This window comes from Setaria viridis, chromosome 2, assembly GCF_005286985.2.
Source record: "Setaria viridis chromosome 2, Setaria_viridis_v4.0, whole genome shotgun sequence".
NCBI lineage: Eukaryota > Viridiplantae > Streptophyta > Magnoliopsida > Poales > Poaceae > Setaria > Setaria viridis.
Window position 1 is genome coordinate 40912752 of NC_048264.2, and position 60948 is coordinate 40973699.

The following is a 60948-nucleotide window of genomic DNA, read 5'->3' on the forward strand; positions in this document are numbered from 1 at the left end:
TGACTCATCAGTGTCATCACCAGGACTGTCCCGCAAAATACATGAGCCCTGTACCAAATTCTAATGTAGGCCCTTGACTTAACAACCAAAATAATAATGATAATTTATATTATGATTCATTTTTTATACGAAACATAGTACAAACATACAGGTACATGCAAGTATGCACACATAGAAGAGACATCGTACCTCTACCAATGTCTGGGATTGACAAAATCACAAGAATCACCTCTCCGGCGATGGACACATCGCTTATCATTTAAGAATAATATATTAGCCAAAAATATGAGCACTGGGTTGAGCGGGAGACTTGAACCACTAATCCCGCCAATGGACATGTTTAATAAAGTTAGTATGATTTTTTGAAAAACCACTTTAGTTACTCCCTCCGTCCCATAAAAAGTGCAATCCTAACTTTTGAAAAAAATTCCTATAAAAGAGTGCAATCCTAGAACATTGATCTAACTACCTGCCTAATTAAGTAGTCAGATCTGATTTGCATGACAAAACTTACTGCATGTGACCAACAAATAAGGGTATTAGAGTCTTTTCACCCCCACCACTAATTTGTCCTAGAAAAACTAAAATTGCACTCTTCAAGGGACGGAGGGAGTAATTATATATGTTGTTGAACACATTTCTAAGAATAAGTTATAACACTATTGTGATATTGTCCAGTGGCGGACCTACAACCTGGGCTGCCCAGGCTGCAGCCCGGGTCCAAGGCTAAAATCCTAATAGTGGTTTAGAAAAAAAATAGTCAAATATAAAGGAGCAACGTATATAAGCTTCTACTAAGCTAGGATCAGCCCCGGCCCGGTCCTTGCCAAATCCTGGGTCCGTTCCTGATATTGTCTGATCCAACTTCCAAAATGACATGACTTCAAATTCTTATGCACAATTAGAGAAAGGAAGAAAACTAACCGGGCTGGAAAATCAAGAAGAAGAATGTTGTTTACTGGCATATGGCGGTTGCAGTAGGCTAGTAGAACTGGCCTAATTAGTGATTACTTGTGGTTTGTATTGTTCTAGACCAACAAGAAGAAGCTGCAATGATTTAGGATTGCAAACCGATCACAATTAATCAATATATGACGTACAGCTATTAGTATTTTCAGGGAAAAATAGGATACGATTTGCATGTTGCAAGCTAGAAAAAAATTAAAAGAGCTAGAAAATTGGAAGGAAAGTTTCGTGCTGTCATGAGGCTTCTCAAGATGTTCCGTGAGGAAATTTGGAGAGCACCATGCCGAGTTTTGCTAGTACCACTAATACTGAATATGTAGGATAATTATGTGGGCCCTACATCTTTAGGGGCCTGTATAGGTGCACAGGCACGTGCCCAGGGACGGGCCTAGTCGTCACCGCTTACTGCTTGCATTATTGCTGGCTACGAATCGATGCGTATAATCCTGTTCTTTGTTGTGTAGTACATAATTAACGAACTGTTATCACCATTCTCAAGGATGGATGATACGATTGACTACTTGAAAAGGCCGGTATATCACTTGCAAGCCAAGGGATCGATCAATGGAAGCAGCTGGACGCACATGTGTGTCGCATTCCCTAACATTCCCGAGCTCCTATATACCCAGACTTGTGTCACTGCAAGCCAAAAATTCGTGTCGTGATAGCAAAGAAGCATCAACACTGAAAGTCCCTTGCATTGGGTCATTAGCACAGTGGGGACACAACACAAGTCTTGTGTTACATACACCTTGGACCCACCACCCAGTAGTAGTGACAGTGCATGTATATGCTTTCCATATGGCACATGGCGTCTTGCGAACGCTGGATTGAACGTACGTGGTGGTGGTGCTGTCCAAGTAGGCATTGCGGCCGGTATGTTACAACGGGCCAAAGTGCAGTGCGCGCTCCACAATGGAACGGACACATGCACGGCCGCCGGCCGGCGACCGGCCAGAAAACAAAAGGTTCAGAGAATCTGAGACGCATATTGCAGGCCTACCCGATAAGCCACTGCCAATAACCCATGCGCTCTTTTCGTACGTGCGGCGCGTCGTGCGGCGCCACACATGCATGCATATAATAACCGACTGGTGCTGCACAGAGGAAAAAGAGAACGGAGGCGGATGCACACTTGGCGACCCATCCAGTTGCAGGCCTTCCGGCATGTCCCTGTCTTGGACCGATTTCTTTGTCATGGGCAAAAAGGGCCTTCAACTATATCTGCGATCGCCGCCGGCCGGTGCTCGATCGATTGATCAGCTGGGAGTGATGATAGCAGCGTACACCACAGTGGAGCTTCGATCAGAGCGCTGGGAGCCACCACCGGACCCTTATTTTTGATTTCTTTTTGCTGATCATGCGAGCTGCTGGCTGTTTTGTCCTCCGGCCGTCCATGGCTGATGGCTCAGCTAAGATGGTCAGCTGCGGAGGTGCATGAGCGTATCAACAGCGACACCCACTAGCGAGGAGATAAGAGAGTGTGCCCCCCATGCTCCAACGACTCTATGTTTCTTTTGTATTTTTTTATCAGGGGTGTTACACTTGTCAGATAATAGTACTCCCTCTGTTCCAATTTATAGGTTGTTTTATCTTTTCTAGGTGTATAGATGTTAAAAAAAATTAAAATAATCTACAATTTGAAACGGGAACGGAGGGAGATAGGTTTAGTCTCATAGTACTACCTAAGCATTCAGCTAGCTGGCTGACACTTTTTTTTAAGTGGTGGGAAATGAAAAATAGCAATGCCTGGAGTGCGTAAAGATCTCATTAGGCCCGGCCCAACTCGGGCTTGCCATGGCATTTTTTTGAGCGGTCTCAAGTTCTCAACAAAATTCAACGATTTGACCCAATTGGGTTTCCCCCGCCGGCTCGGGCGGGGCTCGGGCTGGCCTAGCAGCAGCCCACCAATATCCAAAATAGCCATATCGGCCGTCAAGTTGCTGCTCGGACTACACTACGTTTTCTTTGCTGAGAGGTGAAACATTGTATCCATGATGACGAGAGCATACCAAATTGATGGCTGTATGTTCCTGATTTATTGAGTTTTTTTTAGATTTACCTTTTCTAGCACATCTCATACAGATTAACATGGAGACTTTGAAAATAGCCTCCATTTATCAATAGTAAAATTTACGAGACGTTTTATTCCTTCAAAAAAAAAAATTACGAGACGTTTGTTGGTGTAGAGATCGGTCAAAGACTGATGTATACGCATATCACAGCCCGGGCGTGCTACTAGAGATGAAAAAGTTACAAAAACAACATTAGTAATTTGCTAAGCTAAAATAAATAAATAAATAAATATGCGCAGGGGCATGGAAACACATAACATCTTGTGTCGTCTCTACTCATCCACGCCGTCTTCCTGTATCGTCTCGAGCTTGGGCGGCCGGTGCCTCTCCGCCGCCGCCTGCCGGAGCTCAGCGACGACGTCGACGCGCACGGTGCCCATGCTCATGATCCCCGCCACGACGTCCTCGTCAGATGCCCCTCCGCGACCGGCGGTCTCCAGCAGCCGCCGCAGCTGGCCCTTGGTCATCCTGATCTTCACCCGCATGCCGCCGCAGCCGCCGTTCTCTGTCGACACCACTCCTCGTGCCCCGCCGGAACGCTCCGCCGGCAGGACCCAGTCCTCGTCGCCGTCCCACGCCGTCACCCTCGCACGCTCCAGGCAGCTGCAGTTTCCCATGGATCTCTCGAAGCTAGCTTGTACAGCTTGGCGGCGCTACACAGCTGCAGCAGCTGCACTGGTGTGTGCTGGGAATCGGGGAAAGGCAAGAGGACGAGAAGGAAAGAGATGAGCTACGAGAGCAAGGTGATGGAGAAGACTAAGAGAGCGAGGTAGTGAGCGATTGAGCTTGATGGTTTGGGGTTTTGAACGAATGGGTTTTGGTGTAGTGGAGAGACAGGGTATATATGGAGGTTGAGGTGCATATACGGGTGCTGTCTGATGGTGAGACGACTGAATAATTCTCGTAGAGAAAGGCTTGTCCAGAGAGCAAGTTCCAGGAAGGAGACTTGTTGAGCTATGCATCAAGGCACACCGTACAGGACATAATCCTGGAGGGATTTGCCTCCCTTTTTTCTAATGAGAAGAGAATGAGAGAGGTGCATGGTTTTGCTTCCGTTCCGTACCTCGTCGAGGCCTGACTGAGCTTGACGGAACATAGGTTGCGGCCGTGTAGGGATGCATGCGTTTGATTTAAATAAGTGGCGTTTGTCTGCAGTTTGAATACGCGTAGGCGGATTAGATTAAGTTTCTCCGATGATGCTGATGCTGATCATTACGGCAGGTATGAGTAGAATAGTGCATCATGTGTGTCAGCACCTCTTTAAAACTTTGTACTGATTCGGAGCAGTGTTCTTTATTTATCAGAATTCAGAAAGAGAACTACTACTGCAATGAAATTACAAACTTTGTACTCATCTTGAAAATTTGGCAGCTGGCCATATATGCCCGGCTATGATCGATATATATGTTAATATTCCTTTTCCGTTTTTTTTCTTTTTTCTTCTTTAAAAGGAGAAAGCGGTGGCAAAATCAAAAAGACCAGGATAACGTGCGACGGGTTGCGCGAAAACTTAATGCGCGACCCCTCAAACCAATCACATGTGAGTGCACCCAAGTAATCATGTGGTGGCACCTGTCTGAATTCAGTGGAAGCCCCCCACGTGTAGCTCCTCAATCGCAAGATGTCGCTATCTGTTAACGTTGCCGATGATGCCGGTATTAATAAATAGACACATTTTCTTTAAATGAGCAACGATCATCCATTTTCAAATCCGTTTGTACTATCATGTTCCTTGTAACACGATCTACAAAACTAGATCTATATTTGATATGTTTTGAAGTTGTGTTACGAGCAACTTATATTGATAGCAGAGTGGTAACTTATGTACAAAATGTGTGATAGTATACACTATGAAACAATTTTTATAGATATGGTGGAATAACTTATATACATGTAAAGTATCAAACTTATACAGAGATTATGTACCAACCTTTAATCTTATATTGTATGTCTACTTGTCTTGTAGGAAATTTATATAAAGACAAATGTACCAACATATGTAAAGGGTTGTGTAAGAACTTGTGTGCAGACAGTATAATGATTTATGTAGTACATGCCTGGTAGTAACTTATCTAAAGATAATAATGTGGCGACTTTATTTAGATATTGTAGGGTAAGCAATATGACAATAAAATTAGTGTTGCAGCAATTTATGTACATAATTTGTTGAGAGATTTACACATAAGTTGTTACATGCTTAATACACAAGTAGCTACCATATGTTCAATATAAGTTGCTAGTACATAAATAAATATTCAAAAATATATGCATCATGGATTTTGTTTTGTAGATCTCATCTTAAGAAATGCAGTGATGCAAACAGAATTGAAAATGAACATTCCAAAAGAAAGTTATCACTTTTTTATGGTGAAACAATGGAAAAGAAAAGCAAGGACCACGGCAGCCCAGCTCCCTCACGTGGGCCGAAGCAGGCTGCATTGGTCGTGGACTCGTATATTTGCGCGACCAGTCGTTAGATAAACTTTTCCAAATCAAACGAGGCAACTTTTCGAAAGGAGAGGGTCTCAACGTTAGCCTACAGTATATTTTTTAGATAAAGGAAACCGGTCTCCACACTTACAAGTGAGTGAGTGCAACTACTAGCCCACAATATATATGCGTCGCAATGCCGTGTGATTGAAGTGTACTCTTGAAATGCATAAATTAGGGTTTATACTTAAGTAAAGAAAGGTGCTGCAAATGTGAGGAATGACATAGCACTCGATTGATACCACAAGTAAGTATGTAAGCTAAGCTTTGGACTTTGAGCTTGATTCATCCCGATCCCACTTGCACGTACTATAGGCAAAGTTCATCTCCCCCAACACACACGTACTCCGTCATGTCGCGTGCCCGCCACGCGCCTTGGTTTACACTGAGTATTATTATACTCCGTCTTGTAGTTAATTATTATGTTCATCTGATCCGTCAACCAAGTAGTATAATTTCTGAACTTATTTGAATCTGAGGAGATCCATCACCATCCATGTGACAAAAAGCATCTAGCTCTGAGTTCTTCGATCCGAGACTCGTAGTAACATTAAAGTATAGTTTAAGTAGCTAGTTACACGGGATCATCACTAAGAGATGAGAGCCCCACGCTCCCCTCCGCCAGCCCCCTTCCTCCCTCACCCGCCGCCGCCGCCGTCACCGGCCCGCCGCCCCCTCCCCACCCGAAGACCCCTAGCGAACCTGCTACCAAACCCGACCCCTAACCCGCCGCTCCCACAAACCCCGCTCACAAGGAGAACCTGGGAGCAGTTCATCAACGCCTCCCCGCCGCCGCCTCCACGGATCCACTACTCGCCGCCGCCCGAGGCCGATTGGGTGCCGGAATCGCCGAATCCGCCGGTCCCTTCACCGGATCTGCGGATCCCGCTGCACGATCTGCGCCCTGGAAGCTACAACCACAAGTACGCCCACACGGACAAGACGCGGTCCTATGCCGCAGTCGTCAGAGAGGGGCGCTTCACACCCCTAACGACCCAGCGGCGCCACGGCGATGCGCGTCCTCCAGCCCATGGAAGCCGGAATAACTCCGACGACAGGACGGCTACGCGGCGCATTGAAGACCCGACGTCAGCGACACTACGCATCAAGCCCCGGTACGGCGAAGTAAAGAAGATACCGCAGCACATTTTGGTGCACCATGCCTGGCAGCCAGTGACGAGCCGCAGGACGCGGCGGCAGGCGCGGCCCGAGGCGCGGCGACGCGATGGCGGAGGTGACCGGAGAGCCAGAAGCAATTTAATACGAACACCAACCAAGGCGCTGCTCGCCTTCAAACGGGAGACCGCAGGTAGGTGCTTCCGATGCCTCGCCACTGACCACTCCGCCTCTGCGTGCCGCGACCCCGTGCGTTGTTTCCGGTGCCGGCGATTCGGCCACCGGGAACGCGACTGCCGGGCGGCGCGACGCGAGAAGCACCACCCCGCCACGCAAACAGCCGCCGCTCCACTGCACAGATCGAGAGCTCAAGCCCGCGCCAGCCACCCATCGGCCAGACATCCCCAATCCTCCACACGCTGCCACCACCCTACAGCACCGCGCCGCGCAGCCACCACTGAAAAACAACCTCCACCCGCGCCAAGACCCACCAGATCCACAATGGCCATCGGAGATCCGCACACGCGGCCAGATGTTGAAACCGTTTTCGTCTCCAGCTCCTTCCACCTTGAACACGATGCGAGAGATTGGGAAGCCTGTGCACTCGTGCCATGGGCACTGCACCTGCCGTCCGACGCTGGAGCCAGAGACATCGCCAACCTCCTCATCCGGGAGCTCCGCCTGCGGCCGGGCGACGTCACCGTCACGCTTCATCAACCTGAGCCATACCTCATCAAGTTCGAGCAAGCGGAACACGCGGCGGAGGCACGTCGTCGAGGGCGATTCACCGGAGCCGGCATCGACATCTGCCTGCGCACATGGAGGAGCCTCACGCACGCCCTCGGCTTTCGCATCTTCTATAGGGTGCGGCTCTGCCTCGACGGCATTCCGCCGCACGCCTGGACGCCGGACATCGTCGAGCGGGTCATCGGACACAAATGCGCCCTGCAACACATCGTCACTGACCTTCTCCAGCCGGCGGACTCCAGGCACGTTGAGCTATGGGCCTGGACGGTGGATCCGAGCGAGATTCCAAAAAAGGTATGGCTTGCTTTCACTCACAATCCAGCGACGCAATCCTCTGCTTTTGCAGTCTCGGCCGAACCACTGCAGTCGCCATGGCAGCAGGGGGCCCGATACGAGGTCTTCATCCACATGCCAGTGATCGAGGACTACTCGGCGGCGGCAAATGACCTCCAGCAGGCCATCGACAACCCGCAGAGCGTCATCCCCATTCGCCGCCGCTACGACTGGCGCTACGGCCTCGCCGACGGCGCGCCATCCGACGCCAGATCGCGCTTCCTGGCACGGCTGCCCCGTCCACCGCGTAAACTGCGCGCTGATCCGCACTTGGCTGGACCCAGTAGGGGCCGGCCGGCGCCGAGGGGCCCCCCCAGGACGGAGCACGGCGGCAGGGCCGCGGACGGTGCTGGAGCCGCCGGGAACAGGCGCGGCGAGAGCGCCCACCAGGAAGCAGTCAACGCGGAGGACCGTGCAAGGCGTCGCCCGGCGAGGCAGCGCTGCGACGACCGGCCATTCGTCTGGCCTTCCCGCCGTGACGACGCCGACGACGATGGCGGCGACTACGACCACCCAGGACAAGGACGCCCGCTCGACGGCGACTACTGGAGCTGCGGCGGGATGGCGCGCCGCGACCGCACCCGTTCACCCCCAAGACGCAACTATGCGCCTGCGCCTGGACGGCGCCATGAGGCCGGCGTCCTGGAACTGCGCCACCTGCCACCGGCACAGCTACAGGCCCTCTTCACGGCGCAAGCTACAATGCTCAAGACCTACGCGCAACAGCAGGTAACTGAAGCTCCCCTCACAACTGACACCCCAGCTCTGGATGCTAGGAAACACTTCTGGCACATTGGCGCCGACGAGTACATCCGCAAAGCCTGTTCACTCGCCGATCGACTTGGGATCGAGGACGCGACGGTAGGGGAAAAAGCCTGGTCCGAGCCGGTGCCGCTGACGTGCGTCTTCACCAACCTGCGGGTGGCGCTATCATCGACCCCGGCGGCGGCGACGGCGACACCGACGATCCAGGAAGTCCACCAGGCGCTGGACCATCTGTGCATCGAAGAAACTGACATGGTGGCACATGGGCCGGCGACAGCCCAGAAGGCCCGCAGCTCCGCCTTAGTCCAACCGGCTGGGCCTACTCCACAGCAGGCCGGCCCAGCAAATGACCCAGAGGGGAGGCAGGCTGAAGCACCGGGAGTTGGGCCGCAGCGGGCCTACAATACATATGCCACTGGGCTGGCCCGCGACCGATCACCTCCACCCAGCATCGCCACCGAGGCCCGTCAACCACCACAATCACTTAGCCCAACCCACTGCCACACACCATATGCAAACTCAGATAGGCCCACAACTCCCCAATCATGCACAGCGCAACAAATGCCCCAGCTAACGCCACAATCGCACCCAGTAGCGCCTGATCCAAAAATAAGCGACCTCTTCATAGCGCCGTCACAACCTCTGCTACAGCCCCCGCCGCCACGACAACGCCGAAGTCGCACCTTTGACATGAGTAAGGTGCGGCGGAGCGCGCGCCTAGCAAAAAAGCCAGCCATACCAGCAGTGGAGCGGGCACAAAGGAACCTTTATCGGAAGTTAGGCATAGGAAATGATGAACTAATGCCTATAGAGCAGGTCCTGCAGGAATTCCTCCACATGTTCCAGGGACCACTACCGGACTTCATTATAGCTGCTATGACTACACTCTTCGCCTGGACGACGGAACCGCTGACCAGGTAAACGAAGCACTGCTACATATGGCCGGTGATGGGGTGGGAGAACTCCAGCAGATGGACCAGGAAGCGGCATGATCTTCAAGACCTTGCACCTGTATCACGTGCCTCAGTACTACTACATGTATTGCTACCTTTATGTCGTAACTACCTCCAAGCCTCGCCCTGCTGGCTGCGACCTTCGGGGAGGCTCCTGCTTTAGCCCTGCTGGCTGCGACCTTCGGGCAAAACCTATGCGCTCTGCACTATGCGTTGGCCACTGCCAAACCAAACTTCGGACGATAACTAATGCACCGTCAGCACCCGGTCAACGACAAGATCCGCACGACGAAAACGCCTCGAACCGCATAACGCACTCATACAACCAATGCGACGCGCGGCAACAAACGACACGCTACAACCACATGGCCAGCAAGGTCAGCAAGGTCACGGTCACGGTCAGCACGATCAGCACAGTCACCGCACCGCCCCCAAATCGCAATATGCAAGCGGTAACTCATGACAATGCCAATCCGTCAGCAAGCGACCCAACCACAACATAGATGAATGACAATTTCGAAATACTGAGCTGGAACGTAAGAGGCCTAAACGCACCCGTCAGATGCCTAACAATACGCGAACTACTACTGGCAACGACGTGCCACATTGCATGCCTACAAGAAACGAAACTACAGAATATTGACGCCATCCTAGCGAATCTCCTAGGAGGACCGCGCCTAAATAACTACACGTATAAGCCGGCTATAGGCACAAAGGGTGGCATTCTCCTTCTCTGGGACGACAGGGTTTTCGACATGCAAAACGTCCAAATAGGACGCTACTCCATTTCAGCAAAAGCGACGGTTAAACACAATAATCTACATTTCCAGCTTACAACAGTATATGGCCCTTCAAGGCAATCAGAGAAGGCCACTTTTCTACGCCAGCTACGTTCCATGCGACCTGACGACGACACCAAATGGCTCGTCCTGGGCGATTTCAACCTAATCTATAGCGCAAGAGACAAGAATAATACTAACCTAAACAGAAGACTAATGAGAAGCTTCAGAGCAACGCTAAATCACTGCGGTCTCAAAGAAATACACCTACAGAACAGAAGATTCACCTGGAGTAATGCAAGAAAACAACCGACGCTATCGCGTATTGACCGAGTCTTCTGCAATGAACCCTGGGACCTGCAATTCGACGATCATGTCCTACACGCTCTCTCCTCCTCACACTCGGATCATTGTCCTCTACTACTGGCACAACAATCCGGCCCTCGCAAGCTGACTCCTTTCAAATTCGAAAACTTCTGGCCGAAATTACCAGGTTTTCACGAAGTAGTAGCCCAGGAATGGTCAAAGACGACGAGACACACTGAACCTTTTCACAGGTTGAACCACAAGCTACGCACAACAGCCTGGGCACTGCGATCATGGAGCTGAAAGCATGTCTCTGATGCCCGCCTAAAACTCCACATGGCCCAAGAAGTCATCATGCACCTGGATGTAGCAGAAGAAACAAGAATGCTCAGCGAACCTGAGCACGACCTACGGAGCAAGCTCAAACATAGGCTCCTAGGATGGGCGGCAATAGAAAAGGCTAGAAAGAAGCAATGCTCCAGAATAACCTACCTACGCGAAGGAGATGCCAACACGCGCTTCTTCCATCTAAAGGCAAATGGAAGAAAGAGGAAAAACTTCATCCAAAGACTAAAAACAGGAAACGGATGGGCCGTAACCCACTTGGATAAACAACAGATAGTTCAAAACCATTTTGACAACGTAATGTCTGCACCAGCCGCCCGTGACAAAACGCTAAATTGGGAACAACTGCAGCTCCCACAGGTGGATTTATCAGGAATTGATAGCCCTTTCTCGGATAGCGAAATACTACATGCCATAACTGATCTGCCTAAAAATAAAGCACCAGGGCCGGACGGTTACACCGGGCTATTCTTCAAATCATGCTGGAACATAGTCAAAGCAGATGTAACAATAGCAATACATGCATTCTACAACGCCAGATGCAATGACTTCAACCTAGTAAATTCGGCCAATATCGTCCTAATACCCAAAAAGGAAGGAGCTGAAAGCATTCAGGACTTTCGACCGATAAGTCTCATACACGCTATTGCAAAAATCATTAGCAAAATTCTAGCAACAAGACTACAGCCACATCTAGAGAAATTGATATCACCAAGCCAAAGCGCCTTCATCAAAGGAAGAAGCATTCACGACAACTTCCTCTTCGTACGGAATATGGCCAGAAGATTTCACAGATACGGAACGCCGACATTACTAATGAAACTGGACATTTCCAAGGCTTTTGATTCGGTCCGATGGGATTATCTACTTGAACTGATGCGATACAGAGGCTTCCCCACACGATGGCAAGACTGGATAACTGCCTTCCTAGTCACATCAACCTCAACAGTCCTACTAAATGGCACACCATCTGATCCGATAATACACGGGCGAGGACTACGACAAGGAGACCCTCTATCCCCCCTACTTTTTATCCTCGCGATAGATCCGCTGTACAAGCTAATACATAAAGCGACGGAAATGGGACTACTAACAAAGATAAGGGGGCGTACGCCACGTACAAGCATCTCCATGTATGCAGACGATGCGGTCATTTTCATCAAACCAACACAACTAGACGTTACGAATATAACAAAGCTTCTGGACTTCTTCGGGGAGGCCACTGGGCTCAAAACAAACCTGCAAAAAACAACTGTGACCCCCATCAGATGTGACAACATAGATCTGGAAGAAATCCTCGCACAATGGCAAATTATTCGTAAAAGTTTCCCAATACGATATCTTGGTCTCCCGCTCACGATAAGACGACTAAGGAAACCGGACTTCCAGCCTATAGTGGACAAAGCAGCGCAGAAGCTCTCCGGATGGCATAGTCGCAACCTAACCCATGCAGGATGGGTATGCCTAACAAAAGCAGTCCTTTCAGCGCAGCCACTATATCTGCTCACCGTCCTCAAAGCACCAAAGGAAGTTCTAGACGAACTAGACAAAATAAGAAAACGATTCATCTGGGCGGGAGACAAAATGCTCACAGGCGGCAAATGCAAGGTTAACTGGACCAAAACCTGCTTACCCAAAGAGAACGGAGGTCTAGGAGTGCTAAACCTACACAAATTCGCTAGAGCTTTGAGGCTGCATTGGATATGGCATGAATGGCAGTCCCCACAGAAAACATGGATTGGAACGGAGATACCATGCGATGAATCCGATCAACGACTCTTCGCGGCCTGCACAACGATCGCAGTGGGTAATGGACGCAAAACGAGCTTCTGGCACTCCGCCTGGGGACAAGGAACTCGACCAAAGGACATTGCACCAAACCTATATATGCTTTCCAGGAGAAAGCATATAAAACTAGCTGAAGCTCTGCACAACAACAAATGGGTGACGGACATAAACCTTCAGACAGGACTGACAATTTCACACCTCCAAGAATTTGTAACATTATGGCACCTAGCAGCCCTAATAAGGCCGCAAATGCAAATGCAACAGGAAGATGCAATCCAATGGAAATTCACATCCAACGGTAGATACTCAGCTGCATCGGCATACAAAGCACAGTTCCTAGGCTCTACATTGGCACCACACCACAAAACAATATGGCACTGTTGGGCGCCGCCGAAGTGCAAGTTCTTCGCATGGCTCATTCTCCAAAACCGTGTCTGGACAGCTGATCGACTAGAGAGACGAGGATGGCAACACCCCCCTGTATGCCCTTTATGTCGTACGCAACAAGAAACAGCGCATCATCTACTGGCACAATGCAGATACACCCAACGAATCTGGAGACTAGTGGCCCTCTGGGCATCACAACCAAGCATACACCCCTCGGAATGGCCATCAACCGAAACCACCCTACAATGGTGGATGAATATGACTACACGGACCGAAGCGCCTAGAAAAGGCACATGTTCTATGACGCTGCTGCTCATATGGGAGCTATGGAAGGAGCGAAACAGACGAATCTTCAATCAGCAGGAGATGTCAACAGCCTCTCTGATCGCCAAAGTCAAGGAGGAAGCAGGCACATGGATCGTAGCAGGGGCAAAAGCTTTAGCGTCTTTCCTATCTAGAGAGTAATCATGTAAATTTACCCCATTTAGGGAACTCTTCTGTTAAAACCTTCTCTATCAATGAAATAGGCACCGTCTCGTGCCCGTTCGTTCGAAAAAAAAAATATAGTTTAAGTTGCATGGTGATCGACTCCAGAAGTATCCACACACTACAATATTTTACTCCGCCGAGATACAACATCGTGAATTCTGAGACGCCGCAACGCGTGCGTGCGTGCATATGCATTTGGCAACCACGCTCTCCGTCAACGATAGGCAGGCTGGGCTGCACTGCATGCAGCCAACTGGTATCCAACTATCCATGCACGTTTAATTTGCAGCATACTTCTCAATACACAATTTCTTTCAAATTTAGTAAAATTTCTCGTATCATTTTCAGATCGAGATGATTTCTTCTTCTTCTTCTTTTGAATGATCCAGTTTTTTTTTCTAGGATACAGACTAGTTGTGCAAGGTTGACATTGAACATACTGATTTCTTGATCCTCTGATGTTCGGCTAGCAAAATTCTCTCCATCATATATTGATGCAAAGTTGCCCAACTTCGCAGAACTTCTGTATTGGTACACGTCTCTCAGTGACTTATATATTTTGCTCCTTAATTAAAAAAATAACTGAGCAGCAATCAAGTCTACTAGTAACTGTCATGGACCCAGCTGATGCAGCATTTGATGAATGATGACCAAGTGGCTGGGAGCCTGGGAGTGCGTCTTCACCATCCAAAGGCGTCAAGTCTCAAGCTAGCCAGCAAGGCGGGAGGAAGTATTGGGCCCGAATCGTCCTAGCTTTGGAAGCCCACGGGAGCGAAGGCCCAATCTAAGGTGTGTTGGCCACAAAATGGATGGCTGAATCAATCACGCAAATCTTAGCCACAATGAATGGCAGATTGACACTAAAACAGATGATCCAAGTGACTGAGGGTTTAGATCCTGATATAGCTCTATATATTTAGAAGCAATTGGAGCAGCACTCAGCGCCTACCTGCTGTTCTGATAGAAGGGATCTTACTACTGTTTTCTTTTGTTGTCCTAATTAATGGGGTTTTACCATTAATTTTACCATGCAATGTTTACTGCAATACATTACCTTCCATCCTACCCAAGAAGCAAATGCCAAATGATTAGTTTAAATTTGGTGCAATTTTGTAGGGTGTGGAGGTAACGCACCAAATGCTGTGAAATTTAGGCAATTTGCGTCAACAACTGGACTTGTTACCTCTAACATTGCCATTACCAATGATAGCATAATTACATTATCATTTTTCTCATCATTACATTATAAAGCTTTTTGACTCCACAATATAGCACTGGCCAGCTCAAAGATGGTGCCGCGCCCCAGGTTTTCAACGGTTTCGGGTAACTCGGCTACATCGCCGCCGGAGTCCACGAGCAGCGGCCCTCAGGGGATGATCTCCTTGCCCCCCAGGAGCTCGGAGAGGTAGTCCATGTACTTGCGCTCGATGTCCGCGCACGTCTTGACGGCCACGAACCTCGACGAGCGCGCCAGGCTGAGCAGCAGGCGGTCGCGCTCGGAGACCAATGCGGGTACGTCCTCGCGCATGGCGAACAGCTCTGTGTACTCGGCCTCCTCGTCGGCGGTGTCGAGGCCGACGGACTCGAAGGGGAACGCCCGTGACGCGTAGTCGGCGCTGCCGAGGCGCAGTGGACGAAGAAGGCCGTGGCGGCGGCGCTGCAGGTGCCGAGGTGCGCTGCGGGGACGCCGCGCGCCGCCGCGGCGCGGCCTCGAGCGGCGCGGCCCAGGGCTGGAGGAAGTCGTAGAGGAGGGAGTCCGGGCGGAGGTCGTCCTAGAAGCGCGCCGAACCGCCGCGCGGCGAGGTCGCAGGCGCTCTTGAGCGTCGGCATTAGGCGCGGCGGGAGGTGCTTGGCGGTGTGCAGCGCGGGAGGTAGGTCGGGGAGGGGCGGGAGGTGGAGCTCCACCAGCCGGATCCTGTCCGTCTTCCGGTGCGCGATCGCCGCGAGGTTGATGGGGTTGTGCGCTTCCTGCTGGGGTAGCAGGTGGGTGGCCGGCGGCAGCAGCAACCGCCGGCGAACGGGCCGGAGCAGGAGATGCAAACCAGCGAAAAATTTGTCAAATTAGGATCAAACCAGGGGGGTTATTTGATAAATACAGGGGTTTATTTGCAAATATTCGGATCGCGGTCCAAAATTAGGGGTCTATTTGTAAATTATAAGGGTATATATGCAAATATTCGGATCACAATCATTAATTGCGATCCAAAATGAGGAGGCATTTTGCAAATGATGGCGTCCCGCGACATGGTACACAGGAGGAGTCTGTGCTGCCGCCGGCGACCTCCGCTAGCCCCGTCGGCTGCCGCCACGCATCCCTCATTCAATTCAGCGCGCCCATACGCTGCTTCGGATCATCTCCCGCGCCACCGTCACCGCTCATGGACCTGCCTCATGAGAGATGCTGCCGCCGTTCAAGCTCCGAGTTGAGACGAGAGACACACATGCGGGCATGTTCAAGGTTCACCAGTCCGCCGTAAGCTAGCTAGCTAGCATCAATGGCTCCGTGCTGGCCGCTCGGCTTCGGCGGGCCGGCGGAGGCCACGGGGCTCCGCTCTTGCCTCCGCTTCATCTCTTCGGTCAGCGCCGCCGCCTCAAAGGTATCTCCAGGGCCCTGGCCCCTGGGTAGGCCTGGGGTTCGGGTAACCCGAAAATTCGGGTCGGGTTTTCTAAATTTCGGATTCTGAAAATTGGAACCCGAGATGTCCTCCGGAGATTCAAAACCAGACAATTCGGGTTCGGGTTAACCCGTACTACCTGAGATAGCTGCAACACAGCAGAAATCAGGCAGCATTGCAGCAAGCCGCAGGGCAGGCCAAGTGCCCAACAACAATATAATTCAGAACATAGCACCAGGAAAAACCGCACAGCACTACAGCAGCACATGAGTACATGACATGACCAAACTAACAGATCTAAAACATTAAAGTTCAAAGTTCTCAAGCTCACATGTAACAGGTTCACACAAAGATAACGTACTGATAGTCTTGCACACTAATACATGATAAATTGATAATAGTTCATAGATTGCAATTCATAAATTGCACTAGCAGCTTGCAGGTTGGCTCCATCCAATTCTGATATCTCCTCCAAAGTCCAAACCTTGAACCAGCCAGCCACCCTGCAGGCTGCAGGCGAAGAAAACACAGAGACAGAGATGCTTAGTGTGATAGCAAAATCATATGAATATGAATCAATGACCACTTGAGCAGCTTGGCCGTACGACTGTGATGGCTCCGTACCATGAATCTCCATTGGCACAATTGAATTGTCATGCAGAGTCTCAGTGTCCATTGACTGGGCCTCAATGCAATCATCAGGTTCCGGCATCTGCAAGATAAAGAGCACTAATTGAAATGCAAGAACCTGCAGAATTGAAATGCTAGGAGCCTAGAAGGACTACCAGAATTTAAGAAGTACATAATGACATTCCTAGTTTCCTACCCTTCTGTTATTTTAAGATGTACTAGTTCGATAACAAAATCCATTTCACTCAAGAATGAAAGCAGTGCTACTAGATCAAATAGACTAAATGGCTAATATTCACATACTGCATCTGTACTAGCATGAACAACATAACAAGTAGAGAGCCGGTTCTGGGGCTTGGACGGGATAGATGGGGCGTTTCGCTCCCGGCTGGGACGGCAGGCGGTGTGGACGGCGGCGACAGCGGCCGCTAGCGAATCGGCCGGAGCAGGGAACGATCCAAACTAGGGGTTTTCTATAATATTTTGGATCCTAACCAGGGGGTATTTGATAAATATTTGGGTTTATTTGCATATATTTGGATCGTGCCTATTAATCGTGATCCAATTTAGGGGTCTATTTATAAATTAGTAGGGTCTTTTCTGCATATAATCGCGAACCAAACCGGCATTTTGAAAATATTCGCGCCGCGCGACATGCACACCCGGCAAGGTCGCGCTGCCGCCGGCGATCTACGGTAGCCCGGCGCCGCCGCTATGCGTCCCCTGAGATCCTGGATCTCATCAAGTACACGCGTCCTAGCCGCAGGCTTGAAGACCCCTCGCACGCCGCCGCCGCTCACGGTCACGTACCTTTCTCCTGGTGAGACGCCGCGGCGGCTGTGCCGGTAGGGCGAGGGGGCGCGGTGCTCGCAGGCTGCCGCGGCCCGGGCCTCCGAGTTGATACGGAAATGCGCACGGAATCTGCTCCTGTTCTTTTTAGTCGGTATATTAAAATTTTATAGGTTTTTAGAGTTATACAAATCAATTGCTACAAATCAATGTGATATTAAAAGATCTTTGAAATTCAAATCTATTCATATAACCTTTATATAACAAGGATGCATAGACCTTCAACACATGTCGTAGTTTTGCTTTCAAGTGGCGCTCCTTTATAAATCACATTGGCGTAGCCATGAACTCTGGAAATCAAGAATGCTGCAATGCCCCTATTATGTTGTTTCTATCTGAAAAAGGGCTAATCTCCTGTCCAAATGCATCTCACAGAGCGTTTACTATCAAGGAAAAAAGTTGACACACAATGAGACAAACGCAAGTGATACTAATAAGGTAAGCTGCAGTTGTTTCTAAGGAATCCAAGGATGGCTTGCCCCTCTACAGGATACTAGCATTTTTTCCTTTGTGTTTGCCCAGGGGCCAAGTTTCGGCTACTGTTCTTCCGGTATCCGCAAGAACTTCAAGCAAAGAACCTAAGAGCAAATTACTAAATTAGTCAGGAACATCAGAATCTGAGAATTACTAATAATACTGCCTTTACACCCCGGAAACTCGAGTTACAATCCACTACACACATGCTGGGAATGAAATCAACACGGGATAACCACTACACTGAAAGTGGTGAAGCAGAAGCATAGAAAATAGAGACACAGAGTGGAAAAAAGACCCGAAGAGTATCTTTCTATAAGATTAAGACTAACATGGGATCACCAAACGAATTAGAGAGAATTTGCAACTTGATCTTGCAACACCCCCTGCTTCACTTTCCAGCACAGTCCAACCCCCTGTCAACCAACCAGGAATCAATCCCCCAGATAACCTCCTCTGTGCATTGCGTGTCAGCATCTCGCCTTTGAGCAAGGCACGAATATTACTGCCTTGCATTCGCGCACAACGCACCGGCCTGCAGCCTATATATAGGGCACCATGGTCTGCAAGACGGCAGCAATCACTTAGCTGGATCGCTGAGACTGACCGAGCACAAAGCCGCCGGAGATCGAGATCGAGCAAGCAAGCTAGCGTGCGCCGCCGACGCGACGACGATGCCGCCGTACCGGCTGCCGCTGTACCACCGGCAGAGCCCGGTGGTCCGGTGCATCAACTTCCTGTGCGCGGTGGTGCTGACGCTGGTCCTCATCGCCGGCATCATCCTCTTCGTGCTGTGGCTGAGCCTCCGGCCGCACCGCCCCCGGTTCTACCTCGCCGACTTCTCCATCCCGAATGCCAACCGCCAGTCCGGCCTGGCCAACCTGCCGGTGCGCTTCGCCGTCGGCGAGCACAACCCCAACCAGAAGATCGGCATCTACTACGAGGAGATCGTGGCATCGGTGTACTACGGCGACGTGCTCGTGGCCAAGGGCCCCGTCATGCAGCCATTCTACCAGCCGCCCAAGGGCGACACCCCCGTGCTCGGGCAGCTCACCGCGACGGGGCCCAACCCGACGGACTCGGCGGCGTGGGGTAGGTTCTCCGGCGAGCTCTCGGCTGGGACCGTCAGGATGCGGCTGCTGCTCACCTCCACGGTGCAGTTCCAGGTGAAGGTGTGGGACACCAAGCATCATCACATGAAGGCGGAGTGCGACTTCAAGATCAACGGGGATGGCACGCTACAGCAGCAGGACAAGAACTCCCAGTGCGAGCTCTACTTCTAGCTAGCGCGTCTGCTATCTCGGCTTGAGTTGGTGTGGGTCTCGCTGATTCTTTTCCATCAATCTTGGTTTTCGAGGTCATGTTGTCATTTATTTTGTTTGCGCGTTTGGCTGATGTTTGGGGTTGTTGTAATGCAAATTATTTGTAAACATAAGCGTATTCATGTATCAAGAAACCATTTGTGAATTGGACTGTTCTTCCCAACTTTAAAAAGAAGCAGATGAAAAGGCTGTAACCATGATTCAAGCCAACATTACCCATCACGCATCAGAAATGTCACAACGTGCAACACATGAACATAGCACCCTGCAAATTCATACAATTCAATTTACTTCCTTTCTTAGATTATTATTAGGTGTTCTCTATCTGCGCCTCTTGCTTAGAAACACATTGAATCAATAACCACGTGAATTTAAACCATGGTTCCGTCAATCAATTCATAAATATCAACACAGCATCTCACAAGAGCACCATGCTTAGGTGTTAATCACTAGCCAATCATCGAATGGACAGCCAAAACACATGCTCACAATTCCTTTCCTGATAAGTACATACTATTAATCCTATCAAACTAGTAACAAATTTACAACAAAACTGAGGTGGTCACTTGACGTGTCCCAGGCTCACATTTTTGTTTCTGGAAGCCAACCGAATTACAAGGTAGCTGAATGTAAAACCCTAACGAAGCGCACTTGTATGGCTTGACGTCCCTTCATTTCTCCTCCAGTCTCATCAGGACAGATTCGGCAAATATGCGTTGTCTGGTGATCAGAAGCCATTTTAGAAACTTGGATTCAGGAAATGGGGAAGGAGTCAGGGAGGAAGTGGATGGGAGGAAACTCACTTCTCTTCAGTGTGTTTGGGACTAGGACGGTTGTGTTTCAGATAGCCATCCCACGGAACCTTTTTTAGTCCAGCTCTAGCGGCTATCATGTCCCTTACTCTGTGCAAAGCATTTCATTATGCAAGGAATAATCAATTTTATGGTCTCTCCAAAACAAAAGGACCCTAAGTTTTTCTTGGAAAAGAAAATGAACTAAACAAATGGGTCACCTCTCAGCAAATGCAATTGCCGTCTCTCCCTCCCTCAGATATTGAGGAGGTAAGTACCAAACATCACACACAACAGCCCATGATGTCATCAGCCGGACCAAGTGCATTGTAAAAGATTGCCTGAAACATTTCGTGAGGTAATTATGTTAACTAAAGAAGAAAGTCTAGATAAACTAAATTAATTCATCATTTGTACTCCTTACTTCTTACTGTTCCAAAAGGCATCAACAAATATTTTATTGTACTTGATAGCTATTGGACAGACAGCGCAGCCAAGCTCAAAGGCACCCTGAGAAACAAGATGAAAACCATCACCACAGTAAACAACAGCAAAGATGTAAATTAATGTCATGCAACAGGTAACAAACTTCTAGTGTCTGACATCTAATTACTGTCAAGCGACAATGAAAATGTTCTATGCTTGCATCCTACCAGGAAGTCTGGAATACTAGATATGATATTAAACATATATATAATTTTTTTTAAAATGCTGTAGTGACATGCAAGTATGCTAAAAATGTAACAATAATTAATAGAGCTTCATGAACAATAAATCCTGATTTTATTCATGGAAAACATTATACAACGCAATGATGTAACATATTCAAAGTCAAACTATATTTTGACTTAAACAGAGATAGGGTTCACCTTCTTGAACATGACCGTGTACTGGTTGTTAACACAAGTTCCTTCCGGAAAAATCAAGAGAGGATTTTTGTCTGGTTGTTGAACATGATCACGTAACCTGGCAATGTAATTTGCTGAATAAAATGAACTACATAATCAATGGGATTATGATTTGAAAGACAAAACTTACTTCCGTGCCGTAACTTCACGATCCCGAAGATCATTACGATTAAACCAGATGCAACCGACACTTTCCAAGATAGTCTTCTGAATAAATCCTGTAAATAATGGGAACAGTCAAATAGATAGATAATAAAGGAAAAAGTCCAAATTACTCCCTTCAAGTATAGTGAAAGTCCAGATAACACCCTAAACTATGTTTTGGTTCAATTTACCCCCTAAACTATGCTATTTGGTTCAACTCACCCCATAATGCAATTTGTCATTTTTGTTTCTCCATACACAAGTTGAATTTAATTTGAGACTTCGCAGGGTGGTAGTGGACATCATAATCTATAATAAAAAATATTGTATGCATTTTTCATCATTAGTTTTTATATAATTTTGTATCTCAAGGATAAATTTTATTATTAAATATCTTACCCTATCAAAATAGTGATGAAAAATTCATGATATATTTTTTTAACATGTGTTATGATGTCTGCTATCATCTTGCAAAATTTGAACTTAAAACTCCACTTGTGCATGGAGAAACAAAAAAAAAATTGTGTTAAGGGGGAAATTGAACGAAATGGCATAGTTCAGGGGGTAAATTGAACCAAGAAATACTTTAGGGGGTTATCCAGACTTTGGTTATACTTGAGGGGAGTAATTTGGACTTTTTCCGATAATAAATCTAGCATTCGAAACTAGCAGAGAAGTTTCGGAAGAACCAGAGACTCACCAACCCATCCAGGATGCTTCTGCATGATGACAGCAAATGCTGTCATTTGCTCCAGAATAATGAAATCTATCATTGATGTATGGTTTGCAACGAATACCTGATGTAATAGAGTTGCAAAGGGAAGTTATCAGCAATCCACTCACATTAAAGGAACTGTGCTTATGTAAGAACAAGAAGGACCTACATAATTATACCATGAACATGGTTTTATCAGAGCTACAAGCAGGATAAATTTGGAAGCAAAAAGTCAGTATTTTTTCGATAATAGTTAAAAATTAATATTATAACATGGTAGTGCATATAAGTTCCAATACCCTGTTAAGCTTTACAGCTCAAAATCATGGACAAATTATACCTACATCTAATGTTCTTACATGTGCGCAATCTAAACATGAGTTACCAGAACAAAGAAAAAAGGTAACCTGATGAGGTCGTGTGCTTGGGCGTGGTCCATGATACTTGATCACTCCAGTCCATGAAGCAACAAAAACACTGCACATCATTTCAACCAACTTCCTCTACAAGAAGTTTGAAACAAAAGAATGTAATCAAGAGACCAAAAATTTTAAAGCTAAAAAACCAAAGAGAATAAAACTGTTCAATCCTCTAAGTGCTACTCTTGTGCAGTCAAATCTCGCACTATAGGCAAAGCAAAATATTAATATAATGAGAAATACTGTGAAGAAGACATATGGCTCGCTTAGCAACAAGGTTGACTTCGAATGGCCAGGGCTTATGCCCTTCTGTTGACAAGAATCCAACATTTATAGCATGTCTAATGCCACATATGAGAGAGCATGCACAAGTTGAATTAAAATAAGCTTTAAATAGACATTTTTTAAGCACTTACTAGGCCTAATAAGATGACTAACAGGATAACCATAGCACAGATGGTCGTAGGTGAATTTTATGAAGCAGGTACTTGCTGCCACCAAAAAAGCTTTATTATGAACTAAACAGTTTTATTCTCAGCAGGCACTCGAGGTTAGAAATTGCAACATCAAGTTATTACACCAAGAACACCATCTCAGAAGCAGCCTGAGGAATGATGGAAGAGCAAAGATACTATGGAAGCTCATATAGGTACATCGGATAATATAGCTTACCTCAATTTTACTTCTCAACTTGTCTTGCCCTTTCAATAGGAAATGGACAGGAAAAAAGGCAGCAAAAAATGCTAACCATCCTATTGCAAGCGTTAAGGACCTGATTAGATAATTAAAAGAATCAGGTGATGATAATTAAATGTTTGACATGAGAAAACAATAGAGGAAGGTGAAGCACTCGCAGAAAATGAATTTCATCGACATAATTGTATTAGCAAAATTTTATAAGCGAATTGAACTTCCAGAAACTAGATTTCGGCTGAAGCAACGGAAGATGTAGACAATTTGTCAGAAAACATGGCTTATGATGTGATTTCTTGGCATCCCAAACACAAGATTTACATTCCAAGGTTCTGAATGAGGATAAGATGGTTTGATCAAAATATTTTTCTTTTCAGTCCGGTCTACGAAAGCAGGTAGATCATGCCATTTTTACAGTGTTCTCTTAAAATAGATGGTTATGGGTGGGGATGGTGCGAAATTGGCACAAGTACATACTCCATTTAGTATTGTGAACTGAGTACATTCAACACAGGGCCTCCCTGAATCCTCTTTGGCTCTAAAAGTTGCACTCTAGTTTTGTTGGGTGCAAGCGCGTCCCAGTTTATGTGGTAAACAAACTACTGCAGAACAACACAAGTCTCAAACAAAGAGTGGGTGTAGAATTTAGTGTCTGAGAATTGAGTGATCTAATCAGTTCAATAACAAAAATTACTCAGTGAAGGAAAAGAATTATGGATATCTTAACAATCAAGTACCTCAGTGGGAAGAGTATTCCATATCTTATTACTACACCCAAGCACCATAAGGGGAACAGATATATGTTCCAATTCCATGGCTCTGGAGAATTTGACTTAAAGCAACGCGTGAAGGAGTCCTGCACATGTGGAAATACAGTCGATGATATCAGACAGTCAGACAAATAAGGAAGTATGAGAATAACGAATGTTAACCTGTTTATTTCATACAGCAATTAAGTGAAAGAAACAATGGCACAGAAGATAAGGAAAATTTTACGTTATGATAACATCTTTACAAACACATAACGAATTTTTTTGCACCTCAAACATCAGGTGGTCTGTAGTTTCAATTATTACCTAGCTAGTAGCTATGGTCATTTACATATACAAAGGATCCTCAAGTCTATATTCACATGAAACAGAATATTCTCATGTTCCATTTATATGTCAATAAAGAAAGATTTACCTGCAGATTTAGTTGACACTTGGTTATGTGTCAAGAACTTTGCATTTTGAGTTAACCGATATAAAAAATATGGAATAGCATTATTTTGCATTTACAAGATGAAGTACATTAATAATTCCTATATAGTTTACTGTGATGAAAACAAACAGAATGACCAATAACTCGCAGACTGCATGTGGTTGTTCCAACAATAAACTTCAGTTAGCTCCATAATAGCCCATACAACATAACACAAGTAGGACAACTATACCAAACACTATACACCTACAATACAAAGTGAAATAAAAATCAAAATCACACTGAACCAAGCACAATTAGTTCTAGCAAGAGTGATATGCTAGCAGATGGATGGAATTGCCGCTCAGGTTGGTTTCTAAAAAATAAAGGGGTAGCTGGTACCTAGATGATCCACAAAGGCTAGTATCCTGGAAATATTTAGTATTAGCAAATCATCTAAAAGGGAACCTCATTCACTCAGATTGACATGCTTAATATTGAGGCAGTACTTCATCTTCAGTTAAGTGGTGAAAATTAACTGAAAATTGCACAAATTTTCTACATGTTAAGCAACCTAATGAAAATCTTGCTTAATAAGGGAACCTAATGAAAATCTTGCTTAATAAGGGAACGTTCTCAATTGCTAAATTTAGTGAATTGTAAAATCTCAAACACCACAGATACGATAATAACTCTCCTACAGGAAAGATTAAAAAAGTCAGGCCAGTTAAATACTCTTCATAAATGGTTTTTTCTTCGTGAAGTCTCCTGAATTAACTATAAGATTAGGTTTTAAACCATTAATTCACAGAAGAAAGCAAGAATATTAACCTTCAGGAACTTTAAAAACAAATGGAATATACTTTTCATCTAGTTAGCGAATGGAATATAGAAAAGTCCTACGCAACTCCAAACAAAGCATGGATAACAAATTAAGCAAAACAATTAAACAGCAGAGCTTAAAGCCGAGACTCATCTTCACCCATTGCCATTACCAGCAGAGTTAGCTTGCTAAACCTGACAGATCATAAGCCTAGAATTATATCCTCTGCTAGGATAGCACCTATACTAACCTGAAACACACAAGCAACAGAAGATTAAAGATCCGGGGAGTCACTCACATCGACGATGGCGCCTGCTGCCTCGGTGAGCACTGGCGAGATGTCCAGCAAATCGCGCCTGCGCAGCACAATAAAAGCGCACAAAGCCTCGTAAATCTCGGTATAACCGAAGCATCAGCCAAACTAGGGTCGAGGAACGGAAAAGTAAGGACTGGAGACAGGGGCCCTAGGGCGATTACAGATGGAGATTCCGGGGCGCCTCCTGCGGGAGCGAGTCGGGCGGGAGGTAGTCCTCCAGATTGGGGCGGTCCAGCTCCATGTCCGCCGCCACCGACGAGCTCGCCATCGGCTCCGGCCGCCGACCGCACGCCCGCCGCCGGTGAGATGGCGACGCCGCCGAGGAAAGGTTCGCGATGGGGCGAGGCGAGCACGTGGATGGGTGTAATGAGGCGTGTACTCCTCTCCAGCGAATTGGCTCGGCCGCGTGTGGGGATGGATCATACCAACGAGAGGAAGCGGCTCATCAACTTGTGGGCCCTCCACCTGGTGGCAGTAGATCCATGGGCCGGCCCATCTGTCCTGGTAACCAGGCTCGCCCGGCTCGGCCCGGCCCATTTAGGATGCATAAAGCGAGGGTACTCTTTTAGTGCGCATCCATCGCCGCCGCCGCGCCCTCACAGCAGCCAGCCGCCATGGCGCCGCCGGCCAGCAGCGACGAGCCCTCGCGCCACAAGAAAGCCAAGAAATCCAAGCCCGACAAGGAAGAGAAGAAGCACAAGAAGAGAAGCCAGGAGCGTCCCGCCACGGAGGACGCTCCTGTCCCCGACGCCACCGAGCGCAAGAAGCGGAAGCACAAGGAGGGGCGCGAGGGGAAGCGGGATGGGAAGAAGTCGAAGAAGGAGGGGAAGCACGAGGGCAAGGCTGTGGGAGCGGAGGCGGACGAGGCGGGGAGGGACGAGAAGATGAGGCGGGCGATGGAGGACGAGCGGTTCGCGGCGGCGCGAACGGACCCGCGGTTCCGGCCGATGCGGAGGAAGGAGGCCAAGGTGGCGCTGGACTCGAGGTTCAGCAGCATGATGACGGACCCGAGGTTCGCCTCGTCGGCCGCGCCCGTGGACAAGCGCGGGAGGAGCCGCAAGAAGCGCGAGAACCCCTTGCTGAATTACTATCTCAACCAAGAAGAAGAGGAGGAGGAGGAGGGGAAAGAGAAGGTGAAGAAGGAGAAAGCGAAGCTTGTCAAAGAAGATGATGATGAAGAAGAAGAAGACGAGGAGCAGGACGAAGACGAAAGCTCAAGCAGCGATGATGACGAGGATGAAGACGTGGATGACGACGACGAGGTGATGCTTTGCTTCCAGTCCTTAGCGATTTACCTTACATTCTGCTTTATTTGCTCTATTTAAGGTTTGGAATTAGTTTCTGTATATAATTTTATGCAATTTTCTACCATTTTCTGTCGTCCTATGTTGCTGGCCGATATATGCTATTCAGCTCTTGTGCTTATGTCCGGAATCACCGATGCTACCAGTTTGATATGCTTGTAATTATAGACAGTTACACAACCCACCAAGTGCTGATGCCTGCTTCCACCAAATGTTTGAGAGTGCTTCTATGCTTTATGTATCGTTGCCAAATGTTGTTCTCTGCTTCCTGGAGAACTTTCATAATGCTCCTCACCTTTTTTGTTTTCTATGCCCTGTTTAATGTTATCATCTGAACTCAGCACAGTAGAATGTATAAATTCACTTCCTCATAGTATGTTGTACTCTTGCAGTAACATTTGTACATTTAATTAACGACACACTCTACCAGCTGATGGTCTATGTTCATTCGCTGCCTTGTTAGTTCCATTGTTTAAAATGTTTTTGATATTTGTAATGTTCTATGCATGTGCCTTGTCTAATAGAGCAAAACAGCTATGCTACAACATGTTGTTTGCTTTATGGCTAACTCTTGTTTTTCATTTTTCTCCCACAGAACTCTGTTGGCAGTGACATTGCTCATTACTTATTGGGAAGGCATGATGATACAGCTACGATTGACAAGGAAACTCACAGGCTTGCTGTTGTTAATATGGACTGGGATCATATCAAGGTGTGTGCTGATGCAGTAATATTTGAGCTGGAGAACGGGAGAAGTGAACTTCCGTGCCTAAACAAAAATGTGCTGTGCTCAAATGCTATTTTATTTTTACATGCACCTAAGAATCAACTGGTTTTGTCAACTGCTTTGCTTGAAAGAGAACTTGAAGCTAACTTGTATAAAAGCCATATGCCTTCTAAAACTGGAATTTCGACGATTAAAAGTACACTAGATGTTGATGTTTGAATTAGTGCGTTCCTATTCCTTGACCTGTTAGCTGATCAGCCATTGTCCATATATACATGAAAGCCAAGCATGTTGAAACCAATCACTGCAAATGCCACCATTTCAAGTGTCCTAGATACCAGTGCAGACAACCAATAAAACTTCCTTCGCAAATTTTATTGCTGGTCCTCTATTTTGTGTGGTTCTATGTAATTAAAATCGAACATAGGGATAGGATCAGGATGGAGATAATCCTGCAGGATTGTATCTACTGGTTGTAAAGAATGCTATTGAGAATCTGAGATACTGAACCATAACTATGAAAGATTGGTATTAAGTCAAAATCAATCTTAATGAAAATCACATTTTGCTTAAACTGAAGACCTTAACAGCTCCCTAGCATTTGTGTTGTGATTTTTAAAGTGTTTTCTTCCTAGCAATTCTTTATGTGTAAATTTGAATGCAATGAACCAATAACTGTTATGGTTTTTTGATCCCCATTTCAACAGGCAGTTGACCTGTATATGGTGATGAATTCTTGCCTCCCAAAGGGCGGGCGAGTTTTGTCAGTTTCAATCTATCCATCAGAATTTGGACTGAAGTGCATGGAAATCGAGTCAACTCAAGGCCCAGCTGCCCTTGTCAATGCAAATGTTGATGGTAAAAATAGTGACGCTGATGAAGATGACAAGAATGATGATGAAGACAACATTGATGCTGACGACGATGATGATGAAGATGACAAGAATGATGACGAAGACAACACTGATGCTGATGATGATGAAGACATCACCGATGATGACAATGATGAGGAGGAACTTGACTCCGACAAAGAGAACAACAAGCTGCGTGCTTATGAGCTTAAGAGACTGAAGTAAGTATTGAAGTGGAGAGACATTCTTTTGCTGATAGGTTTTCATCATTTCGCTGTTTTCCCGGGACACGAAGCGACAGATGATATGAAATTGACTTCTCCAAACTGATCGCTACAAAAGCACATAGTAGCTTAGTTATATTGGAGTGTCCTTGACATATTTAGTATTGCTTTCATATTATTTGAGTAAACTGTTCTTCTCAATCTGTTCCGCATTAAAATGGTAATAACCAATGGTGGGTTTTTTTGCTATCTCATTCCTGTCAATCCTGCTGCAGGTATTACTATGCAGTTGTGGTGTGCGATTCTAGTACAACAGCAAATCACCTGTACATGACTCTTGATGGTACTGAGCTCTTGAAAACAGCAAATGTGTTTGATCTGCAGTTTATTCCTGACTCCAGGGAATTCAAACATCCTGCTCGAGACGTCGCCACAGAGGTACCATTCTTTTGTAGATTGTATCAAGAGCCAATTTACTTATGGCAATATTGATAGCAGTGACAAATCTATTGGAATAACATAGTGGCAAGTGCTTATTTTTTCCCCAAAGTGTGTCTGATCCTTATATTTCCCTTCTCCACTGCTTTTCTCACTTTATAGTTTCTACAAAGGTACAAGTTGCTTCCAAGTCAAATGAAGCTTCCATTTTGTCAATAACTTGAATAATTTCAGGTACCTCCGAGTTACAAGGAACCTGATTTCGAGACTCGTGCTTTGCAACATAGCAGAGTTAAGCTCACCTGGGATGAGGATGAACCAGAACGTAAGAAAGTCTTGAGGCGAAAGTTCACCGATGATCAGGTTAACTCTTGGTTTTTTCACTGTTCATATATATCTTTGTAATTATCTGTTTGTTGTTCTCTTATTTGTGTGACTTTAAATATTTCTGATGCAGCTAGATGAGCTTGACATGTATTTAGCAAGTGATGACAGTGCATCAGAAGATGATAGTGTGGACAATTCTGATGACGAGTCTCTACCAAATGGGGGTTCCAAACGGAAGCTAACAAAAGAGGAGAGGTTGGCTCTTCTACTGGGAGGAGACAAATCTGATGAGGAGCAAACTGATGGCCAGGATATGGAGATCACATTTAATACGGAGCTTGAGGATCTCAGTAAACGTGTTCTAGAGAGAAAGAGCAATGAGGAGAAGACTGTCTGGGAGAAGCACCAAGAGAAAATGAAAGAGAAAAAGAAAGCTAAGAAGAGGGGACTAAAGGATGAAGACGATAATGACCACTACAGCAGCGAAGATGAGCCCAATGAGGATGATGATTTCTTCGCAGCTGAACTGTCTGATGAAGAACCCAAGCCGAGCAAAAGCAAAAAACACAATGCAAAAGCCAAAGATAAAGGAAAGAGAAAAGGAAAGGATGATTCCACAGAGGAGCATTTGGAGCCAGAAGCGACCAAAGAAGAGTTGGAGCTCTTGGTTGCTGGTGATCAGGATACTGCTAGTGGTGCAAAGGGTTATAACCTGAAGCGCAAAAAAGGTAAAAAGGGCAAGAAGGGCAAAGAGGAATCTATTGAGGACAAACTTCCTGATATTGATCTTAGCAAAGATGACAGGTTCTCAGCAATGTTCACGTCTCATTTGTTCGCGTTGGATCCTACTGATCCCCAGTACAAGAGGTACTTGTGTACATGTCTCCCCTTGTCGTTATACCTAGTAGCCTACCTGACTTGCATAGTGTTGTTGGTTTGGTGTCCATTAGTGATGAATGTTTGAAATTTTCTTATACAGGAGTGCGCCTTTCATGCGGAAGCAAACTGGGAAGCCAGGGGCGCACGCAAGCAAAGCAGAGGGATCATCTCTGGGAGGCGCATTGCCACCTGATGATGCAGCTGCTAAGAATAATGATGATCAGAAACCTGATGGCGCATCCAAAGAGAAGCTGCAAATTTTGTCTGCTGTCAAGTCTCTCAAAAGGAACCTTGGTGCTTTCAAAAGCAAGAACAGGTGACCGATAGAAAAAGAGCACCGTTTTACTCTGGTCATCACTCTTGAATAGTGAAAATCCTTTGCGACAAAATGATTTTGATCTGTAGGCTTTAAAATAGTTTCATGGTTTATGCTTTGTACTTCTACAGACGCGTCCAATTTTTGGATTTTCAGTTTGGACACTATTATCCAGTTGGACGATTGTGTTCATTTCTGGTGATATATAATCCATTTGAAAGTTTGTTGAGTGCCATCACAGACTAGAAGTTCATCCAAATGTAAGAAGACTGATTATCCAGTTGGGCACCGACTAAGATAAGCTACTCCCTCCATCCCGAAATACTATTCATTTTGACATAGTATTTAGAAAAGCCAAAACAAATGGTAACTTGGGACATCCTACAAATCCAATAAGTTTAGAGTCCAATACATTCATCAACTCATCTACCCAGTACACAAGGAAAGAACAAAGTAAAAGGGAAAACTGAAGGGCATGGTAGACATGATCCGCATGAAAGTACACGTTACATGCTGAGAACCAGGATGCATGCTACCAACGAGGCAAATGGCTATAAACGTGCAATGGTACTTAAACGATAGGTTAAGAGGAATCCATTGGGAACAGATCTGATCCGCCAATAGCTAACTGATATCTTAGCAAAGGTGAGACGTGAGAGGTGTGAGCAATGCCCACGTCTCATTTGTTTTTGGCAAATGTGAGAGGTGCTTTTCCCTTCTTTTTTTGTTGATAAGGACTCTGCTTTTAATTTCCTCTTAAGGAAAGATGGGCGCCAACACTGCTTTCCTCTAAAAGAAGACGAGCGCTTGCTCTTTATTCAAGGCACCCCCAGATACTGGTGGGTCTCCCGTCTCCATTACTACTTTCTTGTCTAAGTACAACGTCTAGACAAGTGCTTCCTGTAAGACAACAAAGTAAGAATAACAGTATCATTTGGCATATCCAAGTACGATGTCCGCCATGGAGCAAACCGTGGCGTTCGGGCCTCACTTCATGACGCTGGACCAAGAATTGCTTCGGGTGCTAACCGCCGGCGACGCGGCCCGTCTGGAGGAGCTACTGAGAAGACAGGACCAAACACATAGCCACGTCGCCGTGAACGTTCAGGCCGCGGCAGCACCACCGGGCGCAGTGGCAGCGCCGCCGTGGCAGGGAGCGAGCTGCCTCCTCCTCGGCGTGACCAGCAATGGCAGCACGGCGCTGCATCTTGCCGCCAGCCGCGGCCACGCCGAGCTTGCGGCGCTCCGCTGCGAGAGGGCGCCCTCGCTCGTCGCCACGCGCAACCGGGGCCTCGACACGCCGCTGCACTGCGCGGCGAAGGCCGGCCACCGGGGGGTCGTTGGCTCGTTGCCCGCCTCCTGTCGGCGATGCGCGCCGGTGGAGAGGCGCTTTGTGCGAGGAACTGCCTGAGCGCCACCGCGTTGTTCGAAGCAGTCCGGCACGGCCATGCCGCCGTGGTGGATCTGCTGATGGTGCTGGCTCCCGAGCTGGCGTCAGTGGCAACCAACTGTGGCGTGTCGCCCCTGTACCTGGCCGCAACCACTGACTCGCTGCAGATGGTCCGGGCGCTCCTGCGGCCGTCGCAGGACGGAACGCCGTCGCCCGTGTCGTTTTCTGGTCCGGCGGGACGCACTGCTCTGCATGCTGCGGCAGTATGCACCGACAAACGTATGGCGTCAAAATGGATACTTCAGAGTACTGTAAACATTATCGGTTTTTTCGTATTTTTATTTCTTGTTTCAAAGAATCTCTGATCCTAAAAGGAAGCCAATTTTCAACCAGGAATGGCTCAAGAAATGCTGGCTTGGGAGCCTGAAGGTCCAAGCTTGCTCTCGAGAGTTGATTCATCAGGGAGAACCCCTCTTCATTTTGCAGCATTGTATGGAAGACTCGATGTTGTTCAGCTGTTTCTAGCTGTTCCAACATCGGTCGAGCTAGCTCATATCGCTGACAGCCATGGACAATTTCCTCTTCATGCTGCTGCTATGAAGGGAAACACAAGGGTTCTAGATGAGCTCATGAAGAAATGCCCCGACCACCATGAATTGGTCGATGACAAAGGTAGGAATCTTCTCCACTGCGCCGTGGAACACAATCAGCGCGCGGTGGTTCGCCATGTCTGCCAAGATGGCAACCTCTACATGCTGCTGAATGCGATGGATCACGAAGGGAACTCGCCGCTCCATCTAGCTGCGAAGTACAGGTTCATACGGATAGTCAGCATACTGCTGCTCACGATGACTGTGGAAACAAGCATTACCAATAAGGATGGCCTAACTGCTGGAGACCGACTACCTTGCGTCGATGTGTCTCCTCTCATCCGGAGCAACTCGTACTCTGGATGGATTCCATTCTCTGTAAGTAGACCACAGCCCCAGTTATCGGCGCGGAGAAGGGTCCGAAAAAGTGGACACGACCATGACTGAAACAATCGCATCGGTTCTGATCGCCACCGTGGCATTCGCAGCGGCATTCACGGTGCCGGGAGGTTTCTCCAGTGAAAGGACAGCAATATTGGCAAGTAGATTTGCCTTCAGAGCGTTCATCGTGTCGAACACCACGGCCTTCCTCTTCTCCACCGTGGCAACCTGCTTCCTCATGTACGGCACCAAATCCTCTTCGTCGGTGCCGCTCAACCATCGCCTCCAGTACAACTCGCTGGCGTCCGGGCTGGTGCCCGTCGCGGCTCAGTTCATGATCGCCGCCTTCGCGTTCGGGTCTCACCTCGTGCTGGGCGACGCCAACCCACGCTCATTGCCTTCGTGTACGTTTGGTCTTCGGCTTCGGTGCTCTTCTGCGTCCCAGGAATCTGGCTCCCCATGTACCATGCGCTTGGAAGAGCGATATGGCGGTGAGCCGGGTGGAGAGGGCTTCTAAACATCCTCGAGCGCCCATCGAATCTGCCGGAACTCTTCAAACTTTCCGTCCATAGCTATTTGTTCCAAAATATCAGGAGGCCGTTGTTTGTTCTACTCATCTGTGCTACCTTCGTTGTCGCCATGGCGCTGGAGATTGCTTTTTCCCCAACTACTGAGATTACTGCTTTAATTCAGATGCTCTGCTGGTTCATACGATCCATGTTTTCAGAATTTATAGTGTGCATTATTGGTTGTTCAGAACAATTCTGCACGCAGATGGACTAATAATGGATATGTCAACTTGTCAAGCTGCTTAACGGGAATATTGCTGCATCAAAGGAGAAGAGGATTGTTGTAATAAGCTGATTTTTTCCCTTCTTCTTTTCATTTGGACAGGCAAAAGCTATGTGTTTTGATATCTACTGTAGACGGAGCTTCAGAATATAGTCATTAAACCATGCAAAAGCAGTATGGTAAACGGCTTGCTAAAGAGCACAGAAAACCTGTTTGTTTCTCAAGCTAACATCGTAAAAGATGCGTTTTTTTTTAAAAAAAAATCACTCTATTTTGAAGTAGCGTTTGCATCTAACAGTTGTGCCGGCGTTGTTTCCCTGAAAAATCCTTGCAAGCTCACATCACAGCGAAAATTTTAATGTCTACGTTAGAACACGCAGCAACCACCAGCAATAAAAATACGAGTAAAATGCATGGATGGCTATTGTAATTGTTACCGTGTGCGACTTTTTTGTTTTTTAGCCCTTTTTGCGAAAGATTCTCACAAATAGGCCCCTGGCGGAACCAATTCAAAAAATGGACCCTTAGCTTGGCGCCATCCACGCTGGCGCCAAGCTACAACGTCTCGGCGCCAGCCATCCTGGCGCCAAGGTCTATACATAGCCGCGTCAAGGTCTATACATAGCTGCTGACACGGATGCCGATGTGGCGGGGGCTTGGCGCCATCCATGATGGCGCCAAGCCTTGACGCCATGAATCTTGGCGCCAAGCTTGGCGCCGTAGATCTTGGCGCCGAGCTATCTACCCCGTACCCCTACGCGTTTCGAACTGAACAAGTATAATTATTCCGAGAAATATGCAACAACCTAAGTTGTAGTTCAACTGGTTAGGAGGTGGGCTTCTTACCCTGGAGACCTGAGTTCAAATCCCACTATTGAACCTTTTTTCTACATTTTTTTCTCTGTTTTATTTTTTCCTTTGTTGTACAGGTAAACAAACGTGTTTTATTTTTTCCTTTGTTGTACAGGTAAACAAACGGTGCAACTAGAGAAAAAAATAAAATGTAGAAAAAATGGTTCAATAGTGGGATTCGAACCTTTTTTTCTACATTTTTTTCTCTGTTTTATTTTTTCCTTTGTTGTACAGGTAAACAAACGTTGCAACTAGAGAAAAAAATAAAATGTAGAAAAAATGGTTCAATAGTGGGATTTAAACTCAGTTCTCCAAGATAAGAAGTCCACCTCCTAACCAGTTGAACCACAACTTAGTTTGTTGTATACTCCTCGGAATAATTATACTTGTTTAGTTCGAAACGCGTAGAAGTACGGGGTAAATAGCTCGGCGCCAAGCTTGGCGCCAAGATCCATGGCGCCAAGGCTTGGCGCCAAGCCCCCGCCACGTCGGCATCCGCGTCGCTATGTATAGACCTTGGCGCCAGGATGGCTGGCGCCGAGATGTTATAGCTTGGCGCCAGCGTGGATGGCGCCAAGCTAAGGGTCCATTTTTGGAATTGGTTCCGCCAGGGACCTATTTGTGAGAATCTTTTGTAAAAAGGGCTAAAAAAAACAAAAAAAAGTCGGGTGTGCGACTTTTTTAAAAAAGTGTAAACCGCGGTCATTAGACTTACCAGAGTGTGGCGATACGGTCATTGGCAGATTAGTTATACGTATTTGATGATGTGGCGTACGATTGACTAATGACTCATGGTCCACCGTGTACAAATCACAAATGCCTTTCCATTTATATTATTTCATTTATCCTCTTTTTTTTCTCTCCTGATTATTTCTTCCCATCTACAATTGTCCATCATTAGCCCCCATTATTTGTTACGCAAAAGATCGGAGCAGTTTGTGACTCACGTTGGTGGCGGCGGTTGGTGAGCAGCAACTCCCGTCCATCAGAAGCTCGACCACGCGTGGATGCAAAGACTGGTATGATTTCTGTGAGATGGACAAATGGTCGCCTCTAGTGGCTGAAGATATTGTTGAAGATCTTGGATACTAGATGGCTAATAGAGTTAAGGCGTACTGGTTATGTCCTGGCAAGAATATGAATGAAGATGAACCCGTACTAATCAAGAAGGATGCTGATACTTTTTTTCGAAAACATAGGATGCTGATACTAACAGCATGGTTTCCATGGTAGAGTTTAGCCATAGATTTCTTGACATGTATCTTGACCATGATGATAACCTTAATGGATATAACAGGGATTATGTCATAGCTTACCCATATCCTGCTGCCCAACCGCCACCAGTGGTTAGCCTTAGTAAGATCTCTTATGTGCCACCACAAAAGGGTGATAAGCTTCTGCTTTTAGACACCGAGATGCAAAGCTCAAGCAGAACTACCAGTGATGATGAGCGTGGACAGCGAGCCCTGTCTTATCCGGCGTTTTGATGCTTTCTTATGTGTCGAATGGGAGGGAGCAATTCATAATTATTCGTGTGTTTTTGCAAAAAGAAAATTTTCATCAGGCTATGCTGGACGCCACATCATTCAAATACGTTGAAATACGTATGTCTAAAGAGCTAATGACTGTATCGATCGAGTCGAGCAATCTTAATGACCATGATTTACACTTTTCTAAGTACACATTGAAACACACTAACAATTGTAACATTTACAGTAACCATTCGTGTATTTTACTCAATACTAGTAACAACAAAGAAATAGCGTTGCAGTTGAGCTCAGCTCCTGGCGAATCATGTCGGAATCTCTTGTCGCACCGGTGGAATTTGGGCCCGAGCAGATGACGCTGGGCACGGAGCTGTTGAGAGTGCTCACCACCGGCGACGCGGCCCGCTTGAAGGAGCTATTGCGCAGCGAAGGCCGCCCGCAAGCCGACGGCCACGTCGCAATTGAAGTCAACGGCAGCGCCGTCGCCGGTGAGGATGGGCTGCCTCCTCGGCGTGACGAGCAACGGGAACACGGCGCTGCACCTTGCCGCCAGCCGCGGGCACTCCGAGCTCGCGGCGCTCGTCTGCGAGAGGGCGCCCTCGCTCGTCGCCACGCGCAACGGGGGCCTCGACACGCCGCTGCACTGCGCGGCCAAGGCCGGTAGCAGGGACGTGGCGGCCTGCCTCCTGTCGCTGATGCGCGCCGCAGCCGCTGGTGGAGCGGACGAGGCGGCGGTGGCGGCGCTGCGGGCAAGTAACTGTTGGAGGTATACTCTAAAGGCAATCATAGAGATGATGATATTCCATTTGTATCCATGATTTGTATGTTGTGTTCATTGAATATGCATTGAAGGCTACTTGAATTGATTTGCAATTATGTGAATTGTATGTGAAACTCTTTACTTGTATGGTTATTCTAAAGTTGTCCCTAGTCGGAGTTCATGTGAGGACACACATGAATATTAGACTAGCACATGTATTAGTTGATGACTATGTTTCACAAGTCATGGGCATGGAGATGTTGAACTAATAATGTGGACACATGTGGAGATATGTGCTATGACTGACCCAACACGAGAAGTAGTTCTCTCTTTAAACAACATATACGCTTTGTCCTTAGACCTGAGATTGTCGCATGTATTCTAGATGTGGATCGACCTACTTAGGGGCTATCAAACGCTACGCCGTAACAGGGTAGTTATAAATGTAGCTTTCGAGTTTGTCAAGAAGCATGCTATGAGACATGGTCAATCAAGATGAGATTTGCCCCTCTCTGATTGAGAGTGATATCTCTGGGCCCCTCGAGTGATCGGATCCGAAAATGCATGGCCATGCTACGTACGGTTAAGAGTTAACCTACAAAGGGATTCCGAATCACAGGATCGAGAAAGAGCGGTCGGCTTGAAGCTAGACCAAATATCGTGAGGCAAAGGGAATAGCATGTATAATATGTTGTGATGGTTCGTCTGATATGATCTTCGTGTGCGTATAGGAGTTGGCACGTCTTGCTAGAGGCCGCTACCGACTATTGGGCCGAGTAGGAGTACTCGGGCCGTGTCTATACGTATACGAACCCATAGGGTCACACACTTAAGGGGCTGGAAGCCCAATTCGGATCAGATCCGAGTTGGATTAGGTTTAGAAGTACTAATGGGCCTCGGATCCAGAGGCCCGTCAGGAACCTCTATAAATAGAGGGGTGGGGGCGCCCTAGGGTTTACACCTTTTTGGCGAAACACACCTGCCGCGCCTCCCATGCCCTCGCCTGTTGCAACTCGCGGATCTAGCAGTCCGGCTTGCGACGCTTCCTCCCTGCACGTGTGGATACCTTGGAGGTGTGGCACCTGCAGCACTTGGACGAGCCGCCGACGAGCCGCCGACGAGCCACGACGAGCCAACGACGAGCCGCGGGACCGGAGGCGATCTTGTTGCACGTGGACGAGCTGCTGAGGAGCTGCTGGACGTTGACGTGATCGACTACGTACGACTACGTTGATCGACTACGTACGATTACGTGATTGTCTTCACTGCATCGACGCATATCTACATCTTCCGCACCAGTAGTGCGTCGAGTGATAATCCCATGATCCTTATACAACAGTTCTTCCTGATTTTACGTGGTAGAAATTTTGATTTGCGCTAGTGTAGCCTACCTCGTACACTAACAGGAACCGCCTGGGCGCCACTGCCTTGCACGAAGCCGTCCGGCTCGGCCGTGCTGCGGCGGTGGAGCTCTTTATGGCCGAAGCTCCCGAGATGACGTCAGTGACAACCGACGTTGGCGTCTCGCCACTGTACTTGGCGGCAGAGACTCGGTCGGAGCAGAAGCTCCGGCAGCTGCTTCGTCCGTCGGCCGACGGAACGCCGTCGCCGGCCTCTGCTGCTGGTCGCCATGGACGGACTGCTTTGCACGCTGCGGCAACTGTTAGGAAAGGTACGACTGAAAGTTGGGTGCAAATAGAATTTGAAGTTCGACTCAGTAATTTGCATTTTTCTTTTTTGTTTCAAACAAGTTCTTTTCCAAACTTTTAGGAAATTGCAATTTATGATCAGTCAATTGGTGACAAATTGCCAATGCTGAAAGCAGATATGGCTCAGGAAATACTGAACCGGGAGCCGGTTGGTTCAACGTTGCTTACCAGAGTTGATTCGTCAGGGAGAACCCCTCTTCATCTTGCAATCCTGCATGGACGACTCGATGTTGTTGAGCTGTTCCTAGATGTCCACACATCCGCAGTCCAAGCTCGCATTTCTGATGACCATGGATTATTTCCTCTGCATACCGCTGCCATGGCTGGTAGTATACGGATCCTTGATGAGCTCATAAAGAGATGCCCCGACTACTAAGAACTGGTTGATGAGCAAGGACGAAATTATCTTCATTGTGCCGTTGAGCATAACCAGGACAGCGTGGTCCGGCACATCTGCCAGAATGACGCCTTTGCTATGCTGTTGAATGCAACGGATTATGAAGGAAATACACCACTCCATTTAGCTGTGAAATGTGGGTTTCCACGGATCGTCAGCATGCTACTTCAGATGACGACTGTGGAATTCGACAAAGACGGCCTAAGTGTTCAAGATCTCGCTAACCGTGCAGTAGCACCAGCGAGATGGTGCTACTTTCTGGTAATTTTTCTTGTAGTACCTCAAATTATTGTATTATCATTCTCATGTGCATACATAATCCGCCGTGTTTTAGATCTTAAATATTTGTCTTTAGAAAAATGTCATACTAGCTTGATGTTGGGTTATGTACCTGGAATACGCTTTATATATCAACATTTTTCTTATTCACGAGAAACATTTGGAAATAAATGATTTTATTATTTGTTTGAGCAGTAGTTCCATATTATTGTGATTTTAATGTGTCCTAGATATATAGGGGCACATGAGACCACTTCTATATGCATGCTCGAAGACCTAACCTAAAATCTTCTTAATCCATTTGAAAATATGGCTTTTAGTTTGGCTGGTGGCTGTTATATACTGTTGTTGACGTGTATGTATTTATGTCAAAAATACCAAAATCACTACTTGTTCCTTCCGAAAACAAATCACCAGTATTTCAAATTATAAGGTGTGCTCTGACTCAACACGGTCTCTAGCAACACTTTGCCCCTTAATTTCTCTTATATATTACAATGTTTGTGGCAACAAAATTATAACCATAAGAAAGTATTTCAAATGTGAATCTAAATATATCATTTTCTTAGAACAAAATTTAACTCGTAAGAGGGAGTACTTGCTTGTTCATGATAAGGGGGAACTCAAACTATCACTTGTTGCAGCATGCATTCTATCGGTAGTTTTCATTTGTGACCCGTTAAATAATCGCTATTTGTAGTAGGTACTTGGTAGAGCTGAAGGGGACATGCAATTTTGTATAATGTTGTCATGAGTCATGACGCCATGACCGCCAACTCTTTCTACTTCTTTACACCTAATGACGGTTATTGGTCTTAGAATTTGGCCCCACTTGCAATGCACTAAACCAGTCTCCTTCTCGTGGTCCGCAGGATCCACATGTTATCGTGCTCAGTTGTCTGTGCTGGTTGGGAATCGGCATTACTTTAGATCGACGTCGCCCTGACCCTCTTCAACATGCAGACCGAACCAAACCAACGGAAGAAGCAGCAGCTTCTGACGAAGAGCATGACATGCTGAGAAACGGAGCCATCGGATCAGTCCTGATCGCCACCGTGACGTTCGCGGCAGCTTTCACCGTGCCGGGGGGTTTCGTCGCCGACGACCACCGGAGCGCCGCCGGCACCGCGATCCTAGCGAGGCGGTTCGCTTCAGAGCGTTCGTGGCGTCGGACACCATGGCCTTCCTCTGCTCCATCGTAGCGACCTCCTTCCTCATATACGGTGGCGTCAGAGAGAACCCGCGCTGCCATCGCCTCTGGTACAAGATCCTGGCGTCGAGGCTGATTCCCATGGCGGCGCGGTTCATGATCGCGGCGTTTGCTTTCGGGTTCCACCTGGTGCTCGGTGATGGTGCCAACCGTGGGCTTATTGTCTTCGTCTACACGGTGTCCATGGCTCCGATGCTTTTCTGCTTCCCTGACGTCTGGATTCCGTTGCAACTGCTTGGCATGGCGAAGGTGGTATGGCGACGAGCGGGGTGGAGGGGGCTTGTCAACGTACACAAGCGCCTGATGAGTCCGCTGCATTTGGTTCAACTTTTTGTTGGGAGCTTTTTTGTTCCAATATCTTGTAGGCACGTTGCTTGTCGTTCTCATAGCGACCACCTTTGCCGTCACCATTGTGCTAAGTATTCGTTTGCCAAACTACTGAATGATGTCTCCACAGACTGTAATCCTTCAACATCATGGTTGGAGAATCGAGAATGAGTTGCTCAGAAACAAGCAAGAGCGAAAGAAATATAGCTCATGGGAAAACGGAAATTGTTTTTTTAACGGACGGCAAGAGTTTTGCCAAATTTTTATTAGAAGAAAAAGCAGAAAAAAAAGAAAATACAACTAGGGCCAACCGACCCCCCACTAGGCAAGGAACAACTGATACTCAATAAAAAACAGATAGAAAAAAAACGACTAAAAAGGAGGAGGCTCGTAACTTAGAAAAATTGCAGGGGGGTTCGGCCTGCACTCTGCTTGGATACCTGTAGTTGCTGATGGTCTTCCTTTATGAGGTAAGCTACCTCCTCCATGATCTTGCTTTGATGATTAAATGTCGTGCGGTTTCTTTCCTTCCATATATTCCATCAAAAATATAGGAAATTGCTTAAGTGGTGTGTTGACTGGTGCCGGTCGTCTTTCGGTAATGAGTCATATAACAAATTAAAACTGATGCATATAGAGCCTAGATTCTCTACAAAACGCTGTCACTGTTAGTGAACAACACCGCAACTTGCAGTAGACGCCAGTATATCATGTCTATTGTGCTTTTGCATTGCGGCTGACCGGAGATTAAAGAGTTTTGAGCTGGGAAAGAAGCAAAGCAAGTTTGGAGGCAGCTAATGGCGCACATGATGAGCTAGGCTACGATTAAAGAATTTAAAGGAACAAGTGGAAAGTATACGGCAGGTGGTTGGTACTGTGTTGACTGCTGGCGATAGGGGTCATAACAAAAATTAAAGAGATCGGCAGCGCGTGTTAACATGGATACGCGTTAACATGCAGCAGCCTGCAGAAGGGAAGGACGACACCCAGCATTAGTTTAGAATCTTTTTCGGTTTTTTTTAAAGCGGCGCTGCTGTCTGCGGTAGTGGCTTATTGCTTTACCGTGTCCTAAACAATGTAGAAAGCACGACAAAAGATAGAAAATACAGATCGATAATTGACCCCAGTAGACGACCATCCATTGACTCGTTTCTTAAGCCTACTGTGCTTTTGCTTTGCACAATAAAAACACACAGCAACCAAGGAAACAATCGCAAGCACGACACTCCAGTCGTCGTTCCTAATCAATCATGGCGGGAGCTCTTGCCGCGCCGGTGGAATTCGTACCGGATCAGATGATGCTGAGCCCGGAGCTGTTGCAGGTGCTGACCGCCGGCAACGCCGCCCGCTTGATGGAGGTGCTGAGCTCGGAAGGCCAAACAAACGGCGACGTCGCGATAGATGTCCAGCCGGCGGCGCCGACCGCGGTGGCACCACCGGGACAGGCAACAAGCTCCTCCTGCCTCCTCGGCGTGACCAGCAACGGCAACACGGCGCTGCACCTCGCCGCCAGCCGCGGCCACGCCGAGCTCGCGGCGCTTCTCTGCGAGAAGGCGCCCTCGCTCGTCGCCACGCGCAACCGGGACCTCGACACGCCGCTGCACTGCGCGGCGAAGGCCGGCCACCGGGAGGTTGCGGCCTGCCTCTTGTCGGCGATGCGCGCCGGTGGAGAGGAGGCGGCGGCGGCGCTGCGTGCGAGGAACTGCCTGGGCGCCACCGCGCTGTACGAAGCGGTCCGGCACCGCAGCGTCGTGTTGGTGGACCTGCTGATGACGGAGGCTCCCGAGCTATCCTCGCTCGCAGCTGAAGACGGCTTGTCGCCATTGTACTTGGCAACGTCGATTGGCTCGCTGCAGATGGTTCGGAGGATTGTACGGCCGTCGTTGGACGGAACGCCGTCACCCGCGTCGTACTCTGGCCCCAAGGGACGGACTGCTTTGCATTCTGCGGTTTTTGTTTTCAGAGGTACGCCACTAAAAGGGGTTACACATTGAATGTTCATACTTTCTATGTTGATGTTTGTTTCGATAATCCTTAAAAAAATCAGTGAGTTATGATCTGTGCTCCGTAACTAATTGGTGACAAACTGCCAAATCCAATCTTTAACAAGAAATCGCTCAAGAAATGACTCGAGAAATTCTGAAGTGGGAGCCTGAAGGTCCAGCGTTGCTTACCAAAGTTGATTCGTCAGGGAGAACGCCTCTTCATTTGGCAATAATCTATGAGCAACTAGACGTCATTGGCCTGCTCCTAGATGTTCCTACATCTGACAAGCAAGCTCGCACTTCGGATCACCGTGGCTTATTTCCGATACATACTGCTGCTATGGTCGGCAGTACAAGAATTATTGACAAGCTCGTAGAGAAATGCCCCGACTACTGCGAAATGGTTGATGATCAAGGAAGAAATTTTCTTCATTGTGCCATCGAACATAATCAGGAAACAGTGGTTCGTCACATCTGCCAAAATTACACCTCAGCTGTGCTGTTAAACGCGATGGATTATGATGGAAATACACCGTTTCATTTAGCTGTGAAGTACATATTTCCACGGATCGTCACTCTACTACTGCAGACTGTAATTGTTGAAATAGGCGTTACCAATAAAGATGGCCTTACTGCTCGAGATCTTGGTCTTCGTGGACTAGTACGTGGTAGATTGTACTTTCCTCTGGTAAGTCCATCGATCTTGTACATTGCATTATCGTAATTCTGTTTTGCACGCATCATTTCCCATTTTCCCTTACTAGAGCTAGCTGATCATACGTCTCCATCGTACCACGTCATTTTCCATGGATATTTTTTGGAGGCTTTTCTATGGAATATTCAAGAAAAATAAAATTATTTCAAATTTTTACATGATTAAAAAATTTAGCTCATAGGATTTATATTGTGCCTAGTTCCTTATTCCCAAGGGCATTAATTATTACAATTTTTTAAAATGTAGAGGTCCTCGAGTTGAATTTTCGACGATGGTGCTAGGAGTGCTTCGGTCTGGGTCAGTGTGGGCAGACATCTTGAGGGTGCTAGGGAGTAGACACCCCTGGCATGAACGAAAGCGAGCCATGCCTATACAGCGGGCTATCCTACCACATCATCTCGAGCTATCTCCCTTTTCTCAATCTAATTGAGAGTGTTCGTAAAAATTTAGTGTTCCAGCAGATTCCATTTACCTTTCTGTTTTTCCAATAATTTTTAGGACAAACCAATAATTCACCTCAACTCTCCCAAAATAAACGGGGAGTTGTGACTCTCCCAATACGATAGTGGATTGGAATGAGATTATTGAGAAACTATAAAAGCAACTCTTCCAAAACCAATGAATGAGATATTGGGATATCTCAGTCAACTAGTTATTGGAAAAGATTCACCAAGGAACTACTGGAAATGCTCTAAGTCCATCGTGTTAGGATGTGAGACCGCCTGCTGTACCCTTAGGCCTCAGGTTAGATGAATGCGACAAAGGGCATCCCTAGGGCCTGTGATGTTGGTGGCTTTTGTGTTTGAAAGGTTTGAAGCATAGTTGTTGTTGGTAGCCGCAAGGTGTACGGTGATATGCTCGCGAATGTTTGCTAATTTGGTTTATCCTGTCACACACTAGCACTTCTGACTATCATAAATTGGACCGTTATTTTCCTACACCTCTCCATTTTATCTCCACATTTTCCAGCTTCCCCCCTCCTGCCGCGTTTTCCTTATTTCTCAAGCCCCCGGTTCAAGGGGTATTCGGTTTTTCCTATACATTTGGTGGATACAAGCAATTTTATCCAGTGAATGACCACTAGTCTAATCCAGTTCTAATAACTATGCCCTGGTCGCGTAGAGATGTATATATATTAAATTAATTAACCTACTATTAAGTCAATTATCGGTCCTTCTTAACCTCTAGCATATTTTATATAGCACAATTAATCCATAATACTATACATTTTATACATTTAAGTAGACGCAAGCGATTTATCAATCGAATAAGCAAAAGACAAGTTAGGCTTCTACTCAAGCATCAACCAAGTAGGTGCAAGGTAATCCGGGATAGTGAGCTTAATCTTCGATAAGCCCTTCACACAACTCTATGATGATGACTAAGATCAAGAGCATGCTCATGACCCAGAGTGCAGCTATTCGAGTAGACCAATATCCTGCAGGGCGTACAGTAGTACCCACGCGATGCAAGTCCAACAAACTATGCCTTGAGTTTAAGGGGGTGTTTGGATAGCAGGGGCTAAAGTTTAGCCCTGTCACATCGAATGTTCGGATGCTAATTAGGAGGACTAAACTTGAGCTAATTATAAAACTAATAGCAGAACCCCTAGGCTAAATCACGAGATGAATCTATTAAATCTAATTAATCCATCATTAGCGAATGGTTACGGTAGCACCACATTGTCAAATCATAGACTAATTAGACTTAATAGATTCGTCTCGCGATTTAGCCTAGGGGTTGTGCAATTAGTTTTGTAATTAGTCTATATTTAATACTCCTAATTAGTGTCGAAACATTCGATATGATAGGGGCTAAAATTTAGCCCATACCTCCTAAACACCCTCTAAGATAAGTGCTAATTCAATACATAACCGTTTGCACACTTGTCCTCAACACTGAACCGACGAACGAGATGGAAAGGTGCAATGGAAGCGCCAACTACACCTCGTTACCAACGTCGAATCTGTCCAGTGAGGAGTTCAACGTACATGGTACTTAGCTTACCGTTCCCAAATTATGTGTTGTATGAAAAGGTTCTCGAAGCTGATGTATCAGCATTACAGTTTGGGTTCTGTCGAGCCTTTATTGTTGTCAATAATGGTTGAGCTATCAAGTCAATAGTCTTATATTTTGTCGTTTAATTCTTTAAAAAATCATTTTTCCTAGTACATCTCGTGAGTATTAATAGTAGTAGATTTAAATAAGACGGTCTATTTGCGAACGTCATGTACTATGTTATGGACATCCACTTGATGAATAAACACTAAAACCAGTTTCCTTGTTACGATCAATAGGATCCGCTTTGGATTGTGGTTCATTGTCTACGTTGGTCTGGAGCAAGTGTTGCCGACCCTTATCTGCTTGTGGACAACGTACCTACTGGCGCTGAGGAAGAAACTTCCCATGAAGATTATGACACTAAAAGCGGAACTATTGGATCCGTCCTGATTGCCACTGTGGCATTCGCTGCGGCTTTCACCGTGCCCGGCGGTTTCGTCGCCGATGACCACCCGAATGCTGGGACAGCAATACTAGCAAGAAGGTTTGCATTCAGAGCGTTCGTCGTATCAGACACAATGGCCTTCGTCTGCTCTGTTGTAGCAACGTCCTTCCTCATATTCGGTGGCGCGAGAGAAATTCCACGCAACCGTCGTCGAACGTACAACCGTGCGGCACCTTTGTTGGTGTCGATGGGAGCAGTGTCTATGATTACTGCATTTGCCTTCGGATTTGACCTCGTGCTCGGTAATGCCAATCGTGGTCTTGTTGTATTTGTATACTTGGCGTGTTTGTTTACAGTGGTCCAATCATCTGGCGTCTGGTTTGCCACGGATCCTGTTGGGCTGGTGACCGCAGTGCATCGGCGAGCAGGATGGAGAGGACTTTTCAACGTACACCAGCGCCCTTCGGGACTGCGAGAATGGTTTCTGTTAGGACCTAGCCTAGGATCTCTAGAGCACATCTAGTCGGGTTCGAGTGAAACATGGGAGCAAGGTGTTCCTGGTGAGTGCCTAGTGTGAGTGAGAGGGAAATAGGTTTACCTTCACCCCTAGAGGTGGGAGCAGCAGAGCTGCTGTCCATCGCGGGTTCTGTTGACGGAGTCTGCGCAAGGCAGCGACGTGCAGTGCCGAGCTTGGTCGCCGGCGAAGTGGCGGTGGAACTTCCCGCCGCTACTGCGCAACCTAGATCGGTAGGTGTGTCGGTAGGGGCGGCTGGCTTCGGCGAACCTCGTGAGCCGAGCCGGGTCCCCCCACCCTGTTTATATAGCGCAGCGCGACAGGGGCCCACCACCCATTGATAGGGTGAGCGTCCCCGATCAGGGCGCAGATCAAGGTCCTGATTGGCCTTTGGGCCAATCGGGAAAGAGATCAATCTAACATTCTCCCCCTTGATCTCATCATTTACTTTTAGCTTTACACTTTTTCACTTTTATTCGTTTCATCGTAGATTAATATGTAGAGCATGTTTCATCGTCACAGCTTAATTGCCGATAGAATCAACAGCTACAACACACCTCTCTATTTTGAAACAATTCTGTTTCTTTTGGGCCTTATCCAATCCAGGAATCATAGGCTTTCCCTTAAACCCATGCCGGCTAAGTGTTCTCTGAACACATTGGGAGGTAAGCCTTTCGTTAGCGGATCCGCAAGCATATCTTTTGTTCTTATATGCTCGAGACTTATAGTGTGATCCTGGATTCTGTCTTTCACAACATAAAACTTTATCTCAATGGCTTTGGAAGCATTGCTTGATTTGTTGTTGTGAGCATAGAATACTGCTGGTTCATTGTCGCAGTACATCTTTAGTGGTCTGTGAATACAGTCAACCACTCTCAATCCGGGTATAAATTTCTTTAGCCACATTGCCTGCCCCGTGGCCTCATGACATGCTATGAATTCTGCGTGCATCGTCGATGATGCAGTTACTTTCTGTTTTGAGCTTCTCCATGAGATAGCTCCTCCTGCGAGAGTGAATACGTATCCAGACGTGGATTTTCTATCATCTTTGTCTCCCGCAAAGTCTACATCTGAATACCCTTTTATCTCTAGGGAATCAGATCTCTTATATGTAAGCATGAGTTCTTTTGTGCCTTGCGCGTAGCGCAACGCCTTCTTTACCATTTTCCAGTGTTCTATACCTGGATTACTTTGATATCTACCGAGAACCCCAGTGACAAAAGCTAAGTCAGGGCGAGTGCACACTTGGGCATACTGTAACCTTCCGACAGCTGAAGCATATGGAACCGCTTTCATTTGATCGATCTCGTACTGGTTCCTGGGACATTGAAAATTCCCAAAACTGTCGCCCTTGACTATAGGAGCAGGTGTGGCCTTACTCGCATGCATATTGTACTTCTTTAGAACCTTTTCTAAATATGCCTTTTGCGATAACCCTAGGACCCCATTCAATCTATCTCGGTGAATTTCTATGCCCAAAACATATGTTGCTTCACCAAGATCCTTCATATCGAAGTTTGAGGACAAGAACTTCTTTGTCTCTTGCAGTAGACTGATATCACTGCTTGCAAGCAAAATATCATCCACATACAGGATTAGGAAAATGTATTTCCCATTTTTGAACTTTGCATAGACACAATTGTCCTCTATATTCTCTTGAAACCCAAATTTCTTTATTATATCATTAAACTTTAGATACCACTATCTAGAGGCTTGCTTTAATCCGTAAATGGATTTCTTTAGACGACATCCCATATTCTCTTTGTCTTCCATGACAAAACCCTTTGGTTGTTTCATGTAGACATTTTCTTCTAAATCCCCATTTAGAAATGCCGTCTTTACATCCATCTGATGTAACTCTAAATCAAAATGTGCAACTACTGCCATTATGATTCTGAAGGAGTCTTTACATGAGACAGGAGAAAACGTCTCATTATAATCTATTCCTTCTCTTTGTGTAAAACCTTTTGCCACAAGTCTCGCCTTATATCTTTCTATGTTCCCTTTGGAGTCACGTTTAGTCTTGTAGACCCATTTACAGCCTACTGTTTTGGCTCCTTTAGGAATCTCCTCAAGTTCCCAAACATTGTTGGAACTCATCGATTTCATCTCATCTTCCATGGCCTCTAGCCACTTCGATGAGTGAACACTTTTCATGGCTTCTTCATATGAAGTGGGATCACCTTCTATATGAACTTCTTCTGTATTATAAAGTTTATAACAATCAGGGATAGTTGGTTTTCTGACCCTTTGAGACCTTCTAGGCCCCTCACTTTCAGGCATATTTTGTGCCTCTGCTTGTGGCACACTATTCTGAGGTGGCTGCTGCAACTCTTCCTCGTGTGCAATGATGGGTTCAGTTGGCTCCTGAAGGACAGGTTCCAAAACTTCACTCATCGTTTCCACGGGTGGAATCACAGCAGGTGCCTGCACCACAATATCAGGGACTGTAGCAGGTGCTTGCACCACGACCTCAGGAACTATCGGTGCGGGAATAATAGGTAGTGAGAAGTATGGTTCCTGAATCATCGGATTAGGTGCGCACACCCGCTTCTCCTCAAGATCAATCTCTCGAGCTACCATGCTCCCCCTCACCATCTCATCCTCTAAGAAAATCGCCTATCTCGTTTCTACAAACTTTGTGAATCTGTCTGGACAGTAGAAACGAAAACCCTTTGATTTTTCCGGGTAGCCAATGAAGTGGCAACTTACTGTTTTGGGATCTAGTTTCCCGATGTTTGGGTTAAACACTTTGGCCTCAGCTGGGCTCCCCCACACACGTAAGTGGTTTAGTGAGGGTACTCTTCCTGTCCATAGTTCGTACGGTGTTTTGGGCACCGACTTGCTTGGTACTCTATTAAGAATGTGAATGGCGGTCTTCAGCGCCTCCATCCACAGTCCCAATGGTAAGGTGGAATAGCTCATCATGCTGCGCACCATATCCATCAGTGTACGGTTACGCCTTTCAGCTACTCCATTTTGCTGAGGTTCGCCCGGCATTGAATACTGGGCTACTATGCCATTTTCCTGCAAGAACCTTGCAAAAGGTCCAGGAACTTGGCCGAATGGGGTATGCCGACCATAGTACTCCCCCCCACGGTCGGATCTTACTATTTTGATTCTTTTGTTATGCTGATTTTCAACTTCAGCTTTAAATATCTTAAATTTATCCAACGCTTCTGATCTTTCTTTGATAGGATAAATATAACCGTAACGGGAGTAATCATCTGTGAATGTTATGAACAAGTCATAGCCATCCACACTTTTCACATGAAAAGGTCCACAAATATCAGTGTGGATTATCTCTAAAATTCCTGTGCTACGTTTAGCGCCTTTTTTAATTTGCTTTACAAATTTTCCTTTAATGCAATCAACGCATTGTTCTAAGTCTGAGAACTCTAATTGAGGAAGAATTTCATTCTTAACTAGTCTTTCTATTCTCCCCCTCGAAATATGGCCTAAACGACAGTGCCATAATTTCGACGATATTTCATGAGTTCTCTTTCTTTTCTTTGTTTCTTTCTCTGACGAGGATACATTCATATTCACATCACACACAGAATTAACTTTTTCACGCAATGATAATAAATATAACTCATTGTGAAGGATGGCAACACCAACACATGCATTATCGAACCAAATGGCACACTTTCCATTACCAAAATGACATTCATAACCATCATGGTCCAAACGTGAAATGCTTATTAAGTTTCTGTGTAATGAGGGAACATAAAGCACATCTTTAAGTACAAGCATGAAACCATCAACTAGCTCTAAAGAGACATCGCCAACAGCTTCAACTTCTGCTTGGACTCCATTTGCGACTTCAACGCATCTTTCGCTTCTTTGCGTAGTCCTCGTCGAATGGAATCCCTGTAAAGAATTTGCAACATGAACAGTTGCACCTGAGTCAATCCACCAAGTAGATTTCGAATACTGTGTATACAAGGATTCATTTACAAAAGAAATAGTATTCTCACCTCCTTTTGCCATTATTGACTTTAACCAGTCGGGGCAGTCTTTCTTGAAGTGCCCCTTTTTCTTGCAATGTAGACATTGGTCTTTGTCTACTAGGAGAAGCTTTTGGTGATTCTGTTGCATAGGAGCTTTTCCACGTGCCTTGAAAGAGGGGTTAGCAATCTTTTTCCTGTTATCCTTCACATAGTGTAATGAGCCACCATGTGAGGATCTAAGTCTGTCCTCTTCCTGCACGCACATGGCGATCATTTTCTCCATGTCCCACTGTTCTGGCTGCATGTTGTAATTGACAACAAAAGTGTCAAACTCTTTAGGCAGAGAAGCAAAAACCAAATGCATAATGTGCCCAGGCTTGAGCTCAAGATCCATAGGCTTCATCTGTGCTGCCAAGTTATACATCCTCATGATGTGATCTCTTATGCCAGTCCCTCCGCCATTGTACCTCTCTGTGGCCAGCTGCTTGAACAGCTGGGTAGCATATATCTTTGAGGAACCAGTGAACTGATTCCTTATCTTGTCGAGGTACTCTGAAACGGAGTCACACTCTGCGATCGAGCCCAAAATTGCAGGCTCAATCGTATTCTTTACCAAAGCCATACATTTCTTGTTGGCAGTGGTCCACTGTTTGTTTTCAAGGGTGTATGCCAACTCCAGTGGAGCATAGTCCCTTTCCTTTTGCTGCCATGCAGCATCATCATCACCATCAGCCCTCACTGGCTTCTGTGGAGCTTGTGGCTGCGGTGTGGTCAGCACCCAGTCAACTTCTCCACAAACGAAGGAGAACTCAATCTTCTTCCTCCATTCTGTGTAGTTGTTGCCTTTGAGAATGGGTATCTCTTTGAGACACGCCATTAAGTTGAATGATCCTGAAATTCACAATCCATAAGTGAGATCATAACGACAATTGCATGATTCATTTCCAACGTTGGTCAAAAAATAAAACATACAACTGTTGATGCAATTTAAAACTATATCACCGTTGGGCAGAAATAGAAATAAAAGCATCAAAATAACTTTTTAAATCATGATACAGTTATTAACAGCGTTGGTCAGAAAATAACAGCACCATGATCTAATTAACTTTATCATGCTCTCACAAAATTTAATTATCTCGTTGGTTCAAATTAAATTTAAATAGAGCAATAAATATGACTTTTGCAGCGGAAACTGTGAAATAAATCTATTTTTAGAAGCAAAACACTGTAAAAAACTTTATTAATCTCTAATACAAATTATCCCGTTGGTTCAAATTAGATTAGAGACTAAAACTATGCAAAAAACATCAATTAAATGCTTCTGGAAATAGAAAAAACAAAATACCAGAAGTTACTGTGCAAATCGCGAAAACCGGCCCACGCGCGACGCCGGCGGCCTAACGCGGCGCAGCCGGCCCGTTAACGCGCTACGCAGGCGGCCTGCTAACGCTGCGCAGCCAGCCCGCTAACGCGGCCCACGAAAATCGGCCCGGCGCTCAGCCTCCCGCGCGGCCGCTGGTGAGCAGGCCGTAACCTGGGCCTGGGCCGCGAAAGCGGCCTGCCGCCGCGTCCCGCCTGGGCCGAAAGTGGCCCGGTCGATTACGACCGTCCGTCCAGATCCGACGGCCAGGCGCCATTTGCGGCGGAACAAAACCGGCCGACGGCCAGCCCCTGGAAACCCTAGCCCCATTCGTCTTTCTTCCCGTTCGCTCTCGCCGCGGCGGCGGCGGCGAGCGAGGCTGTCTCTCCCGCGCCCGGCGATGGCCGGCGGCGGCGGTGGAGGGATGGCCCCGCCGGCGCACGGCCGCGGCAGCCCCCTCCTCCCTTTCTTTTCTAGCCTTCCCCCTTCCTCCCTCCAAAAACCGAAGGTTCGAGATCCAGATGGAGAAAAGGGGCGGCGCCACCGCGGGTCCCCACGCCGGCGCGCGCGTCCACCCTGAGGGTTGGGCGCGCCGCCGTCGAGCGGTCCTGTGGTGGTGCTCTTGCGCCCCCCGGGCCCCGAGCGGATGCTCCGGCGGCTCGGGTGAGCTTTTTCTCCGGCGAGCCCGAGGCTCGGCCGGCCTTTGCCACTCGCCGGCGATGGCTGGCGGCGGTGAAGGCGACAGCAGGTAAGTTGTCCCGCGTCTCCCTGTCTTTAGATCTAGGGTTAGGGTTAGGGTTTTCTTTCTGTTGCTTTTCTTTCTTCTTCTTTTTCTCGATCTGAGTCTTTTCCCGATCTAGAGTAGCTTCTAGGAGGTGTCTGATACCATTGTTAGGACCTAGCCTAGGATCTCTAGAGCACATCTAGTCGGGTTCGAGTGAAACATGGGAGCAAGGTGTTCCTGGTGAGTGCCTAGTGTGAGTGAGAGGGAAATAGGTTTACCTTCACCCCTAGAGGTGGGAGCAGCAGAGCTGCTGGCCATCGCGGGTTCTGTTGACGGAGTCTGCGCAAGGCAGCGACGCGCAGTGCCGAGCTTGGTCGCCGGCGAAGTGGCGGTGGAACTTCCCGCCGCTACTGCGCAACCTAGATCGGTAGGTGTGTCGGTGGGGGCGGCTGGCTTCGGCGAACCTCGTGAGCCGAGCCGGGTCCCCCCACCCTGTTTATATAGCGCAGCGCGACAGGGGCCCACCACCCATTGATAGGGTGAGCGCCCCCGATCAGGGCGCAGATCAAGGTCCTGATTGGCCTTTGGGTCAATCGGGAAAGAGATCAATCTAACAGTTTCATGCTTTGTTGGAAAGTCTTCTGTCCAGATATCTAGCATGGCCATGGCTCCTTCTGACCATCACAACCACCTTCATCTTTGCCATCGCACAAAACATTGCTTTGCCAAACTATTGAGTGATGTCTCGGTTTCTATCAACATGTACTGTACTCCCTTCGTTCCATATTATAAGTCATTGTAACTTTTTTGGAAAGTCCAAACATCTCAAGTTTGATCAAATTTATACAATAAATTACTAACATTCATGATACTAAATAAGTATCATTAGTTTATTCATTAAATATATTTTCATAGTATATCTGTTCGTGCTATAAATCTTTTGTGATCCTCTCTATAATTTTGGTCAGACATAAAATGGTTTGACTCTCCAAGAAAGTTGGAATGACTTACAATTTGAAATGGAGGGAGTATATATGCATTGCTATTTGGAATAATTCTCTCTATATGCCATTCAACTGAATTCTGCCGAGCAGCTAAAATAAAATATCGTTGCCAGTAGAGAAGAGGATTATGTAATTGGTGGATCAATGAATGGATGGTTACGTTACAGCACTACATGTAATCAAGTACTTCAATGGTTCAATTGGAATTTTGGTCTATATACTGTATCGCTAAAATAAAAACGGGTGGATCTGGCTATTTGTATTATATTACAAAGTAGGAATAAAGCTTGGACTATTCTCCAGAGATGACAAAGTCGATCGCTTTGAAATATTGCACCATCCGCACGAGGCTCCGTTTGGTAGGGTTTATCTTGGCTTCGATTTCACCTGTTTTGCGCAAAACGAGACACTATAGCGTGAAGCTGTTTTGTAAGCCGAGCCTAAAATGAACTAAAAGCTGGGTGAAGCCACACCAGTGATGCTGTTTTCGGAGTTCGCCTGGATAGTCTACATTCACCGCATACCTATCACTTGTTTGACATTATTCAATCTTTAGAGCATATGTGGCCCTGTTTTTTTAGCTCCGGTTTGTTATAATCTGCAAGAGGTCCTAGATTGTAACAATCCACAAGCCAAATTGTTACATCCAACAATCTGCTTCCCCTCCCTCCCATCCTGTAATCAGTTAAACAAACAGGGCCGTGATCAAGTATTCCAGTTGGACATTGCCATACTTTGTTTAAACCCTTGATGTGCATTCATGGCACACGTACAATTCTTTGTATTTTTTAACGCAACATTTCTAACTTATTTTTTGGAATAAAATATTTCCAACTTCTCAGTGTTAGCTTGTGTCCATGCAAAAGTTGGTGTCAAGCCTTCGCAAAAGTTGCAATTCAAAGACTGGTATGATTTCTGTGAGATGGACAAATGGTCGCCTCTAGTGGCTGAAGATATTGTTGAAGATCTTGGATACTAGATGGCTAATAGAGTTAAGGCGTACTGGTTATGTCCTGGCAAGAATATGAATGAAGATGGACCCGTACTAATCAAGAAGGATGCTGATACTAACAGCATGGTTTCCATGGTAGAGTTTGGCCATAGATTTCTTGACATGTATCTTGACCATGATGATAACCTTAATGGATATAACAGGGATTATGTCATAGCTTACCCATATCCTGCTGCCCAACCGCCACCAGTGGTTAGCCTTAGTAAGATCTCTTATGCGCCACCACAAAAGGGTGATAAGCTTCTGCTTTTAGACACCGAGATGCAAAGCTCAAGCAGAACTACCAGTGACGATGAGCGTGGACAGCGTGCCCTGTCTTATCCGGCGTTTTGATGCTTTCTTATTTGTCGAATCGGAGGGAGCAATTCATAATTATTCTTGTGTTTTTGCAAAAAGAAAATTTTCATCGGGCTATGCTGGGCGCGACGTTTTGGCAAAATATAGGAAATTGTTTAAGTGGTGTGTCGACTGGTGCCGGTCGTCTTTCGGTAATGAGTCATATAACAAATTAAAACTGATGCATATAGAGCCTAGATTCTCTACAAAACGCTGTCACTGTTAGTGAACAACACCGCAACTTGCAGTAGACGCCAGTATATCATGTCTATTGTGCTTTTGCATTGCGGCTGACCGGAGATTAAAGAGTTTTGAGCTGGGAAAGAAGCAAAGCAAGTTTGGAGGCAGCTAATGGCGCACATGATGAGCTAGGCTACGATTAAAGAATTTAAAGGAACAAGTGGAAAGTATACGGCAGGTGGTTGGTACTGTGTTGACTGCTGGCGATAGGGGTCATAACAAAAATTAAAGAGATCGGCAGCGCGTGTTAACATGGATACGCGTTAACATGCAGCAGCCTGCAGAAGGGAAGGACGACACCCAGCATTAGTTTAGAATCTTTTTCGGTTTTTTTTAAAGCGGCGCTGCTGTCTGCGGTAGTGGCTTATTGCTTTACCGTGTCCTAAACAATGTAGAAAGCACGACAAAAGATAGAAAATACAGATCGATAATTGACCCCAGTAGACGACCATCCATTGACTCGTTTCTTAAGCCTACTGTGCTTTTGCTTTGCACAATAAAAACACACAGCAACCAAGGAAACAATCGCAAGCACGACACTCCAGTCGTCGTTCCTAATCAATCATGGCGGGAGCTCTTGCCGCGCCGGTGGAATTCGTACCGGATCAGATGATGCTGAGCCCGGAGCTGTTGCAGGTGCTGACCGCCGGCAACGCCGCCCGCTTGATGGAGGTGCTGAGCTCGGAAGGCCAAACAAACGGCGACGTCGCGATAGATGTCCAGCCGGCGGCGCCGACCGCGGTGGCACCACCGGGACAGGCAACAAGCTCCTCCTGCCTCCTCGGCGTGACCAGCAACGGCAACACGGCGCTGCACCTCGCCGCCAGCCGCGGCCACGCCGAGCTCGCGGCGCTTCTCTGCGAGAAGGCGCCCTCGCTCGTCGCCACGCGCAACCGGGACCTCGACACGCCGCTGCACTGCGCGGCGAAGGCCGGCCACCGGGAGGTTGCGGCCTGCCTCTTGTCGGCGATGCGCGCCGGTGGAGAGGAGGCGGCGGCGGCGCTGCGTGCGAGGAACTGCCTGGGCGCCACCGCGCTGTACGAAGCGGTCCGGCACCGCAGCGTCGTGTTGGTGGACCTGCTGATGACGGAGGCTCCCGAGCTATCCTCGCTCGCAGCTGAAGACGGCTTGTCGCCATTGTACTTGGCAGCGTCGATTGGCTCGCTGCAGATGGTTCGGAGGATTGTACGGCCGTCGTTGGACGGAACGCCGTCACCCGCGTCGTACTCTGGCCCCAAGGGACGGACTGCTTTGCATTCTGCGGTTTTTGTTTTCAGAGGTACGCCACTAAAAGGGGTTACACATTGAATGTTCATACTTTCTATGTTGATGTTTGTTTCGATAATCCTTAAAAAAATCAGTGAGTTATGATCTGTGCTCCGTAACTAATTGGTGACAAACTGCCAAATCCAATCTTTAACAAGAAATCGCTCAAGAAATGACTCGAGAAATTCTGAAGTGGGAGCCTGAAGGTCCAGCGTTGCTTACCAAAGTTGATTCGTCAGGGAGAACGCCTCTTCATTTGGCAATAATCTATAAGCAACTAGACGTCGTTGGCCTGCTCCTAGATGTTCCTACATCTGACAAGCTAGCTCGCACTTCAGATCACCGTGGCTTATTTCCGATACATACTGCTGCTATGGTCGGCAGTACAAAAATTATTGACAAGCTCGTAGAGAAATGCCCCGACTACTGCGAAATGGTTGATGATCAAGGAAGAAATTTTCTTCATTGTGCCGTCGAACATAATCAGGAAACAGTGGTTTGTCACATCTGCCAAAATTACACCTCAGCTGTGCTGTTAAACGCGATGGATCATGATGGAAATACACCGTTTCATTTAGCTGTGAAGTACATTCGTCCATGGATCGTCACTCTACTACTGCAGACTGTAATTGTTGACATAGGCATTACCAATAAAGATGGCCTTACTGCTCGAGATCTTGGTCGTCGTGGACAAGTACGTGGTACATTGTACTATCGTCTGGTAAGTCCATCGATCTTGTACATTGCATTATCGTAACTCTGTTTTGCACGCATCATTTCCCATTTTCCCTTACTAGAGCTAGCTGATCATACGTCTCCATGGTACCACGTCATTTTCCATGGATATTTTTTGGAGGCTTTTCTATGGAATATTCAGGAAAAACAAAATTATTTCATATTTTTACATGACTAAAAAACTTAGCTCATAGGATTTATATTGTGCCTAGTTCCTTATTCCCTAGGGCCTGTGATGTTGGTGGCTTGTGTTTGAAAGGTTTGAAGCATATAGTAGTTGTTGGTAGCCGCAAGGTGATATGCTCGTGAATGTTTGCTAATTCTTTAAAAAATTATTGTTCCTAGTACATCTCGTGAGTATTAATAGTAGTAGATTTAAATAAGACGGTCTATTTGCAAACGTCATGTACTATGTTGTGGACATCCACTTGATGAAAAGCACTAAAACCAGTTTCCTTGTTACGATCAATAGGATCCGCTTTGGATTGTGCTTGAGTATCTACATTGGTCTGGAGCAAGCGTTGCTACAGGCCATCGGCTTGTGGACAACGTACCTACTGGCGCTGAGGAAGAAACTTCCCATGAAGATTACATTAAAAGCTTCACTATTGGATCCGTCCTGATTGCCACCGTGGCATTCGCTGCGGCTTTCACCGTGCCCGGCGGTTTGGTCGCCGATGACCACCCGAGTGCTGGGACAGCAATACTAGCAAGAAGGTTTGCATTCAGAGCGTTCGTCGTAGCAGACACAATGGCCTTCGTCTGCTCTGTTGCAGCAACGTCCTTCCTCATAGTCGGTGGCGTGAGAGAAATTCCACGCAACCGTCGTCGACAGTACAACCGTGCGGCACCTTTGTTCGTGTTCATGGGAGCAGTGTCTATGATTGCTGCATTTGCCTTCGGGCTTGACCTCGTGCTTGGTAATGCCAATCGTCGTCTTGTTGTATTTGTACACTTGGCGTGTTTGTTTGCAGTGGGCCAATCATCTGTCGTCTTGGTTGCCACGGATCTTCCTGGGCTGGTGACCGCAGTGCATCGGCGAGCAGGATGGAAAGGACTTTTCAACGTACACCGGCGCCCTTCGGGACTGCGAGAATGGTTTCATGCTTTGTCGGGAAGTCTTCTGTACAAATATTCAGCATGGCCATTGTTCCTTATCCTCGTCATGGTCACCATCACCGTTGCCACGGAATTAGACATTGCTTTCTCTCCAAAAAAAAGTTAGAATGCTTACAATTTGAAACGGAAGGAGTATATATACCATTGCTAGTAATTTGGAATAATTCTCTCTACATGCCATTCAACTGAATTCTGCCAAGCAGCTAAAATAAAATATCCTTGGATCGTTGCCAGTAGAGAAGAGGATTATGTAATTGGTGCATCAATGAATGGATGGTTACGTTACAGCACAAGTACTTCAATAGTTCAATTGGAATTTTGATCTATATACTGTATCGCTAAAATAAAAACGGGTGGATCTGGCTATTTGTATTATATTACAAAGTAGGAATAAAGCTTGGACTATTCTCCCGAGATGACAAAGTCGATCACTTGGAAATATTGCCCCATCCATACGAGGTGCTATTTGGTAGGGTTTATCTTAACTTCGGTTTTACCTGTTTTGCGCAAAACAAGGCACTGTAGCATGAAACTATTTTGTAAACGGAGGCTAAAATGAACTAGAAGTTGGGTGAAGCCGCTATTTTTAGCTTCACCGGTGAAGCCGTTTTCGGAACAGTTCTCCCAAACGGGGCCTGAATCTTACCAACTGAGTTCCACTCATTTTGCCCAGATAGTCTACATTCACCGCATACCTATCACTTGTTTGGCATTATTCAATCTTTAGAGCATATGTGGCCCTGTTTTTTTAGCTCCGGTTTGTTATAATCTGCAAGAGGTCCTAGATTGTAACAATCCACAAGCCAAACTGTTACATCCAACAATCTGCTTCCCCTCCCTCCCATCCTGTAATCAACAATCTGCAAGTTAAACAAACAGGGCCGTGATCAAGTATTCCAGTTGGACATTGCTATACTGTTGTTTAAACCCTTGATGTGCATTCATGGCACACGTACAATTCTTTGTATTTTTTTAACGCAACATTTCTAACTTATTTTTTGAAATAAAATATTTCCAACTTCTCGGTGTTAGCTTGTGTCCATGCAAAAGTTGGTGTCAAGACGTGGCAAAACTATAGCTGCAAAATAATTAAAAAACAGTATACCTTTGCAAAAGTTGCAATTCAAATAAGTCGTATCGGAGGTCTAACGATATCTATATAACTTATATCTATCTATCAATCTATACTATAAGGATCGAAAACAATTATTTTTCACTAGATATATTTCCGAATACCTCCCACAAAGGACCCACTCGCCAGTCCAAAGGTGGAGAAAGTTTCAATGTCCTAAACAAAAAGCGCAAGATGCAAAATGGTTCTGCCATATGCGCAAGACTTTTTTTCACCGATGGAATTTCCCGTACCCGCGCCCCTCCGCACCGGTCCCGGCCTGTTGGCAATGTTACCGTAATCAAATCACGGTGATTCTCCATGATGACCGTGATTGCCATTAATCCATGCGGCTGCCTGTGGAGTTGCCTTCTTTAGCGCCCTTGCCCTGGGAGGGTCACGATAATTTGCAATCAGGCCCTGGGAGCACCCTTGGCCCGTGCAAAAACAGATCGCTTGTGTTCGTGGTGATCACCTGGCCGGTGCTCGTGGCAGTCAGAGCAGCGGCCGGTTGCCGGCGGCCGTTGGCCCATCTACGGGACGACTCCCACGTGCAAAAACAGATCGTCTAAAATCGGCTGCTCGTGTTCGTAGTGATCACCTGGCCGGTGCTCGTGGCCGCGGCAAGACTTGGTCATGGTGATCACCTCGCCGGAGCTCGTATGGGTGAGTTGGTGAACTGTTGTAATTTGATTCCACGGTGTCTTCCTTTTTCCCTTGGCACTCATGTTGATTACTGTGTTCTAGGCTTCTAGCCCAGTAGTAGCAGCAGTACAAGGTGACAACGAACGGATGGAGCTCTAGGCAGCTTGACTAGCACGAGGGAGATCAGCGGCCCCCTATTCCTCCGTCCACGGTGGGGTGGTCACGCCTACAGGTTTAAGCTCAATCTCTCTATCGCATCTTAAACATGTAGAGCACTGGTGGATCACGACCATTTAGTTCAGTCCTGATTTCGACAGTATCTATTGACGTAGAACATCATTTTCCTATGCACGTTTAAAAATCCTCAACGGAGTCTAGCTTGCAAGCAAAAAAAATTTATAGCATAAAGATAAGGGGATAGCAAGCAAGAAAATTGATACAGCATCAAGCTTTGTTTTAAGACAAAGCTTCATACTTATTTTTCTTTTATTTATACGTGCTCGTAGATTCTGAGGAATAACCAACATTTACTTGAACCTATATTTTGCTTGGGCCTTAATTAAGATCATCAATGTGACGATGCAATATGATTTTCATGGTAGATGTGCTGGAACCCGTGATTTTATTCTATTTCGCCCACTCGGAGATGTGACAAATACAACACCGGCCAGCAGGTATGGCCGTGGTCATAAGAGATTGAGAGGAGAATCTGATGGTTGTATCCTTTTCCCTGGCTCCCCATATTATTTGTTTGTTTGCCCATTCTGCAAGTCATGTGTTAGTCTTTTTAAACTGCTGATGGTTAAGGAATCGAAAATATTGATCTGGCCGAACGTATGAGGCAAAGGAAAAGGAAAACATATGCCAATTTGACGGAGGAAGAGAAGGATAAGAAGCGTGCAAAGGCCCGTGAAAATTACTAGCGTAGAAAGACCAAAGCCAAATCATCGAACATGTTGCATAATGTGTCTGGTATGATGCTGGCCTAAATTGTTTATCATCAGTTCACTAAGACTACCTAATTTAAAAGGCAAGCATCAGGCACGGAACATCCACTGCAATCCACGCCGTTTTGCAAGATAACCAGAATCAACAAAACAACTCCCATTACCGGACATCCGTT

At 46.7% G+C, this 60948-nt stretch overlaps 7 protein-coding genes and 1 pseudogene across 8 annotated transcripts; 5 read left to right on the forward strand and 3 right to left on the reverse strand.

The window, feature by feature from the left end:
- Positions 1 to 3167: 3167 nt before the first annotated feature.
- LOC117841987 (uncharacterized) lies at positions 3168 to 3896 on the reverse strand. Its single transcript, XM_034722317.2, has one exon. The coding sequence runs from the start codon at positions 3656 to 3658 to the stop codon at positions 3314 to 3316; it is 345 nt and encodes a 114-aa protein (XP_034578208.1). The 5' UTR covers positions 3659 to 3896; the 3' UTR covers positions 3168 to 3313.
- Positions 3897 to 14849: 10953 nt separating this feature from the next.
- On the reverse strand, positions 14850 to 16866 carry LOC117844411 (uncharacterized; annotated as a pseudogene).
- Positions 16867 to 18666: 1800 nt separating this feature from the next.
- On the forward strand, positions 18667 to 19574 carry LOC117843100 (NDR1/HIN1-like protein 13). The gene has a single exon (XM_034723666.2). The coding sequence runs from the start codon at positions 18782 to 18784 to the stop codon at positions 19388 to 19390; it is 609 nt and encodes a 202-aa protein (XP_034579557.1). The 5' UTR covers positions 18667 to 18781; the 3' UTR covers positions 19391 to 19574.
- Positions 19575 to 19795: 221 nt separating this feature from the next.
- On the reverse strand, positions 19796 to 25815 carry LOC117843099 (glycerol-3-phosphate acyltransferase 9). Its single transcript, XM_034723665.2, has 12 exons — positions 25582 to 25815; positions 25403 to 25460; positions 23837 to 23955; positions 23079 to 23178; positions 22395 to 22490; positions 21973 to 22069; positions 21259 to 21346; positions 21090 to 21186; positions 20645 to 20730; positions 20442 to 20561; positions 20233 to 20331; positions 19796 to 20149 (listed from the first exon to the last, which is right to left on the reverse strand). Exons 1-12 carry the CDS (start codon positions 25686 to 25688, stop codon positions 20101 to 20103), a joined length of 1116 nt encoding a protein of 371 aa, XP_034579556.1. The 5' UTR covers positions 25689 to 25815; the 3' UTR covers positions 19796 to 20100.
- Positions 25816 to 25992: 177 nt separating this feature from the next.
- LOC117843097 (pre-rRNA-processing protein esf1) lies at positions 25993 to 30721 on the forward strand. Its single transcript, XM_034723662.2, has 7 exons — positions 25993 to 26682; positions 27320 to 27436; positions 28159 to 28523; positions 28802 to 28964; positions 29199 to 29327; positions 29422 to 30158; positions 30271 to 30721. Exons 1-7 carry the CDS (start codon positions 26035 to 26037, stop codon positions 30488 to 30490), a joined length of 2379 nt encoding a protein of 792 aa, XP_034579553.1. The 5' UTR covers positions 25993 to 26034; the 3' UTR covers positions 30491 to 30721.
- Positions 30722 to 36135: 5414 nt separating this feature from the next.
- On the forward strand, positions 36136 to 40143 carry LOC117844413 (E3 ubiquitin-protein ligase KEG). The gene is given in 5 exon segments (XM_072291906.1): positions 36136 to 36477; positions 36479 to 36744; positions 38145 to 38410; positions 38564 to 39171; positions 40054 to 40143. Coding segments are annotated over 5 exon segments (1422 nt in total). The 5' UTR covers positions 36136 to 36285.
- Positions 40144 to 41269: 1126 nt separating this feature from the next.
- LOC117843283 (protein ACCELERATED CELL DEATH 6) lies at positions 41270 to 47789 on the forward strand. Of its 2 annotated transcripts, none has more exons than XM_034723850.2 (3): positions 41270 to 42625; positions 42771 to 43333; positions 45658 to 47789. In XM_034723850.2, exons 1-3 carry the CDS (start codon positions 41911 to 41913, stop codon positions 46327 to 46329), a joined length of 1950 nt encoding a protein of 649 aa, XP_034579741.1. In that variant the 5' UTR covers positions 41270 to 41910; the 3' UTR covers positions 46330 to 47789. The 2 variants fall into 2 exon arrangements, with proteins under 2 accessions (XP_034579741.1, XP_034579742.1); XM_034723851.2 differs by lacking the exon at positions 45658 to 47789 and adding an exon at positions 43607 to 45635 and having other exon boundaries at positions 41535 to 42625.
- A 7533-nt stretch (positions 47790 to 55322) lies between these two features.
- Positions 55323 to 58223, forward strand: LOC117843200 (protein ACCELERATED CELL DEATH 6). The gene is made up of 3 exons (XM_034723758.2): positions 55323 to 56228; positions 56374 to 56936; positions 57423 to 58223. Exons 1-3 carry the CDS (start codon positions 55514 to 55516, stop codon positions 58173 to 58175), a joined length of 2031 nt encoding a protein of 676 aa, XP_034579649.1. The 5' UTR covers positions 55323 to 55513; the 3' UTR covers positions 58176 to 58223.
- Positions 58224 to 60948: the final 2725 nt, after the last annotated feature.

Bases quoted from the DNA above. Each gene is read 5' to 3' on its own strand.
- LOC117841987 (XM_034722317.2), bottom strand. From the start codon at position 3,658: ATGGGAAACTGCAGCTGCCTGGAGCGTGCGAGGGTGACGGCGTGGGAC.
- LOC117843100 (XM_034723666.2), top strand. From the start codon at position 18,782: ATGCCGCCGTACCGGCTGCCGCTGTACCACCGGCAGAGCCCGGTGGTC.
- LOC117843099 (XM_034723665.2), bottom strand. From the start codon at position 25,688: ATGGCGAGCTCGTCGGTGGCGGCGGACATGGAGCTGGACCGCCCCAAT. The intron at 23,956-25,402 runs GTGAGTGACTCC...CCACATGTGCAG, and splicing joins CAGCAGGCGCCATCGTCGAT to GACTCCTTCACGCGTTGCTT. The intron at 21,187-21,258 runs GTAAGTTTTGTC...TTACATTGCCAG, and splicing joins CGTGAAGTTACGGCACGGAA to GTTACGTGATCATGTTCAAC.
- LOC117843097 (XM_034723662.2), top strand. From the start codon at position 26,035: ATGGCGCCGCCGGCCAGCAGCGACGAGCCCTCGCGCCACAAGAAAGCC. The intron at 27,437-28,158 runs GTGTGTGCTGAT...CCATTTCAACAG, and splicing joins TGGACTGGGATCATATCAAG to GCAGTTGACCTGTATATGGT. The intron at 30,159-30,270 runs GTACTTGTGTAC...TTTCTTATACAG, and splicing joins ACTGATCCCCAGTACAAGAG to GAGTGCGCCTTTCATGCGGA.
- LOC117843283 (XM_034723850.2), top strand. From the start codon at position 41,911: ATGGCGGGAGCTCTTGCCGCGCCGGTGGAATTCGTACCGGATCAGATG. The intron at 42,626-42,770 runs GTACGCCACTAA...ATCTTTAACAAG, and splicing joins TGCGGTTTTTGTTTTCAGAG to AAATCGCTCAAGAAATGACT. The intron at 43,334-45,657 runs GTAAGTCCATCG...TACGATCAATAG, and splicing joins GTAGATTGTACTTTCCTCTG to GATCCGCTTTGGATTGTGGT.
- LOC117843200 (XM_034723758.2), top strand. From the start codon at position 55,514: ATGGCGGGAGCTCTTGCCGCGCCGGTGGAATTCGTACCGGATCAGATG. The intron at 56,229-56,373 runs GTACGCCACTAA...ATCTTTAACAAG, and splicing joins TGCGGTTTTTGTTTTCAGAG to AAATCGCTCAAGAAATGACT. The intron at 56,937-57,422 runs GTAAGTCCATCG...TACGATCAATAG, and splicing joins GTACATTGTACTATCGTCTG to GATCCGCTTTGGATTGTGCT.